We start from the raw sequence: 57,006 nt of genomic DNA on the forward strand, positions 1-57,006 counted from the left end.
GTGTAGCATCCAGTCTCCCTCTCTGGATGCTCGGATGAGCCCCAACAAGATTTCAACCATGTCCAAATAGGACATCCAGAAGTTCGAGAGGCTGCCGTTTCCACCTCTAAGGAACTCACGGTAGACTTCAAATAGATCCATGATGCGTGTACAAGAGCTGTTCTCGAGGACCTCCTTCAAAGCATGTTGTGAGACTTCTTTCCCAAGGCTGTCAATGGTCTTCAGTGTCTCATTCAGGTGAACCATGTCATTCCTGTGAGTTTCTTCCAACCAGGACAGGAAACCATTCAAGGTCAGTCGCATGAGAGCCTCATACAGGAGCTTGTGTAGTCGCACTGCCCTGTTGTACTTGCGGCCATCCATAACCCCAGCAATTGAGCCTTCTGCAATCATGCCAGACTCAATGCAGAGGGCTTGAGTCCAGCATCTTGGAAACGCTTTCCTATTATTGCCAGCAGTGTGCAGATGGTGTGGAATACCCCAAGCCTAACGATGATATCATGGAACTTGTCATGGTGTTTCCATGTGATCTCGACAGCCTTCGCATACAGGGCTTGGTCAAAGACACACAAAATGGCCAGAAAAAGAGAACTTTCATCTGAAACTCGACAGTCTATTCTTGTTCTTAGAAATGAAGGCTATTCCATGCGAGAAATTGCTAAGAAATTGAAGATTTCCTACACCGGTGTGTACTACTCCCTTCAGAGGACAGCACAAACAGGCTCTAACCAGAGTAGAAAAAGAAGTGGGAGGCCGCGTTGCACAACTGAGCAAGAAGATAAGTACATTAGAGTCTCTAGTTTGAGAAACAGACGCCTCACAGGTCCCCAACTGGCATCTTCATTAAATAGTACCTGTTAGAGCCTGTTTGTGCTGTCCTCTGAAGGGAGTAGTACAGTTCTAAGAACAAGAATAGACTGTCGAGTTTCAGATGAAAGTTCTCCTTTTCTGGCCATTTTGAGCGTTTAATTGACCCCACAAATGTGATGCTCCAGAAACTCAATCTGCTCAAAGAAGTGCCCATCCAACCAATCCAACTTGTGGGAGCTGCTTCTGGAAGCGTGGGGTGCAATTTCTCCAGATTACCTCAACAAATTAACAGCTAGAATGCCAAAGGTCCGCAATGCTGTAATTGCTGCAAATGGAGGATTCTTTGACGAAAGCAAAGTTTGATGTAAAAAAAATCTTATTTCAAATACAAATCATTATTTCTAACCTTGTCAATGTCTTGACTCTATTTTCTATTCATTTCACAACATATGGTGGTGAATAAGTGTGACTTTTCATGGAAAACACAAAATTGTTTGGGTGATCCCAAACTTTTGAACGGTAGTGTATATGGGTATAAAAATCGTCCCTTGGGTAAATAATATTGCTCAGATAAATTATGACCCAATTCTGGAAGCTACTACCTCATCAGTAGAATGTTGGACACCTTTACCTAGTTCTACGATTGGCAGGATAGATATTTTAAAAATGAACATACTCCCTAAATTTCTCTATCTATTCCAGAATATCCCTCTGCCCCCTCCCTCATCTTTGTTTACTAGAATTAAAAAATTGTTTACCAACTTTATTTGGCAAAATAAACATCCCAGATTACGTCTATCTTTATTGTAGTTACCATATGACCGAGGAGGCCTTAAATGCCCAAACATCCAATGGTATTACTGGGCAGCTCAACTGTGGTCCATAATGTTTTATTTTTCCTCTGAAAGTCCTCCTGCTTGGATGGATTTGGAATCCAGTTCTATTTCGCCAAGCTTATTACGCTTATTACCAATGCACTTGTATTTATTTTCAGCAAATCATAACTACTCGAGAAAACATACAGACAACCCTATTGTATTGAACATGATTAACATTTGGTTTGACATTTGTAAATGTTTAAATATTAACCCTTACTGGTCATGCTTCAGCCCTATTTGGGGTAATGCCAACTTTAAACCAGGAAAAAGTGATCCGGGATTTCAAATATGGGCTGAAAAGGGGTTAAGGAAAGTGCAAGATGTGTACAGAGAAGATGAAGTACTTGTGTCCTTTGTAAATATCAACCAAATATGACATCCCAAAGAATCATTCTTTTCAGATATCTTCAGCGTAGGAGCTTTATATCTGCATCTCAAAACCATTCATTAGAGATACCTGCTATTTCCTCAATAGAGGTAGCAATCATAGGGCGCTGTTATGATAAAGGTTTAATTTCATCTTTGTGTGATTTGTTTGTATCTGGGTCTGATGAAACCCCAGAATCCAAACTGAGACTATGGAAGGAAGATATAGTTGAGGAAATATCCTTAGAAGACTGGAGTGAGGCATAAGAAGGCTCAGAGGCAGACAGTCAACAGTAGCCTGAAACTTACACAGTATAACTGGCTGATGCGTATACACACAACTCCTGTTAAATTGCATAAGTTTAATGATAACACTCCTGATACTTGTATCAAGTTTAATGATAACATTCCTGATACTGTATCAAGTGTAATGAGGCAAGAGGGACACTGTACCACTGTATATGGGAACGTGTGAAATTGAAATCATTTTGGCAGGATATTATTAATGTGATTAATCAAATTTTATTAAAGAAATTACCACTGGATCATCAGCTTTTTATTCTGAGTATATATCTTACAAAGCAAAGAGTTAAGTTTTGTAGATGTGTGTATATTACAAGCTAAACACATAATTGCTCTTGATTGGAAAAATGTTGATGGGCCAAGAATTGGAATGTGGATTAAAGAAATGGCGTGAAATATGTCAGTGGAAAGGATACCATATACTGTTAGACGTAAGCAAAATGTTTTTCATGGTATCTGGAGACCTTTTATGTACCTCTTCAGACATGATGTTCATGTTGGTAACCTGCTGCAGCAGGAACAAGCTGTGAGGGGGTATGGTGGTATTATGATGTTGTGCATTGATTTTAGAAACATCCTTTTTATTTTATTATTATCATTTTATGATGGGGTTTTTTTATGTCTGTAATCAGTTGATGGGGGTGGGGTGAGGGGAGGGCAAACAGGGTGGAAAATGTTTGCTGTGTTTTTATTATATAATTGTTATCCACTGTATAACGTTCTGATTTGCAAACTGAAAACCAATTTTAAAAAAAGACACTAAGCCTAGTGCCGGACTGATGGTACTGACCTATGGTCTTCAGCGGATCATCAGTTTACACACACACACACACACACACACACACACACACACACACACACACACACACACACACACGGCACCTTACATAATCACACACTATTTATTATTATTACTGAATTTTGTTCTGTTTTGTTGCGATTTAAGTACTGTTGTTGCTGCAGTGTTGAGGAGCCGAAACTCAAGAATTTTACTCTCTTATCTACTCCTGTATTTTCACAATGTGTGTCTGGTGTGTGGTGTGTGTCTGTGTGAGAGTCTATAAACGGCCAAACTAAAGCACTTGGGGCCTTGATTCTTTTTGGAGGTTATTGGGGATGATCAGGGGCACCTATAAAAAATAGCAGAAAATTAAAGTTATGCACAATTAATTATGCATAAATATGCAAAATATGCATTTTTCCATAAATGGCTAAAAACCACTTTTCTCGGCATTTCAGAGGATTCTGAGCATCTTGGATTTTTTCACCTATATAAAAAAAATTCTGGGACTTGAAATGTTTTGGCATTATGCAAAATACATGCATTTTTGCAAAAATGCACTTATGATCCTAATTTTTTTTTGGAGGTGGTAGGTATTGTTCCAGAGAGGACCAGAAAAATAGCAGAAAATTAAAATAATTATGCATAATTATGCAAAATATGCATTTTCTAAAAATGGCTAAAAACCACTTTTCTCGGCATTTCAGATGATTCTGAGTATTTGGGGGGCGGAAGTTGGAGTGGGGGGCTAAACCACTTTTCTCGGCATTTCAGATGATTCTGAGCATTTGGGGGGAGGGAGTTGGAGTGGGGGGGGGTTAGGGGCAGGGGGAAGGCGGGTAGCTGGCAGGATGAAGAGGAGGGAGATTTAGACTGGTGGATAACCAAACCGCTACATTGTAGCGGGGTTCTTCTAGTCACTCATATATTTTCGTAATGTGTGTGTGTGTGTGGCGTTAGTGTGTGTGTGTGTGTGTTAGTGTAGATAGCGGGACCGAAAACTAAAGCACTTATGATCCTAATTCTTTTTGGAGGTGGTAGGTATTGTCTCAGAGAGTACGGGAAAAATCCCAGACAATTAAAATTACGCATAATTATGCATAAATATGCAAAATATGAAAATTTCTAAAATGACTAAAAACCACTTTTCTCGGCATTTCAGATGATTCTGAGCATCTTTGATTTTTTCACCTATATAAACATTTTGTTCTGGGACTTAGAAATGTTTTGGCATTATGCAAAATACATGCATTTTTGCAAAAATGCTAAAAACCACTTTTCTCGGCATTTCAGATGATTCTGAGCATTTTTGGGGAGGGAGTTGGAGTGTGGGGGGGTTTAGGGGCAAGGGGAAGGCGGTTAGCTGGCAGGATGAAGAGGAGGGAGATATAGACGGATGGATAACCAAACCGCTACATTGCAGCGGGGTTCTTCTAGTACTTTTATAATTAGACGTAACAAATAAAGAATCCCGAATCTTGAATCATCCATCTACGCTCTGATCGGGGCTTTTCGGGTGCCAGGTTTGGACCGGGGTCCTCTGCACTCCAATTCAGCAGACTTCACAAGCATATTCATGGCCAGCACCAACAAGGACACAGAAACCGTGCAGCCAGTGATGGTACGTTTTTCTAGCCGATGCCACGATGATGTCGAGATCCCAGAGGACACCCTCAGGCTAAAGTTGTTGAGGGTTGAGGATGAGGTCCCCCCCCTTTCTCCCCAATTGTATCCGACCAATTACCCCACTCTGTCGCTCCACCCCCTCTGCCAATCCGGGGAGGGCTGCAGACTACCACATGCCTCCTCCGATACATGTGCAGTCGCCAGCCACGTCTTTTCACCTGACAGTGAGGAGTTTCGCCAGGGGAACGTAGCGCGTGGGAGGATCACGCTATTTGTAATGAATGGTGTACTGTACCTTTAAGAGGACCTCTGTGACGGAGATAGGTAACTAGGGGAAGACATTTTATGTCACACATTCGCAGTTGAGACATCAGTAGCAGAGTCGGAGTTCAAAACAGGTGTCCGTGATTTAATTCCGAAAAACCTAATTAAAAGAATTAAGGTGAAGGAAGAAGTTACAAAATATAACATTGGCGACGAGAATTGGGAAAGCACGAGTAAGTGAGCTTACTTTCAACATGGATAAAGTGAGTGTTCCGATGTTTGGGCGCTTCAAAGATCCAGCTACATTAGGCCCAAGAGGGACAAGATGGCTGACTTCGTTGGCACTTTTTGCCGATGGGAGGGGACTTATCGTCAACGATAATACACCAGCTGCAACTATGCAGCGCAGGAGAGCATTGCTTTACGTCATGAGGGGCCAGAGGTAGAAGATGTTTTTTCCACCTTGCCTAATGCCGGAAATGCAGCCGATTATGGCAGTGCAAGCTTTGAACGCTTATTTTGTACCACAAGTTAATATAACTTTTGCGCGGCAGTCATAAACAAAAACAAGGAGAGAAGGTACAACAATTTGCAACTAGACTCGGGCAAGCGGTTAGAGACTGTGCATTTAATGCGTGCGCCGCAAATTTCTGGAAGAAGGGCGTGATCTCTCGCCCGTGCGTTGGAGGTCGCATCGCTCTGCGAGAGGATTGAGGAGCAGATGTCAGCGCCATCGGGGGAAGATATTGCAAAGACGGAATGAAAAGACTGCAATATTCACGGAGAAGTAAGTCGGAACAACGTTGTTACAGATGTGGAAATGCAGATCACTTTGGCAAAGATCCGAAATGCCCAGCTAGAGGTCAGAAGTGCCATAAATGTAATGGTAACGATCATTTCTCTAAAGTATGTAGGACCAAGAATTTAAGGAAACAAATAGTCAGTAATGTGGATGAGCAATCAGATTATGTTTTTCTGGTGAGTGATGACGCAGTGCAAAATAGACTGGATGTTTGCCTGGGTGGAGTAACCTTAAAGATGCTCGTAGACTCTGGTGCAACCTGCAATATAATTGATGAGAAAACCAGGGGGAAACTGAAGTCAGAACACATAAAATGCCATTCCTATATCCTCGAGGCAGAGAAAAAATGTTATGCTTATACATATAGCCATTAGCAACAAAAGGAGCTTTCAAATGTGAAACAAAGATCGGAAATTCCACTGAATATGCTGAGTTCATTGTTATCAAAGGAGATGGTGAGCCACTATTGGGAAAGGATCCAGCAGTAAAACTGGGAGTATTGAGAATTGGCACAAATAGTTGTAGATCTGAAACAGTCATTACAGGCACAGTACCCAGATGTGTTCCAGGATGTGTAAAAACTAAAAATCAAGCAAAGCAGTCTTTACATTCAGCTGGTAGTGCAGCCCTTAAGGCGGATACCGTTTAATCTGAGGGGACCTGTAGAGAAAAAAAAAAGAACTGTTAGACATGGACATCATTGAAATAGTAAATGGTCCTACTCCATAGGTTAATCCAGTAGTAATCGTGCCAAAAGGCAACTCAGAAATTAGACTTTGTCTTGATATGCGGCAAGCAAACTGTGCTATCATCAGGGAATGATACCCCATGTCTACAGTAGATGAAATCCTGCAAGGCATGAATGGGTCCATGGTGTTAAGCAAAGTGGATCTTAAGTGGGGTTACCACCAACTGGAGTTGACACCATCATCACGCCAGATCACAACATTTGCCATCCACAACAGAGTCTATAGATACAAATGGTTGATCTTGGGAGTGTCGTCAGCCAGTGAGCAATATCAACATGAAATAGCCTCTGCACTAGCTGGAATAGAGGGAGTTGAAAACATTTCAGACGATGTCATTGTTCATACACCAGACCAAAAGACACATGACCAGCTACACGCTGTCATGAAACGTCTGCAGGAGTGTGGACTTACCATGAATCACGCAAAATGTGAATTCAATATGGATCGCTTGAGCTTCATGGGAATTTTGCTGACAGCCTGTATCAGCAAGTCTGAGATGGACCAGGCGCTGATTGAGAAAGAGCAGAAAGTCAGTGCACTTACCTTAATGTTTGAGAGCTGCAATGATTGACTTGGTGAGCTTCAGGATCAGTTGGCTTTAAAGACAAAGGAGGGCGAACAACTCGCAGCTGACCTAAAACAGCAGCACACCATCAAGGAGGATGAGAAGAGAGAGTTCACTGAGCAGCTGCAGCAAATACAGAAGCAGGTCACTCATAAAAACTGCACTACCTGGAGAAAGAAAACCAAACTTGTAAATTAGAGCTCAAAAATTGAAGGGAGGAATTTGGAAAGATGAAAAATTGAATTCTAAAGAGCAAGGAGGAGAGTCTGAAGGCAACAGAGGAGAGGCTGTTAACAGAAAGGCCAGGAAAGTATCAGAATTTAAAAAGAAAGAGCTTAGGCGATATGTCAAAGTGTGCAGAGGAATTACACAAACACAACAGGCTAAAGCCCAGCAGAACTCTTGTTTAACAGGAAAATGAGAGGCAAGTTACCGGAAATCACGTCTGCACCCATGGATTTGGATGTATGTGATAAAGATGCAGAACAGAAAGGGAAGTACAAGCTGTATGCTGATGAGCCGCGAAAAGCAGAATATTCAGATGTAGATGTTGGAGATCACGTCCTGGTGAGACAAGAGAAGGTAGATAAGTTCAGTACAACTTTTGGCAAGATACCACATAAAGTAGTCAGTAAAAATGGAAAAAAAATAACCACTGAATCACCTACTGGAGCTCAGTATTGCAGAAACACAACCTGGAGACCACAGAGGGAACAGGAGACCAACACGGGACAGAAAATTTGGAAGAGGAGAATGCTGGTTTGAACCCAGGGCAACAATCATCTATAGACTCTTCCAGATGTCCTGACATGCAAGCTGAACACAGCAGACCTTTAACACCTCCTCTACGGCCTCTGTGGCAGAGGAACCCACCTGAAAGACTTAAGGACTATGTCCTTACTTAAGTCAAATATTTTGATTGTAGAAATTTTGAAGTAGAAGATTCCGGAGATTATTATTTTGGTTGTATTTGTAATTGGAAATTTTACTCAGTTGAGAAAAATTGGTTATAACATAAGAGTTGATATCCAAGTAAAAGGGGGATGTCATGTACTGAATGGTGTACTGTACCTTTAAGAGGAACTATGTGATAGAGATAGGTATCCAGGGGAAGACAATTTATATAACACACATCCGCAGTTGAGACATCAGTAGAAGAGTTGGAGTTCAAAACAGGTGTCTGTGATTTGATTCCGAAAAACCTAATTAAAAGAATGAAGGTAAAGGAAGAAGTTACAAAATATAACACATCCCCCCCCCCCGCCGTACAGACGCCCCGACCGACCAGAGGAGGCGCTAGTGCAGTGATCAGGACACCCACCCACATCCGGCTTCCCACCTGCAGACACGGCCAATTGTGTCTGTAGAGACACCCAAACAAGCCAGAGGTAACATGGGTATTTGATCCGGCGATCCCCGTGTTCGTAGACAACGGAATAGACCACCATGCTACCCAGATGCCCCCCCTGAGGATGAGGTTTTGAGTCTTCTCTGGGACATAGTGTTTGATCAGGGCCAGCCAATTCCACTAGCTTGTGTGGGATCGATCTGTAGGCATTAGCAAGGTCCAGCCACAACACTGCCAGACCTCCCCTGCTTTCTCGCGCCTCTCAGTTCCAGGATGCTCTATGCATCCTGGAACACCAGGGACTCCTCTTTCTGCACCCACGTATCTATGTAGGAGTTCTTCAGGAGAAATCCTGTGAGGCGATTGGCAACAATCTTGAAAAAGATCTTACATTCCACACTGAGGAGCGAGATTGTCCTAAATTGCTTGATGTTGCTTGTGTTCTCCTCCTTAGGAATCCACACGCCTTCGGCATATCTCCACTGCTGCAGCACCTTTTCCGTCTTCCAGATCACCCTGTGGATCTTCTAAAGTCATTCCAGAAGCCTGGGGCACCGTTTGAAGACCTTGTACGGCACTCCACTTGGGCCTGGGGCTGAATATGTACTGGCTGAATTGATGACCTCCTTGATCTCTTTCAGTGTGGGTTCATTGATGTTGAACAGGGTGCTGGGTTCGGATGGGGATATAAGGGCTGCGCAGTGGCCAAGGTCTTGCTTCCTCATGCTGTCACTGTAGGTGTTGCTAATGTTGCAGTTGAACTCTTCCTCGGGGCATGACGGGTGACCACTGCGTTTCTGCCCCAGCAGGTTCTTTGTAAATCCAAATGGATTTGCAATAAAGGCACTGCACTTGCGGCCCTTTTCCTTGCCCGTCTTCTTGTGCCACTCAGCACACCAAAGGGTGATTATCCTCTCCCTTACCATGCCTCAAAGTTCTGACAAGGCTGCCGTCTTTTCCTCACTTGCCTTCCTGTACGGGCTCTTGAGCATCCTCAGCTCTTGTCTAAATTGGGCAATCGTAACTTCCTGTTGGTTTGGATTTGCAGTCGTCTTGGTGGCACATTGTTCCGTGACGCTGAAGCGATGTTCATTATTAAGGCGCTCATTGTCTGGAGCTGCTGGTCTGCTCCACCCTTGGCCGTTGCTTCAAGGGCTGCATCCACATCTTTGACGAACTGGCTGTTATGTTGAAATAACAGACAAAACCAGAGCTGTCTTTGGAGGTGAACCTACTCCATTTAAGCAACATACTGAACTGACCATCAAACAAACAGGTGACGTAAACACAACACTGAAATTAACGTAAAGCAATGCACCGTCGTAACAGTGCCAGATGTAACCCCCCCCCCCTTCCCATAACCTAGGAGTGGTACTCAGTCTCAAAGTCACGCAGGTGTCTGGGCCTGCTACGTGCCCTGACCGGGCGGGGCTTGGGTTCAGCCACTACTGGCGGTGGCCCCACTGCGTCAGGCTGAGCTGGAGGGGCTGGTGTTGCTGCGGCATCGAACCGTGCGGCCGGCACACTCCTGTCTTGGCCCAGGGGGGCCTGCACCTTATGCAGGTGGCTAGCATGCCAGCAAGTGCCGTTGGCAAGCCTGAGTGAAGCTGGGCCAAGCTGTTGGCTGACCTGAACAGGGTTCGACCACAATGACTGGAGCTTGTTGTCACGGTGGGGTCACCCGATCCTGACCCAGTCTGAGATGGCGATGGCAGATGGTCTGGCATGTCAGGCCCTGTCGAAGTGATTCTTCATCAGGCATGTGGCAACTGTGTCTTGAATTGGATGGGGCGGAGCCTGTCCAGAGGTAGTTGGAGCTCCCGTCCCAGCATGAGGGAAGCTGGGGAGACTCCTGTGGTGGCGTGTCAGGTGGCCCAGTAATGCAGCAGTGTCTGGAGGAGACTGGTGGTGAACATGCACCCTTGTGCCGGGTGGGCCCTTATTCCATTTTTCAGTGATTGATTCAGCCGTTCCCCCCGTTCACAGCAGGGTTGTAAAAGGCTGTGCATATGTGGCGGATCCCCTTCCCTTCCAGATTGGAGGACAGCTTGCGGGAGACTATTAGGGGGCCGTTGTCAGTCGTGATCCTCTTGGGCAGGCCCAAACGTGCGAACAGGGCGTTGAGAATGTTGATCAACACCTTGGCTGTGACTGAGCCCACGGGTGTCACCTCGGGCCACTTAGAGTGGAGGTCATAGACTATGATGAGGAAGCACCGGTGATGCGGTACCCCATGCAGCTCGCCAAGACGCCAAGTTGCAGGTGCTCCCAGGGTTGGGACGGCCAGTACAACGGCTGCAAGGGCGGGGTTGGGGCTAGGGCCCTGGTCTTACCACTGAGGAGACGGGCAGTGCAGTCCTTGACCAGGGTCTCGATTTCCCTGTCGATGCCTGGCCACCACACGACATCGCGACACTGCTGTTTGAGCCTGACTATGCCCTGCCTGATGTAGGTCGAGAGTGTAGAGAGGGTGGGGTCGTCAGTTGAGGCATCCTAGAGCTCCTGCAGGGACACCGTCTCTTGAAGGGGTGTGTGGAGGAGCTGGACGAGGTCATGCTCAGCCTGGTCCCGTTCGGGGCCCAGAGGTGGGGCTGAGGGTGGGTTGGGGACTGAGTGTGGTAGCAGGTCAGCCACCACGTTGTCCCAGCCTGGCGTGAACTGCAGGCGGAAGTTGTACTATTGCAGGCGGTTGGCCCAACAGTGGAGACGGAGTGATTTGTGGCCGGTGCCTGATGTGGCCAGCAGGGTGGTGAGGGCCTGGTGGTCCATCCTCAGCGTGAAAAAGCGTCCGTAGAGATACATGTGCCAGCGCTCACATACCCAGAGGCATGAGGCGAAGGCGATCGGCCTCTTGATCCCATCTTGCAGCTGGGACATCACAGCACCAATGGCTGTGGCGGAGGTGTCACATGTGACAAGGGTTGGGCTGGCCAGGTCGAAGTACGCCAGAACTGGTGGTGAGGTGAGCTGGGACTTCAGGAGGCGCACGGCATCCGAGCAGGCAGGTGTCCGGAGCCAGGGCACGCCATGTTTCAGTAGCTGTTGCAGTGGCGCAGTGTGGCCGAGTACTGTGGCAGGAAGCGGAGGTAGAACGCTGTCATTCCCGGGAAGGATAGTTGAGGGCGGTTGAGGTGGGCTCCGGGACCCAGTGGATGGCCTCTGTGTTCGAGTGGAGTGGGCATATGCCGTCGGCCAAGAGGCGGAACCCGACAAACTCAATGGCTGGGGCAGCAAAGACGCACTTCTCACCATTGAGTGTGAGGTGGTGCTTGACCATCGCACTGAACACACTGTGGAGGTGCTCGTCGTGGCTCTCAATGCTGGCCCCCGTGCACCACATCATAAAGGTAGATAGCCACACCTGGGATTCCAGCGAAGATGGAGGCCATGATCTTTTGGAAGCAGCTAGGGGCAGAGCTTAGGCTAAAAGCCATGTGTTTGTAGCGGAAGACCCCTTTGTGCGTGATAAACGCAGTGAGGTTGTGGCTCTCAGGGTGTAGTGGCACCTGGAGGTAGCCCTGGCGGAGGTCCAGTTTAGAGAAGACCGTGGAACTGGGCGGTGAGCTCCTCTGTCGCTGGCAGGGGGTACGCCACCAGTGCCTCGCCCGGCAGGGCTATGAAGGGAGAGGGTGGTGGTAGAGAACAATCAGCCATCTCTCATCGCCAGTGTTATGGTGAAATAACAGCCAAAACCTGAGCTGCCTTTGGAGCTGAACCTACTCCATTTAATCAACATACCCAACTGACCATCAAGCAAACAGGTGACGTAAACACAACACTGAAATTAACGTAAAGCAATGCACTGTCGTAACAATGCCAGATGTAACACTGGCACCACAATGACTCTTTGTTGGCAGCAGGCCACAAAACGCGACGATGATCTGATGGTCTACTTTGGGTTCTAGCTCGTGGTGCTTGGAGGTTCTGGGCACTGTGGGGTGTCTCCGCGCCTAGCTCCTCCTCCGTCTCACCAGGTGCTGTATAAGGTACTTGCACTGTGTGTTGCACCACTTGCTTTTTCCTCAAGCAGCCCATCTTTGCAGACCTTGCTGTAGTCTTAGCCCCCCCCCCCCCGTTCAGGGGTGGTCGTTCCCTCATAACATATTGACTCCCCATTCAAAGGGTTGGTTTCGGTCGTTATGCATCTGTCGCAATCTTACAATGCTGTGATTGCAAACATTCCCAAATCCTCCGTGAATAGTACACATGGCCATTGAAACTCCAGTTAATGGTCACGCCCATATCTGCATATGAAACTGGTCGTTGGTTTCGGTCGTTACGCCGCTGTGTTGTTTACGAGGAGTGGGGATACCTGCAGTCAGTTGAGACTGAAGAGGTCACTCAACTGAGCGATGAAACGTATCCCAATAAACATACCCCCAGATGAACTGATTCAGCCTTCTTTGATTTTCTTACCAGGATTACCGAGTAAACAGCAACAGATTTACCGCGTAACACTCACGGACTAACCAACTTTCCCAGCAGAAATAGAGGTCGAAAACAATATTTTCGCTTGTAGTTTGATTTCCATCTTCTTCTCGCGCTAAACGCTGGCGGAGGGCGTGCACGTAGGCCGTGGGCATATTTTCGGGAGCGCGCAAATTCACATGGGGAACCAGCCTGGGTGGCGCGCCGCTCGCGCCCGATCGGAAGACGCGAAGGGACCGCGAACGCAGCCGCGCGGACCGTCAGCCAGCCAGCCAGTCCGGCCGAGAGCGTTTACGGATCCGCCGCCTTTCATTTTGTGAGGCGGACCTCCGGACCGGCGGAGCCTGGAAAGCGTGCGAGGGCGTATGTGCATAAACGGGACGCGTTGCTTCCAAAATGGTTCGGGAAACCAGACACCTTTGGGTGGGAAATTTACCCGAGCACGTTCGGGAGGAGAAAATTGTTGAACATTTTAAACGGTAGGTTACGCAAGAGGGGTCTTCGGTGTGGCGGCGCGCGTTAGCCCAGAACACCAACGTTAGCCAGTTGCTATCCGTGGCTAGCTCGGGACCAAGCTAACGCGTCGGCCCGCTTGAAGTTTCCCGGGGAGGGCGGCTCGCGCGCTATCCGTCTGAAACCGTAACTAAAGACGCTGTAAAAAAAGGAAAAAAAAAGAACGCGTGTTTCACCGGAATCACTCCGGCGCCAGGAGCTGTGGCGTGGAGCTCGCCGCGACTAATGCTAGGAGGCGAGTGGTTAGCTAAGCTACGTTCCTTAGCTGCCTACCGCCCAACCAACCATTTTGTTGGAAGCCTCAAGACGTTTCCATGTTCACGCACTAGCTACGAGGAAGCTAACGTTAACTTGCTCGCCGCTTAGCAAGACAGCCCGTGTAAACAGCCGTCCGGTGGCACAAAATTCGCCCACCGTGCGAAACGTGTCGTCCGAGCATTTGATCGTTGCGTTAACGGATACTTTATGATGGCAGCTAAATCGGCGTTACAATTAAGAAAGCGTCGTAACACATGCCTTATACTGGTGTTACTAGCAAGTTGAACTGTTGTTTGACGTCAATAACTTAAGCCGGTCAACGTCATTTCGTCCTTTGTTAGGGGTTTCTAGGTCTCCAGATCCGCCTCAACTTGAACGAATCGTTACATATGCGAGTAGATTTTTAGCTAACTAGTGTTATGGAGCAATTGCTTTCGTATCTGATCATAGAAGTATAAAGTGCCATTGAAAGCTAACGTTTGCTAATTAATCAGGCCATTTGGCCAAGTGATAATAATACCTGCCTATGTTGATAACCTGACTGAATTCACACGGATAACACCACAAACTGCCACGCTTGATCGCACCAATGGAAAGGTCTCATGAATGGGGTAGCTTGCTGGCTTGAGACTCTATATTGTGTATTTTTGATGGCATGCGCTTTGCACTTGGCAGACATTGACCTTTTACTTGTATGGGGTTCTCCTGGAAGATCGTCCAGCAAACGATTATACAGCTAACAACTCACTGTCAGGAATCGTCCTAATTATTAACATTTTTAAAATGTCCTAATGTATCTGTCATCGTGCGTTGGAATCCCTCTTGAACAATAATTCACAATCAAAGTAAGAAGTGTTGAAATGGTTTACGTTGAATAGAAATATTAATTGGATTGATTGGCCTTTTAAATGATTGAACTACTTGCAGAGAATCGTCAGATTTGGGTTGGAAAGGTTAAATGTAAAAACTATCCTCACTGATCCTTTCTGGGATATAAAATTTCCTTTTTACTTCACTGCAATTTCTTTCAGGTATGGGCGTGTGGAAAGTGTTAAAGTTCTGCGGAAGCGGGGGTCAGAGGGTGGTGTGGCAGCCTTTGTGGATTTTGTGGATATCAAAAGTGCTCAGAAGGCTCACAATGCTGTCAACAAGATGGGGGACAGGGACCTCCGAACTGACTACAATGAACCTGGGTCGGTCCCTAGTGCTGTTCGGGGCCTTGAAGACAACCCCCCCTCGAGCAGTCGGGATGTTTCAGGATTCTCTAGGGGGGCAGTCGGTCCAGTGTTTGGTCCCCCAGTGTCCCTTCACAGCAGAGAGGGACGTTATGAACGGAGAATAGATAGGTAAGTGGACATGGTCTCCCCTTAAAGTCCTGGGGAATCGAGGTATCAGATAAGTGTTATCCCACTAAACATAATCACCTAGTTGGGTTATTAGAGAAGAGGGGAATAAATACATCAAGGGGTTACTGAAAGGTAATCTAGGGATTATTCTATTTTCCATCCCAATCGACTCGTCTTGCGCATGGGATCTAAGTAAAACAAATAGTTTTCATTTGGTAAGGTAACTATCATTGAAGGTGTGGCTTCGTATTTGGATATTACATCTATGAGGAATATCCTGGTGAGTGTTGGAATTATTACATTCTGTGGGATTCTATCCTGGGGAGCTTTTTGGATATTTTCTTTATTTTTTTATTTTTTTCCCCCAAAACTCAGGATCTAATGTTGAATTTTTTTTTTCAACCTGGGATCGCTAGAAACTGGAAGTAATTTATACCTGTCGAAGGATACTCTTGCATATATAATCAATTAATAACACAAGGACCGCTTGTCTCAGGGTGTAGAAATGTTTTTCCTCATTGCACCACTTGGACTACTGCTTTACAACTTTTGGATACACACCCTTATGGATTTAAACATTTTTAAAAAAAATATGGATATTGATAAATTCCTCTGGTTAGGTGTTGTAACAAAGGCCCATTAGAACTTATTACCTAGGCTATCTAAAACATTTTGGGCATGAATAAAATTTTTATTCATCTCATCTTGAATATGGAGACTATGCCAAGAAGAATTTGCAAGAACATGGAGGATCCGGTCAATGTCCAGCCATACTTGTGGTGATAATTTTTTGGATTGATGGCCATGAAGACAGCTGAAAACATACTCATTTGGATGTACCCTCATGGAAGTATGCAGAATGGAACCCCATGTTGGATGTATTGACCTGGACCGTAGTATGGAGAGATGTAATCGGCATTCATTTGGATTACTGTACTCATCTGTGGATTTAGCTGTCAGGCCTCAATATCTGGGGTGAAGAACAGAGAACTCAAGATCTGGAGCTGATTTAGAGAACTGAAGTCTGACATTTCAGAGAAGTTTGAACCCTAAGATTATTGCCAAAAGATGAAGCCTGCCAATCTATGCACCCCATAGGATCTGTAAAACTCTGGAATTTATATCATATGCATAAACAGGGATTCATTTATGTATGGTGATCATAGTGCTTGAGAGTTTGGAAGATCATATGCAATTTTAAATGTGTTGGCGTTATCCAAAGAGGAATAAGTTTTCTTCATTTCTGAACATAAAATATAACTACTGGAACTTGCTGTGTTGCGTTCTCATACTGGAATCAAGACCGACTAAGATGGATATATTTTCACTTCAGATGACATCAACACTGCCACTGGGATTGTGCTGAAATACCCTGAAGATTATTCCATCTTCAAAAAAAAAAAAACCTTATTCGTTATCATATATTGTTTTTTGTATATCCTGAAATCCGTTAAGAGATCCATTTCTTTCGTTGTTTTGTTCTTCATTTTTCCATCCAATGAAGAGCTAAAGTAGCCTAAATGTGGATTATACATCAACAACCTACTGGCCTGGTACTCTACTCATTATTTGAAGATTACGTGCATTGCGGTTCAAAGGAAGTTTTTACCTCATTAGATCAAATGATTTTTCCCTTTCATTTTCCATTCGGGCTCTCACAAATCTGACCACCTAGATTTTATTTGGATTAGGTTCGGTAACTTCTTTCCAAAAAGGTTGGTATTGTTCTGCCCTCTGCATCTTTCTTTTTCTAACATTACTCTGCACCTTGTTTCATATTCTTAAGTATTGCACTGCTTTCAGGGAAATAGAAGAGTGGCTCACAGTGCTTCCTCAGTGGCTTATTTATTCTTGGCTCATTCTCTTTTATAGTATCTCGCACCCCTCCCTCTCTATTCTTTTGCTCTGCGTTGTTAAAAAAGGAAGACAATTGTCCTCTAGGTTTCTTTATGCTAGGGTTGGGTCAGAATTTGCACTATTTTCATTATTTTGAGTTGTCTTATTTCAGGCAAAACATTATTGTTTTCAGATTGAATTAATATCTTTGCATGGCTTTTTAACTGGCTTTCAAAACCATGGGCTCTTGATAGCAGACTTATTCAGCATTTCAGCAATATTTCATGTTAATAAAACATTATTTTGTTTTTAACATACAGAGTTCATGAACAGTCAATCTTTGACATTTGTTTCCCTGGAGACCTAGTCACCAAAAACTAAGGATTTTATTTTTGCTTGATAATTGCAAATGAGAGTAATTACACCAGACATGTAATAATTGTGTAAAAAAAAATTGCCTTCTATTTTCTCACAAATTAGGTTTACAGAATCAAATAAGTGTGGTGACGGATTGTCCAGGTTAGCAAGATTCAGATGACTGGTTATGGATTTACACATAAGAAAGTACACTACAGCAGTTAGTGGTCTAAGAAAGTGAAAAATTTAAGACTATTTGACAGTCTAGATCTTACAAAAGCGCCACAGATCAAGGACTAATTAGTATTAAAAGACAATGCTTTGAAATGTTTCTTCCAATGTCATTCGTGTTTTGATTGATAATTTTGTTTTGGGATTCATTACCATCATCCATATTCACTACATGCTAAAACTACCATGCCAACCTTTGTATTGTTAATTTATTTTTGAGACGTATCTATGTTTGGCCCTTAATTAGCTTGAAGAGCCAGTCCATTCACCTCTTCAAGTTTTACACACAAGGGCATTGGGGTGACTTCTAAGAAACAACATGCTTGACACGTTATTTAGTTTTTTTATTCGTTTTAGAATTTTTGATTTGTTTTTTTAAGATGAGTCAAGTTTGTATAGGGCACATTTTCTGATACACCGTAAACCTATGAAAAAAAGTTGTAACTGTGAGAAGTGGTTCACAAATATCTTTTAACAGACAAAGTGCAGTCTAAAAGTTTGAAGAATTGACTTATCAATTCAAGAATGACATTGGCAGATCTGTAACGGGTGTCAACCTCTACATCATTATTAGATAATTTTTATTGACCTGGCAGTTTTTGGGTTTATTTTTATTTTTGGCCTGCTATCAGCTGTGTCCTTATCTCATCAGGTGAAAGATGATGTTTTAACAGTTTTGCCATTTAAGATTTTCTCTGTATAACTGCGCACTTAACAATGTTAAGCTTTGGTGGTGAGTTATGTTTTCCTGTTCCATTCTAAATTGAAATAATGCTTCTCTCCTCCTTTTCCCTCCATCCTGCTCTTATTTTACAGTAGCTCAGAAAGTCGGGAACGTGCATATGATCACAGCCCGTATGGACACCATGAGCGTGGGGGTACCTTCGACAGGCAGCGTCACTACAATGCTGATTATTACCGTGATCGTTCCATGTTTGCTGCTGCTGGCCCCGGGAGCAGTGCTATGAGTGGAAGCTTTGAGGCGTCAGACCCACATTTCGAGTCTAGAATCCGAGACCCTTTTACTCTCACCAGTGCTGCACGCCGTGACCTTTACAGAGATGACAGAGGGCGACGTGTTGACAGAACTTACCATCATCGTCGCAGCCGATCTTCTCATTCCTCTCAGTCACGACACCCTTCCCCACAACGGACCACAGCACAAACCCCCAAAGCTTCTCATTCCCCTAAAAGAGCTCCACTGTCGCCTGGGAGAGGCCCACGTTCTCGATCACGAAGCAGATCCTCGAGCTCTGATTCGGTCAGCAGTACCAGCAGCACAGGCAGTGGCAGGTTGGCCGTGTTTTATTTTGAATTCTCAGTTTGAAATTGATTTCAATACTTTGTAGATTGTAGCTTTACTGAGTGGCTAAAGATACTGTCTGTGGAATGTCCCCACACTGAAAAATGTAATACTCAAACATCATGTGAATAAATGAGTAATGTGCTAATTCAGACTAAAAAGCTCATTACTATTGTCCTGTGGTTTTCTTATCCTTGTCTTTTTGGCAGCAGTGATTCTAACAGCAGCTCAAGTGATGGATCCCGTGCACGTTCTGTTCAGTCATCTGCTACACATGCACCTCCCCAGTCTTCCTTGGTTCTGGATTCGGATGAGCCACGTCGAAGCTTTGGAATAAAGGTGCAGAACCTCCCTGTGCGCTCCACAGGTGAGTCTTAATGTCCTTGACAAAGGTTGATAATGTTCTTAAACTTAGCTAAGGTAAGAAGCACAGCACTGTAATATCAGTGTGTTGTTGTGTTTACTTACCAAATGACTATTTAAACCACAGTTTCTAACACTAGACCAGGAGTGGTTAACCATGTGCCATGGAGAGCCGTGTGTGTGCAGGTTTTCATTCCAACCCGACTCCATACCAGGTGATTTCCCTGATACATTTGGTCTTTGGTTGAAGGGTGTGGAGTCCGGTTGAAATGAAAACCTGCATACACTTGGCTCTCCATGGCACATGGTTTGCCACCGCTGCACTAGACTGATTGATGCAGGGATTTGAAATCAAAGTGACCTGCATCCCTTTAGGGCAGTGTTTCTCAACCCAGTCCTTAAGGAACCCCTATCCTGCAGATTTTCATTGTAACCCTGCATAGGTAGCCCTGCTTGTACTTACTCGACCAATCATCTTGCAGCACTTAATTATGCAAGGTGTGCAACATCTGACAAAATTCATTGCTGATTGGTTGAATAACTACAAACAGGTACCTATTCAGGGTTGCAAAGAAAATATGCAGGATAGGGGTTCCTTGAGGACTGGGTTGAGAAACACTGCTTTAGGGGTAATGTACAATGTGTATAGTGGCCTGTATAGCGGTGATGTAGGCCTGGTCAACAGTTCAGTCAAATAATTTTAACTGCTCAGTACAATAACGACACCAGTTTTAATCCTTACCGAGAGCTACTGGTAAAGTAAACCTTAATTCTTTTGAGTAATATTGTGACTAAAAGCTTTGCTAAAGTTCCAGAGACTGAATGTATTAACTGTTATAATTTTTGTACGATGTCACGCAGTGTTAGAAACAATAGCAATATAAATCATAGTTTAATTGTAAGTACACAGTGGAATTTGTGTTCTTACCTTTAACCGAGATGCAAGGCAGATAGATATCCCTGGAAATTTCATAATACACATCAAAACATCATAGACCAACTAAGCATACTTGAGAAATGCAAATGTGGCATGTACAAATTTAGGGTGATATGGAACATAAGAGGATGAATAAAACTAAAATGATGAACTTCCTGTAGATTTACTTTGTTGTCCATCGTTCCTTGTGATGCCTTCTAGAGGGCATCATCTAAAACTGCAAGAACAAGGTGAGTCATCATCCCAAATTTGCTGTGAAGCATGCTAGCAGCTACAATAGTGTCCCCAAATCAGACTCTCAAGCTTTTAAGTAAAGCAGCCCGGTGTCACTGTGAATCTAAGCTGTCTTTATTTTAACAGACTAAAGGGCTTTTCACCTGTTGCGTCTAAAAAGGAAAACACCAGCCATGCCGCTTTCATTCTTTATCCAAGGTGCTTGGGAGGTTGCGCTACTGTTGCGCCTACCTTTACTAAGCAACCAAAAGTTGCGCGCGATAGGAAATGCGACAGTTGGTCCAATTCACAAGTGGCCTGCTGTGGTCTGTTGGTTTGGCCATTCATGCGGAAAAGTTGTAATTTAGCTGTAAGCCTCACTTACGAAGAAAAAATTCAAAACTGTGGCTCCACTGGAACTAGGGTGAGGGTTATGAGTAGGGCCCTACCAAATTCACGGTACATTTCGCTCAATTTCACGGACCTAGTTTCTCGAAAATCACAGATTTCACGGATTCCATAAGAAAAATGCGACATTTCACGGCAATGATTAAATTACACTTTTTATTCACACAGGGCCTTAATAGCCCAGCCTACTGTACACAGCATAACCGTACTAGTGGTTGAATGTAAGCATTGAGCATCCTGCGACGGTGCTTGGCTTCATGCTCTGTCTCTGTGATGAAAATACTTGTCCATGTTTTGACACGGCCCTCTCCGCGTCCACAGAGTTCGTCGGGATTGACAGACAGCGCCACGCTACTTTAGCAAGATGTGGTAGCCTAGATTCGGAGGATTTCCAAAAAGCTAGCACTGGTAAAGTTGTGTCCACCTCTTGTGCGATGTGTTTGTAGTTCGGCAATTCCAGCCTACAGTTTTTGTCAAATCCAGGAATGTCCGTGCTGAGTGATTTTAAATCCACCGTCAAAATAAGTATTTGTGCAGGGTCAAAAATGCGCACTGCTTTCAGGAATTCGGCCGCTGGTTGTTTAAATCTACTTTGCGTAATGTTCTCGTTTGACTCGTCTCCGTAGCAGTAATACTGCCTGATCTTTCGTATCATGCCAGAAAACAAGTGATGAGCACTGGCATTTAAATCTGCACGCTCGGAGTGAATTTCATTCGCCTGTGCTTCTGCCCAAAAGAGCAAATCCATGACCCTGTTGTGCGCCTTGTGAATTAATACATGTCGAGATTCAAACCAAGTGATCAAGTCCATTAGCTTAGTGGCATTTTTGGAAATGAATTTGACCTCCTCATTCAGGTGAGGATCGTGTAAAAGATTTAACAGTTCGGTCAATGCCTGTGTTCGGGGTGTCAGTGCGAGCTCCTGTTCCACAAAATCTGCGTAAAAGTCCAGATGAGCTGCGTGATACTGTACAGCCCGAAACCACGAGTTCCATCTCGTAATCACTGGTTCAGGTGGAAGGGCAATTTTCCCCACCGTTTCCCCTGTCTTCTCTGCAATGCTTTCCCGATAGTGTAGTTTGCGACTGGGACAATGCTTAAACACTTTTTTGACGTAGCTCACTAACTTATCTACTCTAGGAAACTCAGCTCTCCACAACTCACTCACCAGAGAAATAATGTGGGCATTGCAAGTGATATGCACCGAGTTTGGCATGAGACCCTGGAGTACAGATTTGTATGACTTCGTCATGTAGGTTGCATTGTCACTAATGAAAGCAGATACTTTGTTAAAGTCTGCACCATATTTTGTGAGGGTTTTAATTATGGCTTGTGAAACAGTGGTATAGTTTACAGCATCCAAGTAAGCACAGTCGGCCAGCACTGCTGTTAGAGTTCCAGTCTCAACATCTTCCGTCTTGTCCGACATGAAATCGAAAATAACATGCAAAACATAATTGTCCTGCTCGTCGGTGGACTCATCCAAAATAATTGAAAACGATTCACGTGAATTTATGATAGATTTTACCTCTTCAAATTGTGCGTCAAACAGCTTAGGAAGGTAGTCTTGTCGGAGCTTATTTGCACTGGGTAAACCGCCCGCATTTCTCACATTACGTTGAAGGTAGTCCCTCAGTTTCGGGTGATCAAGCTTCTCCAGCGGTATGTTAGCACTAGCAAACGCCTCAACAAGCTCCATGGTCGCCAAATGTCGAGACTCGGTGCTCTCGGTTGTTTTCTTAAACATCGATGAAATTGTTTTTTGCTTCTTGTTGGTTCCACCTTGTGGTTCTTTTTCGGCAGCCCTCTTTTTGTTGAGATGAGTTTCACTTTCCAAGTGACGCTGAATCGTTGCTCGTCGACTGTGATCTAAGGAGATATTACAACTCGTACAGAATAATTTTCCGCCATCAGCGTGTAAAATATGTTTTCCAAACTCAATTACTCTGTCGTCTGCAGTCGTGTTTTTTGAGGTTTTAGATTTCGACATCTTCAGTACGTTAGGGCCTAAGCTAACATGCTGACGACAGCTAACTCAAACTATGCTAGTAACAAAAATGATCATTGCGACCACCCCGGATGCTCATTTAACCAATCAATGTCTTAGACACGTGAATGCTTTTATTCGCGCATCCAAAATGTCAATCATGTCAGCACAGTAGTTTCTCAAACTAGTTGCGCACTTAAATTCTGCATTTCACTGCATTTCACGGCAAATGGTCAATTACACGGGAAGAGGTTGATTTCACGGTCCGTGACGCGATTTTCACGGCCGTGAATTTGGTAGGGCCCTAGTTATGAGGCTCTCACCTTGGCTCTCCTATGAGGATAAAACAAAGTTTGTTTTAGCAGAAAAATAACTCCCAAGATGGGGCTTATCAGGTAAATACTTAGTATTGGGTACATATATTTTACACAGGTAAATATTTGGTGTCAAAATAATAAGAACTTGACGGGTCGTACAGCTTCGGTTATCCCTGAGCAAGTTTGATCAGCTGCTTTTCCATCTTCAGTTTTGCTGACCTTTCAGCCTTTTGTTGACATCCTTGGGCAGAAAGGATGAAGCAAGTCCTGTGGTGCCGATTACTTAATTCTTAACATGACCTGCGCTTGTGCTTGCTGCATTTGAAAAAGTTGAGATTTTTACATTTTGGTGTGCTGCAGATGCACCTGAAAAAACAAGCGCGTCACAACGAATGCGCGTGCACAATGAATTTGTGCACGCAAAAGAAGCAACGTGTGAACAGCCCCTAAGTGTGACATGCTCCACAAGACATTCTTTTATTAACAGCACAGATAATGTGCAGGTTAAAATTCTTTTTTAAAAAAAACAAATCCATGTAGACATTTTGTGGAGCATATGTAGAGCTTCCTCTGTTTTTTAAAATCATTTTGTTATGATTTTTGTAACTTTGTATCCATATTCAAGGTTGAAGATGATAACACTTTTCCTTCCAGATACAAGTTTAAAAGACGGACTCTTCCATGAATTTAAGAAACATGGGAAAGTGACATCAGTACAGATCCATGGGGCATCAGAAGACCGATATGGCTTGGTGTTCTTCAGACAGCAGGAGGATCAAGAGAAAGCCCTTACAGTCTCCAAAGGAAAGCTGTTCTTTGGAATGCTCATAGAGGTCACTGCTTGGAATGGCCCTGGTATGTAATGACTCATTGCGTTGATTAAGTACTTGATTTGATAAAAATAGCAGCTGAAACTCTGCTCTGTTTCCACCAGCAGACATGCAGAACAAACACAATTTTATTCAAAGGGATTCTTGCCTTCTTTTTTTTTCTTTTCGTCACAAAATTATCCATCCATCCATCCGTTATCCAAACCGCATATCTTGCTCTAGGCTCCAGCATAATTATTTGGTGTTGATAATATTAATAAATGGGCGGTACGGTGGCCCAGTGGTTAAAACTATTGCCTCACGGCAAGAGGGTCCTGGGTTTGAACACCAGACCATCCCTGGTCTTTTTCTATGTGGAGTTTGCATGTTCTCCCCATGTCTGTGTGGGTTTCTTCCGGGTGCTCCGGTTTCCTCCCACCATCAAAAAGACATGCATGTTAGGGTTAATACTCCTCCTGCCTGTGCCCCTGACCAAAGGCAATGGAAAGAAGAACTGGAGTTGGTCCCTGGGTGCTTCAGCTGCCCACTGCTCCTATACAATAGGATGGGTTAAATGCAGAGAACAAATTTCATTGTAAGAATACAATTTGTTGTTCGGTACAATGACAACATAAAAATGGCTTTCTAAATAGACCTCTTTCCTCCCTTCAGAAACAGAGAGTGAGAATGAGTTCAGGCCTTTGGACGGTCGGATAGATGAGTTTCACCCTAAGGCTACAAGGACACTATTTATAGGCAACCTGGAGAAAACCACCAGTTATCAGCAGCTCCTGGATATATTTCAGCGCTTTGGAGAAATAGTGGTATGTTACCATGATGTTAAGTTCTAAGCAAGTTATTAAATACGATTTACAGTCAAAGATGGCCCTTATTTTGTGTCTGGTCTCTTCTCTCTGTCAGGACATTGACATTAAGAAAGTGAATGGAGTTCCACAATATGCTTTTGTGCAGTACTCTGATATTGCTAGTGTTTGTAAAGCCATAAAGAAGATGGATGGAGAATATCTGGGGAGTAATAGACTCAAGGTAAAGTTTTCGCAGAATGCAGTAGCACTGTTATCAAGATATGAAGCCCTTTATTTGAAAATCACATAATTATCTGCATATCATTTGCTTCTCTTAGCTTGGTTTTGGAAAGAGTATGCCCACAACTTGTGTTTGGCTGGATGGTTTGGCATCCAATATAACAGAGCAGTACCTCACACGCCATTTCTGTCGCTATGGACATGTCGTCAAGGTTAATATTCTTTCTTGCCAACATTCCCACTGTTTCTAAAATTGATGGTGCTGGAATTTTGGCATGATTCCACTAACTTTACTTGTATTTTGTTTTAGGTTGTTTTTGACAGATTGAAAGGAATGGCTCTCATTTTATACAACAACACGGATTTCGCTCAAGCAGCTGTTAGGGAGACTAAAGGCTGGAAGATTGGTGGTAATAAAATTAAGGTAAGAACTGAAATAGTAATTTTAGATATTGTAGATATTAATATATATATATATATACACACACACACATACATACATTTTTTTATATATATATATATTGTTTTTGTTCAGGCTTCATACACAGATTAACAAAAAATACATGCTCATGTTAAACACCTGTGGGGGTGGGGGAAAATTTTTATGAAAATGTTCCTCGTGATAGGTGGATTTTGCCAGTCAGGAGAGTCAGATGGCATTTTATCGGTCTATGCAGTCATCGGGACAAGACATTAGAGACTTCTATGAAATTCCTCCTGAAAGAAGGTAAAATTCAATAGAAAGGGCTTTCTAGACCAAAACAAACATTACTTTCTGAACCACCAGCTAAAAGAGATTATTTTGAAATGTCTAGCGATGTCTTTCTTAGAATTGATTGATTAAAGTTTTATTAGACTATTGCATTTTCCAATTTTTGCAGCAGTTTTGCACATTTTCGTGAAAATTCAGTTTTTTTCTTTTTTATGAAACATTTATTAACTAATAATTGAATAATTTCTCGGAGGGGGGTAGACACAGAGTTGTTTACTGTGGTCTTAAGAACTGCCACTTGGCATGTAAAAACTGTTCATGTAAAATAAATTGACCTGAATACAGTACATTCTTCTTTTTTTTTTCTTCCCGAATTCCTTTAGAGAGGAGCGCAGACCTCCCTACCATGAATTTACAGCAGAAAGAGCTTACTATGAGAATGTACGAACCCCTGGGCTCTATCCAGAAGATGCTCGCAGGGAATATCCTGCTCGCAGCAGAGACCGTTTTCCTGAACTGGAACATTACCAGGGGGATCACTTTGACCCACGTTACCACGAAGACCCCAGAGACTACAGGGATTACAGAGACCCATTTGAACAAGATATTCGAAAATACACTTACATTCAGAGGGAGCGAGAAAGGGAGCGGGAACGTTTTGAGGCTGACCGTAGTAGATGGAGCCCCTCCCATCCAAGGCGACCTATTACTCCTGCGGTTTCCCCCTCACCATCTGAACGTGCTCCCCGAGACTCAGAGCGACGGGTTTACAGCCAATCCTCTGAACGAAGTGGCAGTGTAAGCTCCCTCTCACCACCACCACCACACTTTGACAAGTCTGACAAGACTCCTCTGGAACATGGCTCCAAGGGTGACAAGAATGAAAAGAATCCTCAGGCCGAGCGTGTTGCAGGTACTGAGAAAAGCAAGCGTGCAAGACGAAAGGAAAAGGGTGACAAAGACAAAGGGGAGAAGGTTAAATCCAGGAAAGCCAAGGCGCAATCTCCCTGCAACCTAGCCCCTGAAATAGAGCAGGAAACTGGCTTTGATGGAAACTCTGGAAGGGGAAAAGGTTCAGACCAAGATGGACATGAGAGGCAGAGATGCAAGGGAGACAATGACCCTCTTGCTACCAATCCATTATCAGTAATTCATCATGATAATCTAAAAAATGAGAGGTCTGAAATGAGCAAAGGGGATAATTCAGATATAGATGGAAAAAATCGAGGCAAGAAACATCTAAAGACTGATATTGGCAATGATGGAAAAGATTCATCAGCGGATTCTGATCGACTTGCTGCCAGAAAAAGGCGCTTTGCTGATGCAAGTGGAAAAACCATTCGACAGAAGAGAATCAGGCTGGAAGAGGAAGATGGTAATCAACCCACTGACTTTGGCGCTAGTGCTGGGTATTTAAAAGACATAGATAGTGACAAACAAAAAGATGGTTTGCGTAGAGATGCTAGGTTCAAAACAGAAAAACGTGCATTTCCTGGCCCTCAAAAGGAGGGACAAGAGGAACTGAGAGGACAGAGAGAGCAATCCGAGGGGCCTGCGGATCTATCGGCATTAAAACGACACCCAGGACACAGTTCATCCAGAAGGATTTCACATGAGGGGAATACAGACCCAGGTAGCGCAAGAGACCAAGAACATGGTGTTTTCAAATATAGTGCTCAGACTGCTGACATTGACAAAGGTGCCAAAGACAGGGATGACCATGTGGATATTGACCTCTCTCAGAGTTATCGTAAACAAATGGAGCAAAATAGAAGGCTCCATCAGCAGCAGCAACAGCAGGAGCCAGATAAGCCTGAAAAGCCTGGAAGTCCTCAAGGAAGTGAAACAGAAGACTTTGAACATCGTAGTCTTGTCCATGAAGTGGGTAAACCACCTGAAGATGTAACAGACAATTTTCCATCTCATAAACTCAAGAAACTAGACCAATTTGACTCTGATTCAGGTGCCAAAAGAGAACGCGTGTATAGGAGCTTTAGACAAAAAAGTGAGGATCCTGATTGGAACAATACTGCTTCCCCAGGACATCAGCGTTTTTCCCACCTTGCAGAGGATGACTATGTGGATCCTTCTCTTCAGAAAGAGTTTAGTAGAAACGATGAAAAAATTAACTCAGGCATAGAGCTGTCAGTAAAACGGACACATGCTACACAGATGAGCAAGCCAAATACTCCTTTACTTAGTGGTGAAGAAGAACAACAAAAGCGTTGGGAAAGCAGAGTCAAGCAAGACTTGGTACCTGACCTGAACTTTTCAAGAAGTCTAAGTAAAAACATTCACAATCGCAAGCGACTGGAGTATGGCATTTGGCATGACTTGGAACCTGGGGAGGTACGATCAGACTCTGAAGAGGACAGAGAGAACAAACCCAACTCCCCGATGCCTTCCACATCTATGCCTTTTTCTGAGAGACCAAGGGCAGACAGATTTTCAGATCCTAAACTAGCTAATCTTGAGCGGAATAAATTTTACTCCTTTGCACTTGATCAGACCATTACACCAGATACAAAAGCGCTGCTGGAACGTGCAAAATCCCTCTCGTCCTCCAGAGAAGATAACTGGTCATTCTTAGACTATGATTCTCACTTTGCAAGTTTTCGCAACAGAAAGGATACTGAGAAGGTAGAATCAACACCACGACCTACACCCTCCTGGTATATGAAAAAGAAAAAGATTCGAAGTGGATCTGAAGACAAAATAGATGACAGGAAGGAGGAGCCCAAGCCAGAAGAACAGGAACGCAGAGAACTATTTGCCTCCCGCTTCCTTCATAGTTCCATCTTTGAGCAGGACTCAAGACGACTTCAACACTTGGAACGAAAACATGAGGAACCTGAGCAGGGGCAGAATCAACTAACTGGTCAGCAAGGGTCAGCGGATAATCAACTTGACTCTGAGCCAGTTGTACTTTTCCATAGTCGTTTTTTGGAGCTTACACGACTGCAACAACAAAAAGGGAAAGACCGACTGCTGCAAGAAGTAAAAGGGGGAGATGCATTGGTAGATGAGAATAAATTGGATAAGGCACCTGATCCAGAGCAACAACTGCTGCAGTCACCTGTAACTTCAGAACCTACCGTGGAGCCAGAAATCAAACCCATTAGCCCTGCGGAGGAGCTGACTTCTGAACCCAGACTTGTACCCAGTTTTGTTGTACAACCTCTGTCCAAAGATATGGTTCTACAAGAAGAGAAATGTGTTGTATTGCAGCCCTCCCCTGATGGGTTGCTCTCTTCAGCTTTGATTAAGGAAGAAGTAAAGGAAAATGTACATCCTCAGTCCACACGCCAGTTACCAATAGAGGTTCAAAGCGATACGAATCCTATAAATTTAGGGGCTCCTGAGCCTAATTATCCAGTAAGTAGAGCGAAACTATCTTCTTCTGAAGGGAAATCGGATAACACTGAAGATGTAAAACCTGTGATTACAATGCAACCATGCAACAGTGACGAGTTTGCTAGCAGTTCTGATGTTGATTTGGATCCTGAGACCACACAACCAGAACTGCCTGAAGCCTCAAGCCCCACACCACACAGCCTTGTTGAGGAGATGGATGTGGTGAAAAAAGAGGCCCGTTACACTTACAAAGCAGTAACAGAGCATGAAGTAGAAAATAAACTTCAAGTCAAAGTGCCAGTGTCAGTTGATAACGACACAAATGAGGAGCAGGCCTCGCCACCTCAGAAAGAACAAAGAGCAAAAGAAATGAAGAGTAAAAAGTATAAGCATTCCCCTGTCCATGCTACTGCAGTGCCTGGCACTGCAACCTCCAGTTCTGAGAAACAAGGCATTCGCAAGAGTGAACGTATTGACAAAGAAAAGCTAAAACGTGGGTCATCCCCGAGAGCTGAATCATTAAGGGTAAATTCAGATGGTAAATCCACTGGCAAATCTCCAAGTCACGGAGCAGACCCTGATAATATTACAGAACCAAGCATATCAGTAGGCAGAGCAAGACGAAGAAATGTCAAATCTGTATATGCCACTCCAATTGAAGACGATGGCGTAATGCGAAGTGGAAAAGAAATTGCTGAGTCACCACGCTCTGTGCGAAAACGTGGTGTAGATAAAGATAACACCCCACAACAAAATGTAGAACATGATACACCTGCACCAATAACCTCTTCAAGACGAGGCCGTCCTCCTAAGAATCGCCGTCAGAGTGAAGATAGTGTAACAAATAAAGGGGAAAAATCAAAAGTGGACACTAAAGAGACTGAATCAAATGAACCAGAAAGTGGTGACCGAGTCCCTAAAGTGTCAAAAGGTAAACAATCTCCTTGTATCTCAAAAAGTTTGTCAAATCAAGTTGCTGCTACCAGTGGGACTGTACCAAGTAGGAAGGGAGATAAAACAGAGCTTCCCGAAGATGATGATCAAGAGATTGAATTTACAGATGAAGACAGCTTAGTTTTTCAGGATTCATCAAGTTCATGTAAAGAAGATTCCACAGTCAAAGTTGACCCAAAGAAAGAGAAGGACAAACGGCAAGGAATTGACAAATTTCAAAAGGAGACAGGCAAGGAAAAAGTCCTTCTTGAAGAAAGGACATGTGAAGGTAAAACAAGTGGAAAGGTATCCCCGGATATTGAGGAGAAACCCCCTGTGGAGAAAGAAAAGATTGTCAGAGGAAAAAACAAATTGACACGGACTCCTAAGTCTCCTGTTCTCAAGAATCTAAAAATCAGACTTAATGTCACAGAGGTGAAAGATTTGTTGCAGCTGGGGGATGAAGAACCTGGGAATCAAGAGGATTGTTCAAAAAAGGTCAAACTTGGTGAGCAAAGTAATCGCATACCAGAGCCTAACACCAAAAAAGTGAGGTCAAGCAATGATGATGAAGATTCTACCCAAGAAAAAAATCAACCAGTGGATACATCAAAAAACTTGCTCTCTCAGGAGCTGGAACTAGTGCAGGCTGTGGAGAACATTGCTAAACTTACAGACCCAACCCTGCCAGCAGAGCCAGTTCCACCTGTCCCACAGACAGAGATGAAATGTGACATGGAGGAAGAAAAATCCTGTAACCCTGCAAGCGAAACAGAACTTATGGCTGCTATTGATTCTATCACTGCTGAGGATGTAGCTGTGCCCTTACCCCAAGCTGCTCCAGTGATAGGCACAGAAGTAGATTCAGAACCAGAGATGCAAGTTTTAATTCAGCCAAATAAGGAAGATGAACCTGAAACGGATGCATCTGCTACACCAGAGGAGAATCTTTTCTCAACTACACCCAAGAAAGGCAGCAAGGGGCGACCAAAAATACCCAAAAGATCTAAAAACCAAAAGCCAGTCAAAAAAGAGTTGGGAGAAAGGCGGCCATTTCCAGATGAATCCTCAGATCCTTCATCAGATAGTACACCCTCAACTACGAAGACTCTTCCAGAGATCGCTCCTTCAGCAGCAGCGGCTGCTGTTATAACTGCCACAACCTGGAAACCAGAGCCTGAGCCTTTGACTGTCAAGGCTACAGATGTCACCATGGAGTCAGATTCATCTGAAGAGCAGATTCAGCATCATAAATCTGTATGTCCCCAGTCCAAGAGTCCTACCTGCCCAAAGCCTCAGCAGCTTCCAGCAGAATGTATCTCTCCTTCCCTTTCTCCTTCCTCTAGCCGGCCAAATATCAGGCCCATTCAGCCAACTAGAATTCCTGTTTCCCCACCAGACTGGATCAGCCAATCTAAAGACACAGGAGTCCCATCTTCACCTGTCATGTCAGGAGCACCACCGGAAAGCCAGTCATTACCGCATGACTCTGAAAATATGGATGCTGATCACAGCACAAGGAGGATTCTTGTGAGACCCAAAAATGTTTCGCTGCCAGGCAGTAGCTCAATTACTAGTAACTTACCCACCTCGCGAGACCCACACCCATCTGAAAGTGATCCCACATCAAGTGCCTTACCAAATAAGTCACCCCTACCTGATGGGAGGATGCCAACTCATCCTGCTCAGCCAGTTGTGCGGCCTCCAGCCTCCCTACCGTCTCCTGAGACAAAATCTGTGATTTCTGTTATTGCATCCACTGCAGCCTCTGTAATTAGTCGTGTCTGCAATCCCCCTGATTCTGAAGAGAAGGTTAACATGACGGTTGGAAATCCCTGTGTAGACATGACTCTTTCCAAGCAGACTTATAGGCCTAGCATAGATGATAGTGGATCATATCATGGGCCATCTGTTGGTGAGGAGGGTGGAAGTGTTGGCCGCTTTATTGTTGAGAGCTCCAGTCTTAGTACAGGATCTAGCCCAGGTCTGAGAGTAAATACATCTGAAGGTGTGGTTGTGTTGAGCCACTCGGGGCAGAAAATTGAGGGTCCACAGCGAATAAGTGCAAAGATCAGCCAAATCCCACAAGCAACAGCTGTTGACATGGAATCTCAACAGTTGGTAGCTATGCCCCAGACAAAGCAGGAATTGTACACCCATTCTCAGCAAGGGATTCAAAAGGGGCCTCCATCCCAAACAGAACATGGGCATCCTGGCAAGGCAGCGTCTGTTCCCTCTATCAAACAAGAAGGCACAGGTTTAGAAAAGATCGAATCTGCCTACCAGTCTGGCCCACAAGGAGTAGTAAAACGTCTTCCGCAGGGAGTTGGCAACCAGCAAGTAATGAGTTATCATCACCCAGAGTACATGGTTATGAAACATCAAAAAAAAGAAGTCACTGATTCACATTGTGCAGATGGTGCAAAAGCTTCCTGGACCTCTTCTATAAGTCCTGCAATAAGTCCCCACTTACCATCCCCACCTGGAAACCATGTAGGCTTTGTTGCAGGCACTGCTGGTGATAGAGGCCCTTCACATCTCAGTGGGGCAAAACAAGAACCACGTTCGCCCCGCAAGTCGGGTCATCCTCATTCTCCATTTGCTAAAGTGCCCTCACCCATAGGTTCCTCTTCTCCCAAAGGTATACCAGTTATGTTACCCTCTGGACATCCTGCTATGCAACAGTATGTTACTGGCGTTCATCACCCTGAGCAGTCTGTTATCATGCCTCCGCATAGTGCTCATGGTGGCATAGGAAGGATGTCCCCCCACCGAGTCACCCCAACAATTGCAATGGGTCATATTGTTCAAGGAGAGGTTCGTGTCAATACTCCACCACTCTCAGTGATGAATTTTGGAATGCATAGTGAGCCTCTTGCCTCTCCCTGGTCTGGTTCCATGCAGCAGCGGCCCACCTCACCCCAGCCCGTTGGCAGAGACATGGTTCTCAAGGTTAACCCTAGTTCAGTAAGAGGCCATGAGGGAGAACAGGAAGATGCTAGACGCTTCCATCAAACTGCTGGACGACAGTCTGCCACACAGCTGAAACCAGAGCCTATGCAGTCAGATCCCCGTGGGTCACTGCGCGCTGGCCTACAGTTGGATACGTACATGACACAAAGAGATATGCGTGTGCTGTTACATCAACAGGGAGATCGTACAGATCCACATACTGGACACATTCAAGAAACTCTTCCACCCTCTTCAACATCTTCCAATATCTCTTTATCTATGTCTCCAAGAGCACACGTTTTAACTAAAGGTGCGTCTGAGAAAGATGTCACAAAGCCATTGGAGACGAAGAGGCCACACTCCCCTCTTGGTAAGGATGGAATGATGGGAATTCGCCCTCCTGGGTCAGCCATGGCTTCTCCCCAGAGAGTTCAGCTAATGCCACCAGGACCTAGTGGTTCCTTTCCTGAGTATTCCGGGATGTACACAAACCCAAGGGGCATCCATTCTCAAATGACAGAGACGTCTGTTGTTGGACTTAACCAGCCATCGTTGAACATCACTGCAGCCGTGGTGAGTTTACATAGTATGCTAGTATACTGTGTCTGAATGTTTCAGCTCATTACTTCTACATCACAGAAATGTCTCCTGTCCCTAGGGTGCTGACCTCCAAACAAAATCTGATGGCAAGGTGACCCAGTCAGTCAACATGGTGCAGCTGCTCACAGTAAGACAAGATAGTAGTAGAGAAATTTGGGACAATGTAATTAATTTGTATGCTTGAAATGAACTCAGAGGTCAGAGAAGTCTGAGACACTCGGGTACCATTTGATGTACTTCTTTTTCAATCCACACAGAAATACCCTATTGTGTGGCAAGGCTTGCTTGCACTGAAGAACGACACAGCTGCAGTCCAGCTGCATTTTGTCTGTGGCAACAAAGTGTTGGCTCATAGATCACTGCCCCTACAAGAGGGAGGTTCATTGCTTCGAATAGTCCAGAGAATGAGACTAGAGGCATCACAGCTGGAGAGTGTGGCCAGAAGAATGACGGTAGCTGTTTTTGTTCATATTTGGACATAAATTCTTTATAATTATCTCACAGTCAACATATTCTGTTCCCCTTCATGAAATATTGCTTATTTTAAGGTAGTATTGTACTTGTTTTTGAATAACTATTTACTATGTGAAATGTAAAAAGGTGTAATTTCTTATTTACTTGTTCTTTAGGGTGATAGTGAGTTCTGTCTCCTCCTGGCTCTGCCATGTGGACGAGACCAAGATGACGTCCTAAACCAGACTCAGGCTCTGAAGTCTGCTTTCATCAACTACTTACAGGCCAAGTTGGCTGCTGGAATAATTAACATCCCAAACCCAGGATCCAACCAGGTATACAGACAGGATTGTCTACACATTTTCTGCCAGCCTGCTGAAAATAAAATATTTGAAAAGTTGTCTCTTAAAAATGTTTTATGTACTTAATTGGGATGGGGTTTTTTTTTTCATGCAATAAGCTGTTCTTGGTGTGAGCATTGTCTTTGATTTGGCTATACTGTGGTTTTTAAATCAGATTTTTGATACCTAAAATTGGGTACGGGTTGGGGATTTTTCACTGGCTGTTGCACCAATGTTTATTATCCAAAGCAGGGGTGTCAAACCTTTTGCCGTGGTGAACCAAGCAAGTTCATGGTTTCATTCCAATCAATCACTACCAGCTGATTGTTTTATGAGCACCTCCCTCTCATCCTGGCTGAAGGTAATCAGTGAAATCAGCTGGCGTAGTGATTGGTTGGAATGAAAACCTGCACCCTCATGGTCCTCCACAGCACATGGTTTGATACCTAAATCAAATGAAAACAGCATCAAATTTGAGAGATCTCAATGTAATTTTTCCTTCCTTGGCTGTTTGTCTTTGCCCCCACAGCCAGCCTACGTGCTGCAGATTTTCCCACCATGCGAATTTTCAGAAAGCCACTTATCCCAGCTTGCTCCCGATCTTCTCAACCGGATCTCCAGTATCTCTCCCCACCTCATGATTGTCATCACCTCTGTGTAACCATCTTGGCTGGGAACTGCCTCATCAACGGATTTTCTCAATAATGAGCCTCAGGAAAATGGAGGAATATGTCAGAATTGGTTTTTTCCTGGACGCAACAGAAACGTGTTGGAAATGCTCTATTAAAACTGATGTTTTTTTTCCATATCAGTCCTTATTTTTTCCTTTTTCCATTCTTGTCTGGTATTTTTGTCCTCCTCAAAAGAACTCAGGGATGGACTAAACCAGAGCTTTGTGCAGTCTTATTTGACCATTTTTTCTGCTGTATTTGTATTTATTTGGGAGTTTTATTTTTATGTCTGGAGAACTCTGAAGAAAAAAGAAAAAAAAAGGATCCAGAAGTTTGAACAAGACAAATGAGTGACTATACTGTGGGTGGCCTTTTTCCATCTGTCTTTTAACGATTGTCAAAATCGTTTCTTCACATGAAAGGATTATTGAAGCTGTTGTGTTACAACGGCTTAGACATTTGAGTTTTTTTTTAATTAAAAAAATGTTCACCCCCTTCCTGTTCAGCCTTTAGAGGAGGAAGAAGTACCTTCTGAAATAATGACTTTGTAGAGAGGACCATGTCATTTTAACGGCTCCTTAATTCCACCAGCTCCGCTGTTTCGTGTTCACACACTACTGAAGCAGACGACGTTCTTGCACCTGCCTTTGCATTGAACAAGCTTCAGTGTGATTCGGGGGGTTTTAGGATACAGGACTTTGTAAATATTTTAAATATTTAAAGTTGGACAATGGAACTTGGTCAACTTGAAACCAAGAGACTCTAACACACGGACACACAGGAAGGCCAAGTGTGGAAAATGAGATGGATATCTTTAATTTCCGGGGTGTAAATACTTGTAACACACAGCAGGTTGGTAAACTCTCTTGTGGAGTCTGCCGATGGCACTTCACATTTTATAACTCAAATAAAAATCCAGAAAACTTGAATATTAAAGTGATAATCTTTTATTTAATACAATCTATTATATAAAAATATTTGCTGTTCATCTTTGAAAAACTTTCAGAAGTGCTTAATTTTGGAATGGGAGCCGCCTTTTGATACTGACATGCACTTAAAGTGACAGCTTATACATCATGATTTAAGAAAAGCCAAGATTTGACGTTTGTAGGGACAAGGTGCAGAATTGGTTAAAATGAACTGCATGTAGCAGTTCTCAGTCTGGGTAAAAAGCATTTCACATACAATAAAACTTAAATGTCTGACAAATCAATTATACTGCACTGCATTGTTAGCAGTAAGGATTTTCGCTTGTTGGAGTCTTGGTTCTTGGGAAAACGTTTATTTTTGGGCTGGTTTTGTTGGTGAAAACAAAAATGAGGTTGTTTTTTTTTGTCATCAGGACTAATTTTCAACATTCATTTGTTTATATATTGTCCACAGAATCGATTTCAAATACCCAATTTGAAGAACTTTTATCAAATGTATGAAGTCCATGATTTTCACAAATAATTCTTTGACATTTAATGAGTTAACACCAGTTTAATGCTATAAAATGGACAAATGGACTTCAACACTGTTTTAAAATGGACAAATTTTAGGTTAATGGATAAATGGGAGTATTTTGCAGTAAGACTCCATAAACTGACCAGCTTCTAGTACTGTATGAAAATGCGGTGCCTTCTGGAAGTATTAACCCTCCTCAACGCTTCTAATTTTGTACCAGTTACACAACCACATTTAAATTCACTGGAACAAATTACCCCTTCACCCAAAAAATCAATATGTTCATGAAGTTTCCGTCCACTCAATACTTTTTAGATTGGCCTGCAGCAATCGTGTGTGTGTCTGTCTGTCTGTCTGTCTGTCTGTCTGTCTGGGTAATGTATGAGATTTGAACAATTAAGATTTGGGATAATTTTGCTCTTCCCTCCATGCAAAATTGTTTCAGCTTTGTCAAATTAGAAGGAACTTGTCAGTGGACGGCAGTTATTAGGTCCGTAGCCCAGGTTTTGGCTGGGTAGTTTGGGAGTGTCGGCCTGTTTTAAGTCAGTCAGTCGTTCTGCTGTGTGATTCGGTTTGTTGTCCTCTCACTGAATGAAACGGCTTCTCATGGATTTGCCTGTACTTGACTCCATCGGTCTCGCTTTTTAGTCTCCTGTTGAAGGTTTAGGGATGGGGTGCCCAGGGGTTGGGCTGCGTTTGGGTTGGCTCTGCTTCCAGGCCAAAGGGCTCAGTTTAAGTCAGCAGGTTTCAGGTTTTGTTTTCTGGCTTTGCTGGCATGACTTAATGTTGGCCTCTCTGAAGTGACTTTGTTCTAACCACAGCAGAAGGAAGAGGCAGAATCTGTGAAAGGCTGAAGAGATCGTCAGTCTTCAGACAGTTGCTCTCATTTTCAGCCAACGAGCTCTGCAACTCGTGAGTGTTGTGGATGGTCTCTTGGTCACTTTTGACCATCGTCCTTTTGGCCGGTTGCTCAGTTTGGTAGGAAGGTCTGATCCCGGTAGTGACTGGGTTGTGTCATTTTTTTCATCCTAACAGCTTCTTTGTCTGTTTTACGGCCAGGTCTCTGGTCTTCAGGACAGCAGGACTGATCTGATCTCTTGGTCCAGTTGAGACCTGACCGAGTCGGTGATATTTATTGTGCAGTTATGCAATTTAATGCAGGTGAATTCAAAATTAACATATTTGGACTTTGATGATATACATCCATCCATCCATTAACCAAGCCGCTTATCCCAATTGGGGTCGCGGGATGCTGGAGCCTATCCCAGCAGTCATTGGGTGGCAGGCGTGGAGACACCCTGGACAGGCTGCCAGGCCGTCACACGGGTAAAAAAATGAAAGAAATCCTGAATGCTCGACCCCTACAGTGATCCGGGGGCATTTTCCTGGCATGGTTTGGGTCCACTTGTCCCCTTAGAGGGGAGGGTCACAGCAAAATCAGTACAAAGTTATTCTGAGTGATCACCTTTGTCCTATGATGAGACATTTCTACCCTGATGGGAGTGGTCTCTTCCAGGATGACAACACCCCCATCCACAGGGCTTCAGTCACCAGATCTCAACCCAACTGAAAACCTATGGGAGGTTTTGGACTGATGTGTTAAGACAGCACTCTCCACCATCATCATCAAAACACCAAATGAGGGAATATCTTCTGGAAGAATGGTGTTCATCCCTCCAGTAGAGCTCAGAGACTTATAGAATCTGTGACAAGGAGCATTGAAGGTGTTCTGGAGGCTCGTGGTGGCCCAACACCTTATACTAAGATACTTCACGTTGGGTTTTACTTTTGTCACCCATCTGCATTTTGTATGATCAAGAAAACTGTATACATTTGGCCAAGTTCAAGTTGTTAATACAACGGGGGTTAAATACTTATCAAATGCGTAATTGTCAGGTTTAATTTTAATTTGATTTCAGAAATGACAGAATTACTTATATAAAATCCCTTTAAATATATTATTAGTCATATAACATGAAAACATTTTCGCTTTGCAACACGGCAAAACAAATCAGTGGTAGGTGATTTCTTTCTGAAGTCACTTTTGTCCAATAGGTCATAAATATATACAAATCACACTACTGTGTTTAAGAAATACAATACATCCTACTCAAAACAAATATTACCTCAATGGGGAAGCATTACTACTTTAGGTATTATGCACACTGTCTTTACCCCTGGCCTGACTGTCAAGTTGGTCATTATACAATTCACTTTCCTAGTGTTTCAAATCTACACTAGAGCCAAATAGCGCCACCAGCTGATCTTCGTATTGGGTGATGTTCCTCTTCATGATCTCCTTGCAGGGGCCCAGCAGACGCTCAAAGGCTTGAATGTCTATGACTGAGACAGGAAATAACATGAGAGACTGCAAATGAAGAACATAAAAACTCTACAAACTGTTCTTGTGCCCCCCCCCCAGAAAATAGGTTTTTTGAATAAAGTTAGGATATTTAATTTTCAGCAGAGGACATCCCTTCAAAGAAAAGTAGGGGGCGTGCGGGTAGCATAGCGGTCTATACCGTTGCCTACCAACACGGGGATCGCCAGTTCAAATCCCCGTGTTACCTCCGGCATGGGTGGGTGTCCCTACAGACACAATCGGCCGTGTCTGCAGGTGGGAAGCCGGATGTGGGTATGTGTCCTGGTCGCTGCAGTAGCTCCTCCTCTGGTCCGTCGGTCGGGGCGCCTGTTCGGGTGGGAGGGGGAACCGGGGAGTAGCGCGATCCTCCCACGCGCTACGTCCCCCTGGTGAAACTCCTCACTGTCAGGTGAAAAGAAGCGGCTGGCAACTCCACACGTATTGGAGGAGGCATGTGGTAGTCTGCAGCCCTCCCCGGATCGGCAGAGGAAGTGGAGCAGCGACCGGGACGGCTCAGAAGAGTGGGGTAATTGGACGGGTGCAATTGTGGAGAAAAAGGGGTCACTCTTCATAATAATACAGCCAAATCTAAACTACTACGACTGTAAAAGAGTTGAAAAGCTGAGGTTGAATGCACAGTAACTTCATGATAAAACACGATGTACCCAAGCATTTAGTTTCTCCAACAGCATAGACGGATGCAGCCCGCGCTTTGTTGGTGACGAGAGCCAGCTCTCCAAAATACTGGCCCCTGGTGCAGCGGGTTAGCTCCACCTCGTCATCATGCTGGTTGGCCTTTGTGGAAGACACAAACTCTGTTTCAGAGACCCGATGAACTTTAAACGGTAATGGGAACACACCTACACAGTTGTTAAACCAGTTAAGACCCATGGACAACCTATGGAAGAAGATTTAGAAATGAATGGGGCAAATTGAATCTGGGCTCAAGCATATAAAGAGAGACCCCCACTTACTTTGCTTTTTATCATGATCTTCACCTCTCCAGACTCCACGATGTAAAAACAGTCGGCCTTATCCCCCTGGAAAAATACAAATACAGTGAAACTACGATGCTCATAGAATCCAATCAAATTCAAAGTAAAAGCAATATACAATGATGCCTCCTCCTTCTACTACTACTACTACTTTCGGCTGCTCCCGTTAGGGGTCACCACAGTGGATCATCCATTTCCATCTTCCTGTCCTCTTTATCTTCCTCTGTTACACCAGCCACCTGCATGTCCTCCCTCACCACATCCAGAAACCTCCTCTTTGGCCTTCCTCTTTTCCTCTTCCCTGGCAGCTCCATCTTCAGCATCCTTCTCCCAATATACCCAGCATCTCTCCTCCACACATGTCCAAACCATCTCAATCTTGCCTCTCCTGCTTTGTCTCCAAACCATCCAACCTGAGCTGTCCCTCTAATACACTCATTCCTAATCCTGTCTTTCTTCATCACTCCCAATGAAAATCTTATCATCTTCAACTCTGCCACCTCCAGCTCCACCTCCTGTCTTTTCATCAGCGCCACCATCTCCAAACCATATAACATAGCTGGTCTCACTACCATCTTATAAACCTTCCCTTTAACTCTTGCTGGTACCCTTCTGTCACAAATCACTCCTGACACTCTTCTCTACCCACTCCACCCTGCCTGGACTCTCTTCTTCACCTCTCTCCTGCACTCCCCATTACTTTGGACAGTCGACCCCAAGTATTTAAACTCAATACGCCTTCGTCACCTCCACTCCTTGCATCCTCACCATTCCACTGGCCTCCCTCTCATTCATACACATGCATCCTGTCTTGCTCCTACTGACTGTCATACTGACATACAATGCTGCCTATGAAGAAAAAAAAAATGTCACAATACCTGTGTTATCAAACGCTCCCCATCTCTGTACACTCTTGCTCCCAATACATCCGCAATCCTCATCCTCTCCGACAGCTGGCAAAAGTGGAAACAAATGGCTGAATTATGTGGTAACTCCCAGTTTCATACATGTCTGAATATTCTATACAAGTCAGGTGGTCACATACGTGTACAGCACAACTTCCTGTAAGTCTTGTTCAGAAACGGTGTCTCAGGAAGTTACCTCGAGGGACTTCAGAAGTGGGACACTTCCAATAAAAGCCTCATACACGCGTCTCTTCTTCGCGTTGTTTTTCACTATCAGTCTGTGAAAGGTGGCCCGATCCTAAAAGAAGCGTACACAGGTTGTCTTAGCTCTGTGTTTAAGTCTCGGTTTTCATTTTTGATTCAAAATATCATTTTACATTCATCTCAGTCGTTTTTACAACTTAGCTTGATGTTTTGCTTTTACTCGTCAAGTTATATATTTTAGTTGCATCACTTTGTGCTCATCCATAGCACTCCTGCAATTACTGTATGAAGTGATGGAGCATAGTAAACGTAGTCTGTCTCACCAGGCCCCACAGGGCACCCTCCTGCGTTGCAATGATGGTGGCAGCTCGTGGGGTGTTGTACATGAGGGCCAGCTCGCCAAAACTACCTTTGCTGTCATACTTCCCCACACATCGACTCACTCCATCCTTCTGCACTACAATGTCATACAAACCCCTGGAAATGATGGGAGGAACAGAATGGTGACGCCCACGAGAGAACGTTGTAAGACTTTTAACAACGAAATATCTCGCTCAAACCTCTCTATGACGTAGAAGTTGTCTCCATCATCTCCTTGATCTATGATGTGCTCCTGTGGTTTGACCAGCACCTCAAACATGGCATCCAGTACCTCAGAAAACTGCTCCTGGTGGGGTATTAACATCAATGTAAGGGGTCCCTATGTGAGCATGCACGGTAAAGCTGCTTAAGCATTGTTAGAACTGGAAGAAATGTCATTTTCATCCTTTTTACCGCTCACTGTGTGAGGTGTGTGTGCTGGTGTTAGATGCGTTACCTGTTCCAGGGTTTTAAACAGTAAGATGTCTCTGCATGCATCCTGAAGTCTGCAGCGCTGCACATCTGTTTTGGGATGTACCACACGAGGCTCTGTGTCATCGTCCTCATCCTCATCTGGGTTGTAAGCCTCTGCACATACTGCAATAAACAGAGATGTGTGTCACGTGACTTGGACTCGAGTCAAGACTCAAGTCACAAATTGACTTTTGACTTGACAAAATTGAAAAAGACTTGTAACTTGACCGACTTGAACATCAGTGACTCGTGACTTGAGCTTTTTGGTGTAAATGATTTGATGCCCTCTCCAAGCCAAAGATAAAATGCTTTTAAGAAGTGTGCAGCCAATCAACTCATTTCCATTAATTACAGATGTACTTTTTTAGGGGGGATTTTTTTGGATCCCCCCTCCTTTTCCCCCCAATTCTATCCGTCCAATTACCCCACTCTTCCGAGCCATCCCGGTCTCTGCTCCACCCTCTCTGCCAACCCGAGGAGGGCTGCAGACTACCACATGCCTCCTCCGATACATGTGGAGTCGCCAGCCACTTCTTTGCACCTGACAGTGAGGAGTTTCACCAGGGGGATGTAGCGCGTGGGAGGATCACGCTATTCCCCCCAGTCCCCCCTCCCCCCTGAACAGGCGCCCCGACTGACCAGAGGAGGCGCTAGTGCAGCGACCAGGACACATATGCACATCCGACTTCCCACCCACAGACACGGCCAATTGTGTCTGTAGAGACGTCCGACGAAGCCGGAGACAACACGGGGATTCGAACCGTGATCCCTGTGTTGGTAGGCAATGGAATAGATCGCTACGCTACCCGGACGCCCGCAGATGCACTTTGAATCATCCATAATAAATACAAATAAATAAAAAAAACAAGAATATGCATAAATTCAGTATATTATTACTCTGTTGTTAAATTTTTTCAGATGGCATTTGAATTTGATGAAGGGCACACGATGACTTGAAACTCCCAAGTTTAGGACTTGGGACTTGATTTTGGACTTGAGTGCCAAGACTTGAGACTTACTTGTGACTTGGAAAAAAATGACTTGGTCCCACCCTTGACAATAAGTACGAATATATTCAAACCGTGTACCCTGACATAATAGAATTGAAAGTTTATTAGACTTTGTCTTACAAGTACTAACCTGACACTCTACGGTTATATTTGCTGTTAGTGGGTCCTAAGAGGGGGGAGACACAGACAGACAGACAGACAGACAGACAGACAGACAGACAGAGAGAGAGGGAGAAGGGGGGGGAGTTAAGAGAAAATGGTAAAAACACACGTTAGCCTTAATGACTGTATATATGTTAACTAAGACGAGTCTGACAGCACAGTGGGGAATAGTTTACAGGTGACTCCCTGTAGGGTGGTGGGTTTGCTGCTTCATATAATCTTTCCAATATTACTGACACGTTTCTCTTCATCAAAAAGAGAAAGAGGAAGGGGATTTCCTGTGTTTCGAGACAAGTGAAAAAGACAACAGTGAAAATTGTAGAACGTTTACTCACGGGTGATGCCATCTTCCTCCTCCTCCTCCTCTTCCCTTTTGGATTTATCCGACTTGGCGTCAAACGTCAACCCTTTTCGCGAACCTTTATGTTTTGTGGTATGTTGGCTAATCGCCTCGCTCTCCTGAATATGGGTAAAATGCTGCACCGCATATTCAACCAAGTTCTCGGGCCTGCGGCGCAGGACCTCCACAGTGAAGCCTTGCAGCAGCTCTTTCAAACCATCCGGTACCTCCACACTACTCATCCCAGATCTCAACAAGCTAAAATACAATTGCTTTTTGATGCTCGGGACAATTAATTCGACAACGACGGCTTCTGCTCTAGGGCTGTAGATTAATTCCTGGGGCAAATTTGCTGAGCTCTATCTGCCACTGAGGCCTCAATGCTGAACCCGGTGCTGCGACGCTTATGTGTGAGCACCAGTCAGCGCCACGAGAAAATGTTTGATTTGCGGTGAATTTAAAACAACCTGACTCTGCCTCGCACCCCCTCTTTTGCCCCCCTGGCTCGGTTTGCCACGCGGTGTTACGCGTGCCCCTGCTTACAGCGTAACTGTAAACCCCCCCCCCCAGCAGGTTATTGATCTCTCTATTTATAAAAACGGCCTATCGGAAAATATTGACCGCACAACGTTTCACATCAAATATAATCAGAGGTTGTCCGTCCCCGACAAACTAGGTACAGGAGCTTGATTTGGCCTTGTATACTGTTTAGAGTATCAATTGTGCATTTTGATTTCTCAGACGCAAACCCCCAGAACACCACCTGTTGCTAGACTGTAGCAAAAAGGCAGCACCGGGGCCGACTGGATCAGCCCATCTGTTTAGAACGCAGGCAGAATAATCTGATTTCTGAAGACCGATTCTCGTATTTAAATACACGCCGACACTCACAGACAAGAGCCACCAGTCAATGAGCTGGACTAAGCCTCAAATCCAACTCTTGTCGATTAATATTGACAAACATGTGACACAACTGGAAGGAATGCGACCAGACAGAACAGAAAATTTGAAAGGCTTTTATTGTTTTAGAAACTGAACACACGTTACACAAGAAAATGCACCTTTTCCCTGATATGCACACCTTGCTTACAGATTACAAAGGTAAGGCACATGTTCAGTTTGCTCCTTTTGTGGTAATAAAAGCAGACGGACAGACTAAAAACACACAAGACAAATTAAAAACAAGTAAAACAAAAGGAGCGAGAACAATCAAGTGTATATGCACGTGTGTTACAGCATAGACGAGGCTGCAGGGTGCCAACAGTAATAGAATCTCTGCAGCGAGACCTGGGGCCCCTTAAACAGTCTGAATAACATGTTTCCACAGTATCACAAGTCTGTTGAAGACAACTGAGCACATCAGTGTAAATTCATTCGGGTAGAATTTGTCAGTGTGGGCAAGATATTGATTATGTTCAAGAACAAGTTATTGATCCACTATCAGAGGCTTGGCACGAGCCAGTTCAGGAATTTCATAGCGGCCTCAAATCCAAGGAAGCAAGCCTGAAAGAGAGAAAAAAAGAGAGAAAAAGTCACGGTTTGCAAGAACTCCTAGATTATTTGATTTGTTTGTTGTTTAAAACACAGTGAAATGCCTAAATTTTACATTTATACGCTATAAAAGCGAAAGAACACAAATACAGCCTCAGAAGAGCAACAACTAATCAGAAACAAAGAAAAACAACATGTATTAAAGTGCACAATAGTGACCAGAGGGAGCAGCTACAAGGACAAAACCAGGAGCTGTAGAAGGTTAGTCATGCTAACTAACCTTCTACACTGAGGCACTGAAGAACATTCAACTACTAAGAAATGAAGGGGATATATCTGTCACAAAAAAGTGAAAATGAACTGGAAAAGCCTGAAAATCCATCTTCTAAATGTACTGTAGCGACCGGAGAGGACGGTCGGGTTGCTCGGACTATCGGCAGTTCTGCGCTGGGGGAGCGCAAGGGATTCTGGGATTGTTAGCGTTTGTGTTCATGTTTTGGTTATTGTGGTTGTTTGTTTGGGGGTTCGACTCGGACTGGGTAGACTGCCATTTTACTGACTGACTGACTGTAAGACCGTGACTAAGACTGATGTTTTTAATAGTGACCTTGGGGGAGAAAATCGTTGTTCGGCAACCCTTTTGGGAGCAAATAAAAGAGCACTCCCAGGGTCGTGCGGTGTATGGGACATGGGAGCTGCCATTGAAATGAGACCTCTGCCTCTTGCCTGCTTCTTTCTCGCCAGCTTGCCACAGTATTTTGATCAGACTGTATGCTCGTGCTACATTTAAACAGTTAGCCAAGTTAAGCTAACATTAGCATTGACAGTTAACAGTTGCGATCCCATTCCATTGTTAGTTAATTCAGTCAAATAAGGCCCAGTGAGAATCAATCAAAACTAGAAGTAACCTGACCAATCACAGTGCTGTATACAAACAGCCCCACCAGCATGAGCCAATCAGACACTCGCCCATCTCCCAAATCTGGCTAACTACCACCCAATCCACTTCCCTTATGAGGTAAAAATGACTCTCAAAGAAGAGAGTTTAAACAGAAGCTGCTGGAAGAAAAACTAGAGACTCTTGTTTACTGATCTTTCTAAAAATGGAGAGGTCAGCAACCTAATATTCTACTTTGAACACCCCAGCGCGTGGCACTGTGCCATCATTCTCCACCATCCCTCTTCAGAGAGAAAATGCATCTGTAATGGAGGAAAACTACAACTAAAACAGACTGAGGAACCAGATACAGTGATGACAACTATCAACATCTACAAAACTGATTATCTTACAAGGCAACTTCAAGAACTTCCAATTTGAATTTCAAACTCTCAAAACGCTAGCAGGAGCACAGAGAGAGAGAAATTTGGCCCTGCTGTCAATCTCCCTCTGGATCCACCACAGACAACTTCAGCTGCCTCACCAGCACCAACACACAGCAGCCTGGCGGAAGAGGAACAGAGCAGCAAGGAGAGGGAACTGACCAGCAATATCCCCCCCATACATACCACCATGAATGGGATGAGAGATAAGCTTGTACATATGGAAAGGGAACTAGTGCAACTTCAGGAAATCTCCCTCTTGACATACTCTCAGAGAATCGAACAAAGCCATCCATCAGCAACTGTCAACAATGAAGATACGATATAAACACACCCAGACACAGCTAATAGAACTTTAGCATTACAGAGACAAGCAGGAAAGCGTTAACCACACTAACAGAACTGCTAAGAGAAATGCAGCAAGAGAGATCTAACAACAAGAAAGATATCTCTTTACTGGCTGAGGAGCTGAGAGAGGGAGAGACAGAGGTGACAATTAAAAGTCTCGGTGAGCCACCGCAACTTTCTGCTAACCCAAGCCCACAGCCCGCCGAACAACAAATCCTCACCAGCCCACTGGCTGCCTCTCCTGACTTGCAGCAACAACCAGAACTGCAGACAAACCTCAGTCTTCCCTGTGAGCAACATCACCCATAAGAACAATCATCTCCCATCGTACAATGTAAATCAAACATTGTTCTTCTTATGGACTCTAATGGGAAATTCTTGGATGAAAACAGATTGTTTCCAAACCACAGTGTAACCAAAATCCGACGCCCCATATTAACAGAACCCTTGATCTGCTATCTGTTTAGGTAGGTGGTATGTGTCAGAGTAACATCCACACTAATGCCAAGACCCAAGGTTTCCAAGCAGAACATTGCCCACAGCATCACACTCACACTGCCTTCACCGGTTTGCCTTCTTCCCATAGTGCGTCCTGGTGCCATCTCTTCCCCAGGTAAACGACACACATGCAGTTGGCAGTCCACATGATGTAAAAGAAACATGTGATTCATCAGATCAGGCTAACATTGCTCCATAGTTCAGTGTTGCTCATGGTTGTCATGCTCTCATGCCCATTGTAGGCACTTTCGGCAGTGGACAAGGGTCAGCATGGACACTCTGACCGGTCTGCAGCTATGCAGCCCCATACGCAGCAAGCTGTGATGCACTGTGTTCTGACACCTGTCTATCATAGCCAACATTAACTTTTTCAGCAATTTGAGCTACAGTAACGCTTCTGTGGGATCGGACCAGATGGGCGAGCCTTTGCTCCCCATGCACATCAATGAGCCTTGGGTGCCCATGACCCTGTCGCTGGTTCACCGGTTGTCCTTCCTCGAACCACTTTTTGCAGGTACTGACAATTTCATACCAGGAACACCCCACAAGGCCTGCAGTTTTGGAGACACTCTGACCCAGTCATCTAGCCACCACAATTTGGCCCTAGTCAAAGTCGCTCAGATTGGAGGAGGCATGTGGTAGTCTACAGCCCTCCCCGGATCAGCAGAGGGGGTGGAGCAGCGACTGGGACGGCTTGGAAGAGTGGGGTAATTGGCTGGATACAATTGGGGAGAAAAAAAGAGGGGGTGGGGGGGGGGGGTAACATCCACATGAATGTCAGGACCTAAGGTTTCCCAACAGAATATTGCACAGGGCATCACACTGCTTCTGCTGGCTTGCCTCTTTCCCATAGTGCATCCTGGGGCCATCTCTCCCCCAGGTAAACAACGCACACGCACCCGGCCGTCACATGAAAATGTGATTCATCAGACCAGGCCACCTTCTTCTATTGCTCCATGGTCCAGTTCTGATGCTCATGTGCCCATTGTAGGCACTTTCGACAGTGGACAGGGGTCATCACGGACACTCTTACCAGTCTGCAGCTACGCAGCCCTATACACAGCAAGCTGCAAGGTACTGTATGTTCTAACACCTGTCTATCACAGCCAACATTAATTTTTTAAGCAATTTGAGCTACAGTAGCGCTTCTGTGGGACTGGACCAGATGGGTGAGCCTTTGCTCCCCATGCGCATCAATGAGCCTTGAGTGCCCATGACCCTGCTGCTGGTTCACTGGTTGTCCCTCCTTGGACCACTTTTTGCAGGTATTGACAACTGCATACCGGGAACAGCCCAGAAGACCTGCAGTTTTGGAGGTGCTCGGACCCAGTCATCTAGCCATCACAATTTGGCCCTTGTCAAATTCACTCAGATCCTTATGCTTGCCCATTTTTCCTGCTTCCAACACATCAACTTCAAGAACCGACTGTTCACCTCCTGCCTAATGTATTCCACCCCTTGACAGGTGCCGCTTTAATGAGATAATCAATGTTATTCACTTACCTGTCAGTGGTTTTAATGTTTTGGCTGATTGGTGCCTAATATTGTGTAGGTCTCCCTCATGCCGCCAAAAGAGCTCTGACTGGTCGAGGCATGGACCCTAAAAGACCTCTGAAGGTGTCCTCTAGTATCTGGCACCAAGACGTTTGCAGCAGATCCTTTAAGTCAAGTAAGTTGCGAGGTGGGGTCTTCCATGGATCAAACTGGCTTTTCCAGCACCTCCAACAGATGCTCAATCAGATTGAGATCTGGGGAACTTTGAGGACAAGGCATCACCTTGAACTGTTTGTCATGTTTCTCAAACCATTCCTGAACAATGTGTGCAGTGTGGCAGGGTGCATTATCCTGCTGAAAGAGGCCACTGTCATCAGCAAATACCGTTTCCATGAAAGGGTGTACTTTGTCTGCAACAATGTTTAGGTAGATGGTACATGCCAAAGTAACATCCAGCATCCGGGTAGCGTAGCAGTCTATTCCGTTGCCTACCAACATGGGGATCGGTGGTTCGAATCCCCGTGTTACCTCCGGCTTGGTTGGGCATCCCTCCAGTCAGAATTGGCCGTGTCTGCGGGTGGGAAGCTGGATGTGGGTATGTGTCTTGGTCACTGCACTAGCGCCTCCTCTGTTCAGTCGGGGCACCTGTTTGGGGGGGAGGGGGACCTGGAGGGAACAGTGTAATCCTCCCATGCGCTACATCCCCCTGGTGGAACTCCTCACTGTCAGGTGAAAAGAAGCGGCCGGCGAACCCACATGTATGGGAGGAGGCATGTGGTAGACTGCAGCCCTCCCCAGATCGGCGGAGGGGGTGGAGCAGCAACCGGGATGGCTCAGAAGAGTGGGGTAATTGGCTGGATACAATTGGGGAGAAAAAAAGAGGGGGCGGGTAACATCCACATGAATGTCCGGACCCAAGGTTTCCCAACAGAATATTGCCCAGGGCATCACACTGCTTCTGCTGGCTTGCCTCTTTTCCATAGTGCATCCTGGGGCGATCTCTCCCCTAGGTAAACAACACACACGCACCCAGCCATCACATGAAAATGTGATTCATCAGACCATGCCACCTTCTTCCATTGCTCCATGGTCCAGTTCAGATGCTCATGTGCCCACTGTAGGCACTTTCGACAGTGGACAGGGGTCATCATGGACATTCTTACCGGTCTGGAGCTACGCAGCAAGTTGCGATGTACTGTGTTCTGACACCTGTCTATCATAGCTAGAATTAACTTTTTCAGCAATTTGAGCTACAGCAGCTCTTCTGTGGGATCGGACCAGACAGATCTAGCCTTTGCTCCCCACGCGCGTCAATGGGCCTTAGGCGCCCAGAGGTGCCACTGTAATGAGATAATCCATGTTATTGACTTACCTGTCCATGGTTTTAATGTTTTGGCTGACCAGTATGTATGTATGTATGTGTGTGTGTGTATATATATATATATATATATATATATATATATACATATATATACATATATATATATGAATTAGCAAAAGAAATAGAGAATTCCCCTGCACCTGGACTGAAATAACAAGACACTGAAATAAAGTGTCCCCTTTATGCTGATGACCTGGTCTTGCTGTCCCACACAAAAGAGAGGTTGCAGCAACACTTATCAGAGTTTCAGATTTGGAAAAATACTGTCAAACCTGGGCCCTGAAAGTCAACCAAACCCAAAACCAAAATGTTAATTTTTCAGAAAAGGTACAGAATACAGAAAAAACAATATCAGTTTCACTACTGAAATAACGTTATACAACATCATACATGCATTAGGACTAAAAATCTCAAACACAGGAAATTTTAGCTTGGCTGTGAATGAACTAAAAGACAAAGCAAAAAGGGCTTTCTACGCCATCAAGAGATCAATAAACACTGAACTACCAATTAGAACCTGGCTCAATATTAAAATCAATCATCGAACCCATATATGGCAGTGAGGTGTGGTATACACAAACTCAACAAGACTGGACAAAATGGGACAAACATCCCATTGAAACCTTGCATGCAGAGTACTGCAAAAGCATCCCCCCCCCAGAGGCAGAGGAGCGCTCCCAACTCTGCATGCAGAGCTGAATTAGGCCAATATCCTCTACTGTTAAATATTTATAACTGAGCCCTAAATTTCTGGAATAATATTAAAACAAATGACCCACTCTCCTTTTCCTAGAAAGCCCTATTCTACCAGGAGTTAAACCCCATAAAAGGTCCCCTCTGCCTTCTTGTCCTGAGGCTAGGTGAACCGTCAACCACTCAGGCCATTCACAATGACCGCCTCAGCTTCAGCACACATGCACTCAGAAAATTAGACCCAACCAAATTATGATGAAAGACAAAGAAAAATACAGATTACTGGACAGAACTAATAAAATCCCAGGACAAAATGCAAACATACATAGCCCTAAAGAGACAGTACACTGACAAAATTCTTGACCTGTGTCTGATACAAAACCAAGGAGAACATTGACCGAGCACAGACTAAGTCAACAAAACCCGGCAGTGGAAGTAGTCTGGCACAGACGGACTTGGCTGCCCAGAGAGGAGAGGTTGTTCTTACTGTGACTGGGGAACAGTAGAGGCAGAGCTGCACTTCCTAACACACTGCAACCAATATCACAGTCTTAGAGACCAATATTTTGCAAAAATAAAAAAATTATTCCCCTAGTTCCTCTAAGTGACTCAGAGAGACTTGCGGTCTTACTGGGAAAGAGGGAAGACTGCTGTAGACTGGCGGCAAGAGATGTAGCAGCTTGCCATGAGCGCTGCAGCTCTGTGAGCCCCCTGTCCCACATGGCAATTATATAATTAGTGTTTATTAATTAATAGTTAATTTGTTGTATGCTTATATCTTAAGTCACTCTCACCTACCTTCCATAACCCCTATTGTTGTTATTGTTTATCATGATTGTATAGTTTGTGTTACGATGCTTTGGCAACATTGTATTGTATGCAGTCATGCCAATAAAGCCACTTGAATTGAAAAAGAGAGAGAGAGAGAGAGAGAGAGAGAGAGAGAGAGAGAAAGAGAGAATAAGTGAGTGGAAGAAACAATTCCAGTCTTTATTGTTATGATGTGATTAAATATTTAGGGCATGATATAAGCGGATTTTAAATATGATCGTTTTGGATGTTTTCTGTTTTCACCGTATAAAATTGTAAATGTATTGTTCAGACCCATTAGCCCTACAATACCTGTCCCTTTTAGTTCTTTTATGAATTTAATTCATATATATAATTTTGCTCTTTGTGGCTTTGTAAATCACTTCCTGATTACCTTTAATGTTAGACGCACTTGGTAAGACTTTGTGTAATTGTGGTCAGCTAAAAGCATCACTTTCAAACAACTATTACAAACCGCGAGAGAAACACCCAGAAAGAGAAACTCTGCAGTTTTCTGAAGTGAGCCCCAACACGATCCCACCTCCAGTTTTCTTTGAGCACAGCATCTACTCTACCGTTCCCACGGGACAGAGGCAAAGCAGATCTTGGGATTTTAAGGTCTTAAATGACTCTGAAAAACTTCTTCAGCTTTGCTTATTAGTTATAGAATTCAGTATTGTATCATATAAAACCTGTATGAAGACAAAGTTCATTTTAAAAAGGTGCCGTAAAATTTCTACTGGAATGCTGACCTCTATCGTTCAGCAATGTGAATAACAACTTACATACCATCTAAAACAGGGCTCCTCAGTCTAACATCAAATCAAAAACATATGCCCTTTGTGTGTGTACACTGTCCAGTATCAGGCTCATTACACAGAACTCCCTGAGGCAGGATTCTGATGGTCAAGCCCCCTCCGCAGCCCCATGTGCTAGTGAATGAAAATGAACATATCTGAACTGTTCACATCTGTACAAGGTAACCCTCAGGTAGGCACCCTCAACCATGAAATTATTTTTCTACCCGACTCTTACACACCCTATCCCACTTCTGTGAATGGTTGACAAAACTGACTTTAAACCTAGGTAAAAGAATTGTGTGCACTCACTGCATTGGCAGGGAACGCTCTAAGCATGACAGCAGTGAAGCCTTTATACAGAGACGTCACACCCTCCTCCCTGATCAGCTCTCGCAGAACATCCCGGAATCCATTGGGATATTTTCCTTCAGGAGCTGGGGGGGGGGGGGTTATTCACAAAGAACAAAAGAAGAAACAAACAAAAAAGTCACACATTGTTAAAACATAAAACAATGCATATGACGTTTCTCATCCTAAATAAAGAGCAGAATCTAAAAGGCACACCTGTTTGAAAACGAGACTTGAGAACATCAGCGGGAATTGCCACAGCCCAGTTAAAGATTCCGGCCATGCCTCCAGCAAAGAGGATACTGGGAATACTCAGCTCATTATGGCTATGGGAAAAAAACAAATGAGATTCAGCGGCACACACATACAAGCATCTTCTTCAATGTATAATTTCACACATGACAGTCAACTGCAACTGCTGTGGCAAAAATGACATTCACCTCTTTCCTGCTGGTGTGAGTAGATTCTTCAACCATTCATATGTCATGAAATACATCCCACTTGCTGGCACATCTAAGCCACACACACACACAGAAAAAGTCTCTCAATGAAATGCCAGTATTTTCCACAGATAAAGAGTTTGGCACAGTGAAAAAAGCCATACCTCTCATGAGAGTCAGCCCGGTGCCTCTGTAGATTCCCCGGATCCCGCTCTCTCTGTACAGTTGCTTGACACAATCTATGGGCCCAGCATATTTCACCTCTCCAGATACCGTCTGGATCTGCACAGATTCTTTTTGCCATGTTAAATTGTCCACCCACCTTCCTTTGAGTGTAATTTTAGCATTCCTACAATTAATTCTTATGCTGGGAAGTATTAGTGGCCTAATTCAACAAAACACTGGAGATGGTAAGGTGTTCATCCCAGGCTATCACCCCAAATCACATACTCACAATTGTTTAATCATTCCTCTGACACACAAATCACATATCTATGTAGGTTCTCACAGCAGCACAAATTCTTGTGACAGCAGAGCAAGTATATTTGTTATATATTTGTAATTAACATGTGTCACTGACCTGCAGGAGGCATTTGATTCGCTCTCCTGGAGCCATGATGGCTGTGGTAAACACACCTGACAACATCCCTGCAGCATAGAGTTGTGGATACCTGACAAAGGGAGATTCATAGATGTTAAGTACACTTTGACACAATCAATCTTTGGTCAAGAGAGCAGGGACACAACCTAGGACTGAACAATCACCTACGTAAGAACATCCTCATGGCTTTTCTGCTGCAATTTCTTGCCAAGGCCAAATCCAAAGAAACAGACAGCAAACATGGGTGTGACTCCAATTATAGGGGCTGTCATGCCTTTGTATAGGCCTTTAAGACCCTGTAGATGCAAGAGAGAAAAGGTGGACACGGATGTAAGAGATGAAACGCTTCACCTTGAGCAGCTTTTTTCAAAACGAACGAATGAGTAAATAAATCACTGGCCAGAGAAATAAACTTAGCTCCCGAGCACACCCACCTCTTTAGCAAGGGTCCTTTTAAAACAATCAATCGTGCCTGCGTAGAGGGGAGTCTCTCCAGGTTTGGGTTTGGCCTGCGTCTGCAAACGCACCTGTGCAACAGGATCAATGCACATCATTTACATGGTTGACGTAAAACTAGTGCCCAAATTAAAAGTTCCTGTTGACTATGCATCCTATATTACACAGAGCCCTTTAACTGGCAGAATAGGGCTTTGTAAAACGACTGGTTTAGAAATGCCAACAGATAACCTGTTTTCGTCGGTGCTTCAGGCGAGAACATAAACCGTGCAAACTGTCTGTAATGCTGACAAGACGTCGTGCAGAAAAGCTCGCGGCCAACGCGTGAGGTAATCGGGCAATAAAGAGGGCTGATTAGGGGTCGAAGGTAAACGAAACTAAAGCGTTGAGCGACGTGTCTCAGAGATTTGTGTATCGACAATTGCTCAGCCCTTTTACATCTGGTTAAGCTGACTTACTGACACAAACGCCAGGACAGCTGTTTTGATAGCTGTCCACAAAAAAAACAACAACCTTGGGCTGTTGTGTCAGCGTGGCTGCTATTGGGATAACTGTTGTTAGCTAATGGGTACTCCACAATAGTGTGCTCACTACACTATAAAGCGAATGAAATGGACACCGGCAGTTACCTTTATAGTATCGAGCGGATGGCCGGCGAAGACCAGGCAAACGCCTCCAAAGCCTCCTGCGAAGAAGTTCTTCGCCGGGCTTATTGGCTGCGGCTGCTTTGACATAGTTTCTGCTCTGCAAACACAAAACGACAATGGCGACACGTAAATGAAGATAAACGCAACAGTCCAACTTTATAAACAAAAGAGAGAACAAACCTGGTCGGTTTATACGCACTTCTCGCACTCTGGTTTATAAACCGTCACGTCCTCCGTGGCGGTAACGCAGAGGCACCTTTCACCCAATTATTTGCCCGGAACCAAATAACGGCAACACAACCGCCGCCGCTTGTCCGTCGATATTTGTTGTCCGGGTTTAATTTTACCCGAGTCTCCAAATCGGAAAGGAGGCGTGCGGGTGGTTAGGAGAGATGGGCGGGGGAGTTTTTTAACTAGATCGTTTAACACAAGCTTGGAGAGTGAGAGGACGCCTGAGGAATGGAGAAGAAGCATACTGGTGTAAACTACTAATAAGACACGTTAGTCCCTAGCTAACGGGTCTGACCCTTTAGCCGAGCGGTTAGTGATGTCGCCTTGTGGTGCAGTACACGCCGTATCGAATCCCGCACCGGGCAAGAGAATAACCGCTTACACTGGTGTAAACTACTGTAGAACCTGATCATGTAATAAATTCCCAATACTGTAATAACCCCGATAATGTAATAAAAATCTGCTCTTGAGTCAATTGAAAATGCAATAAAACCTGATAATGTAATAACTTCCCGATAATGTAATAAAGTGCATTTCAGTGATACAGTGGTTGTGAAAAACGGATAAACAGGTAAAAAGTTAATAAACATCCATGCATGTCCAACTTTGACCTGTTGGTGGCGCTAGAGCTCTGGAGCTAGAGTTGCCAACACAGTATCACCACTTGAACCCATTAATAGGTGGTCTGCTGTTAAATTATTACAATATTGGGGAATTATTACATTATCAGGACCTGCAAAATGAAGGCTAACCTGATCATGTAATAACCTCCTGTTAATGCAATACTTTATTACATTATCGGTAAAAAGTTTATTACATTATCGGGGAAATGCACTTTATTACATTATCGGGAAGTTATTACATTATCAGGTTTTTATTGCATTTCAATGGCCTCAAGTGCGTTTTTTATTACATTATCAGGGTTATTACATTATCGGGGGATTTATTACATTATCAGGTTCTACAGCTACTAATAAGACACGATAGCCCCTAGCTAACGGGTCTGACCCTTTAGCCGAGCGGTGAGTGATGTCGCCTTGTGGTGCAGTACACCTCGTATCGAATCCCGCACCGGGTGAGAAAATAACCGGTTACATTGGTACCGATGTTCAAGAATAAGGGCGACCCGCAGAACTGCATAGAAGGCTGATCAGCCACAGCGTGACGATATGGGAAAGAGTAGTGGAAACTGGGTTAAGAGGAGAGGTGATGATTGGTCAGCAGCAGTATTCAGTTCAAAACCTTGTTGCAGACTTAGGGTCCACAACAAACAAAGACAATGTAAACAAAAAAAATGCCATGAAAGAGCACGACAGATTGGTGGCAGATGCTTTGAGAGTGTTGATGGAGAAGTATAGGAAATGTCAGAAGGAGTTACATTACGTCTTTGGGGATTTAGAGGCAGCAGGGTGCCGAGAGAGGAGGTGTGGTAGTGTATGTGTAGTGTGTAGGAGTCACCAGGACGCTGCACCACCGAGCTGAGAAGGTGAGAAATCCCACACCAGACAGGCCCTGGATAAGAGTGGTTATCCCAACTGGGCGTTTGTCAAAGCCAGGAAGACGCCCAAACAGTGCACCAGCCAATCGGAGAGGGGAGAAGGACCACAGCTGCCTAAATACTGTAACGTGCATGGATAAGAAGACACGCTGGCCGCTGGCTGGCGGGTCTGACCCTTTAGTCGAGCGGTTAGCGATGTCTCCTGCGGTGCGGGCGACACGGGTTCGCTCCCCGGCCGCGGCAGTTCCCGTGGTTGCGCTGTCCCCCGAATTCGCCACAATATAAACCGGTTGTGATCCGTTTGTGGTGGGTCTGTCGGAACAGTTGAGACGCGTATTTTCCAGAACACCCCGTCTCAGTCGCTTTCCAACCCCAAAACACACTCCGCGCAACACAGGAGAGCTAACACGTCAGGCCAGGACTCCACAGTCTACCCATCTACAGGCCAGTGGCCACCCTTTCAAGGATGAGGATGTGCACATCCTTGATAGGGAGGAACGCTGGTTTGAATGGGGAACGACCATCCCTGAACCCGGGGGGGGTTGGGGGAGTACATCTGTCACCATCTTACAATGCGGTGATTGCAAATGTAAACTACTAATAAGACACGTTAGCCCCTAGCTAACGGGTCTGACCCTTTAGCCGAGCGGTTAGTGATGTCGCCTTGTGGTGCAGTACACCCCGTATCGAATCCCGCACCGGGCAAGAAAATAACCGGTTACACAAACATTCCCAAATCCTCTGCGAATAGTACATACGGCCATCGGAACTCGAGTTAATGTTCACACCCATATTTGCATATGAAACTGGTCGTTGGTTTCGGCCGTTATGC

The 57,006-nt window shown here is 44.4% G+C and overlaps 2 protein-coding genes across 2 annotated transcripts; one reads left to right on the forward strand and one right to left on the reverse strand.

Annotated features, from left to right (window-relative positions):
• The first annotated feature begins 13,191 nt into the window (after window positions 1-13,191).
• On the forward strand, window positions 13,192-35,789 carry si:ch1073-335m2.2 (msx2-interacting protein). Its single transcript, XM_056273884.1, has 15 exons — window positions 13,192-13,399; window positions 14,723-15,037; window positions 18,278-18,754; window positions 18,977-19,131; window positions 23,644-23,844; window positions 24,471-24,622; window positions 24,720-24,845; window positions 24,943-25,056; window positions 25,155-25,268; window positions 25,471-25,571; window positions 25,940-33,368; window positions 33,454-33,522; window positions 33,653-33,847; window positions 34,025-34,183; window positions 34,719-35,789. The coding sequence occupies exons 1-15, from the start codon at window positions 13,317-13,319 to the stop codon at window positions 34,848-34,850; spliced, it is 9,822 nt and encodes a 3,273-aa protein (XP_056129859.1). The 5' UTR covers window positions 13,192-13,316; the 3' UTR covers window positions 34,851-35,789.
• Window positions 35,790-38,512: 2,723 nt separating this feature from the next.
• On the reverse strand, window positions 38,513-54,703 carry prkar2ab (protein kinase, cAMP-dependent, regulatory, type II, alpha, B). The gene is given in 15 exon segments (XM_056273621.1): window positions 38,513-38,649; window positions 39,334-39,481; window positions 39,643-39,708; window positions 40,542-40,616; window positions 40,765-40,866; window positions 41,096-41,249; window positions 41,333-41,439; window positions 41,590-41,729; window positions 42,747-42,782; window positions 43,114-43,355; window positions 52,736-52,814; window positions 52,906-53,002; window positions 53,777-53,869; window positions 54,428-54,542; window positions 54,645-54,703. Coding segments are annotated over 14 exon segments (1,569 nt in total). The 5' UTR covers window positions 54,533-54,542; window positions 54,645-54,703; the 3' UTR covers window positions 38,513-38,524.
• Between the last annotated feature and the right edge of the window lie 2,303 nt (window positions 54,704-57,006).

Source organism: Lampris incognitus, chromosome 2, assembly GCF_029633865.1.
Source record: "Lampris incognitus isolate fLamInc1 chromosome 2, fLamInc1.hap2, whole genome shotgun sequence".
NCBI lineage: Eukaryota > Metazoa > Chordata > Actinopteri > Lampriformes > Lampridae > Lampris > Lampris incognitus.

What these genes read in the sequence shown, in the direction of transcription:
- si:ch1073-335m2.2 (XM_056273884.1), top strand. Translation starts at nt 13,317, where the DNA reads ATGGTTCGGGAAACCAGACACCTTTGGGTGGGAAATTTACCCGAGCAC. An exon ending in AGCAGCACAGGCAGTGGCAG is followed by an intron (nt 18,755 to 18,976) that starts GTTGGCCGTGTT and finishes TTTTGGCAGCAG; the next exon opens with TGATTCTAACAGCAGCTCAA. An exon ending in GTGTGGCCAGAAGAATGACG is followed by an intron (nt 33,848 to 34,024) that starts GTAGCTGTTTTT and finishes CTTGTTCTTTAG; the next exon opens with GGTGATAGTGAGTTCTGTCT.